Source organism: Amblyomma maculatum, chromosome 4 (assembly GCF_055883805.1).
Source record: "Amblyomma maculatum isolate TAMU_Amacu chromosome 4, ASM5588380v1, whole genome shotgun sequence".
Classification (NCBI taxonomy): Eukaryota; Metazoa; Arthropoda; class Arachnida; order Ixodida; family Ixodidae; genus Amblyomma; species Amblyomma maculatum.
In genome coordinates this window covers 52,505,288-52,576,750 of record NC_139347.1, presented here as the reverse complement: position 1 = coordinate 52,576,750, position 71,463 = coordinate 52,505,288, and the positions used below count along the sequence as shown (strand labels likewise).

The following is a 71,463-nucleotide window of genomic DNA, read 5'->3' as shown; positions in this document are numbered from 1 at the left end:
CGCGAGGTTACGCGCACTGTTATGGAGGATGATGAGAGGAGGGCACACCGGCCACTCCCCACTGCCTCCCACTCTCCTGCAGGAACGCCGCCGCGGCCTTCCCTCTTTCTTTTTTGTGTGTGGCTAAAAACCGCACTAACGCGAAACGAAAGAGAGAGGTAGCACGATGCTGCGTTTTCTCTCCTTAGTGCCGCTTTTGTGGCTGGGACACGACGCTGCGTCGTGTCCCCTCTCTCCTTCGTCTCTTGTTAGCGCAGTTCTAAGCTATAAGATCATGTACCAATCAGCCCTACTTTCGACCTTGTTGAAGTGCCCTCTTTCCTCCTGACATAGCCTGGAGACATCCTCTCGACAGCCCAAGAGGAGCGTGCCTCTCGGGATTCTTTCATGTCCTTCGGCGGGTGAACGCTCACGCGCACAGTTCAGAGTTTCTGCCGGGGAGACGACCGCCGTCACCTGAATCGCACGGTCATCGTACGCACTGACCCCTGCGGGCAGTGTGCGCGTAGCCACGAGGGGTGAGAAGATCATTCTTCTCCCCTTTTCGCGTACGCTTATTCCCTGTTGTGTTTTCTTTCACCCTCTACGCGAGCGGTACGTTCGCTCGTTACGGCGGTTTTATTTGAGCGTTGCTATACTTGAATGTGCAACTCTCATTTGTTTCCTATGGCCCGAACCCGCCTCAGTGGCGACTTCTCGCTCCGCGGGTTGGGGGTCACAGCTCTGACTGTAAAGACTGGAACGCTTGGGCTGCGAGGCGACTTCTACGTATAGCATTTTGCAGCGTTAGTACAAGAGCGACCCCCATAACCTTTGCCAAATTTTTTAACAATGCGGCAGGGCTTTAATAAATGGCGCACCCTCGATAGGAGCGCGTCAGTGCAAGCCTGGCGCTGTACATAAGAGTTACACGTGAAACCTTAGATCAATATGAATCGTTCCCTGAGTATAGCTTTTTGATGAATTGGTGAACCAGGCATAACGTTAGAAAGGGGAGCACTGCACTCGACAAGGTCTGGGAAGCAGATATCAGAATTACTCCCCGTCGTGCAGTGAAGTTTAATCAGGCACCGGATTAAACATGAACAGGTTGACTGTCTACTTGTTTCCATATTGGGCTACCCCTATTGACAGCGCAAACACCATAAAGGGCGGATCACTGGGGGAGCAGAGGCAATAAACTTGCTGTCCGCACTACTGTTTCAGTCCGCAACGTGTTTGTTTTCAACAGCTTCCCACACCAGGCGTCAAAAACACGCATTTACATGTGCATTCAGCGCTGGCGCGCTCCCACTCTCGTTCTGGAGTGATTTCAGGAAACATTGGGCCGAGCGGTTACTCGGTCATTTCCTCTTGGCACATTGGTTTTCCTGGGAGGCCCCCTTAGCAATGGCCTCTCTAAAACCTGAGAGGTTCAGATCAAGCTACCAGAACGTTTGCTTGTAGATAGACCTGGAAAGCTATAGGATCTAGCAACCCCAACCTTTTCACGCATAACGTTGGAAGCTTCAACGGACATTCTTTCGGAAAACTTTCCTCACACTGAGATGTGCTGAAATAATAATTGCACCTTTTTCCTCGTTAAAAGTTCTTTCGTGTTAATGCAGTGATACTGACACCACCTAGTGGCTCAGAGCCCATGGAACCTGCGCGCGGCCAAAGCTTTTAATATGAAAGAGTACTTACATTTTTGTTGTTTTGGAGGACTGCCTTGTACATTGATGCGGCAATAGATGGCACACATTGGGCACTGGCAGATCAAAATCCGCCTTCACTGATTTACTGTCCAATTGCAAATAACAAAATCGGCTTCTTTTGTTGCCTGAAAACTAAGCTTTTATAAGCTACAAAAGTGGGGAAAGAGAAGTGCAGCAGAGGTATATTTGTCACTGGCAGCGACTGCGAGCAAACTGCGATCGTCGAGACCGAATTTTAGATTCAGATAACTGGACTCATTTCAGTCCTGATGCGACGAGCTTGAATAGAGTGAAGGAATACAAAATGCTAACGTGAACAATGACTTATAAGAAGAGTGCCTATGGTATTGTGCTTGTTCCTTCCCCTCCGTCGTTGTATTGTAGCTCAGTTTTTCTTTTCTTCTAATGTGAAAGCATTATATGTCCCGTCAACACAAAAGCCGATGATGGCGCCTACGATACAAATATCACGAGCACGCCTGGTAAGTGGTATTTGGTCGGAGGTATGGATTGCAGGCATGGGGATGGTCATGTCTCCTGATACCACCTACCGCAGGCATGCTCGGTTGGAATAGTGGACAGAAAAAAACTTTGCGTGGTACTTTGGACCACTAAAGTGCGATAAGGCGAAATCATTTCTTTGATTCGCTGATTCCTGGTTTTACTGCATCTGCTTCTGTATGCTGTGTGGTGCGGCGTTCGAGGAAGCGCTATAATGAAAGGCACCGCGCGGACGCCTGGATCGGTATGACGCGATAGCGTAAGATACCAGCCCCGCTTTAAACGAGCAATATGAACGTGTCTGCGAGGCCTAGGGATAATGTGAATGCCAGTCTTGGCAGGCTGATTCTTATATCATCCTCCCATATGAAAGGAGAAGCCCGAGTTGGCAGCGCCTGTCAAACGTAATGTCAGGAAGTCCTACGTCCAGTTAGTGCTCGGCCATATGTCAGCTGCCAGCTACCGCCTCCCATGTAACGTATTAATTCTTACGCCTTAGATGGGCTTTGATTGGTTGCCATCTTGGGTAGCATCACATGACATAGGGTGGGCCTTAGGGTGGCCGCCAACTTAGGTGGCACCACTTGACCTATGGTGGCCGTCATCTTGGGGGCATCACTTGACCTAGGGTAGCCGCAAAGTGTGACACCTTCTGCGAACGACAGTATGAGCCATAAACGGTTTTCAGCTTAAACATTTTGGGGCGTAGTGGAGGCCCTATAGTGCTAGCGCATTACAAATTCCGTAATGAAACTACCTGTCAACAGCAACGTTGCATTATTAGGTAATTTACAATTAACGTACTGTTTGATGCACAGTATGTGTAAACATTACGTATGGTCATGAGTCATATCCATAGTAATCGCCATGACTTAAAGTGAGTTTAATATTTTCGCATTGTCACACGTGAGCTGTCTTAAGTGTCTCTATGTAATATTGACACGCTGCATTCTTTATTTTCCCTCTGTGCTGATCGCGAGCGTGTGCCTCCTCGAGGCGAAGAAACCGACGTTCGTCTCCTCGAGGCGAAGAAACTGAAGTTCTTCTGTCGAAGCGGGCCTGCTTGTTTCCTGCCGCACTGTGACTTCTGTGACTCCTGTGTCCCACGGTGACTTCTGATCAGACTTCACACAGTGACATCTGGTGGAGCTGCTGGGTAACGCAACCCATGCTCCGAACACCTCCAACCAGCCGAGACTCCAGCCCTCAAGGATATCCTACAATCGAGATTACGCCTACCCATCAGAGTAGCCGACGGCTTCGAGGGCTTGATCCTGAATTCACGCCTCTACAATTTTCTCGTACTGCGAGGCCGCCACCATCTTCTCCAGCACCACCTTCGGAGACAACGCAACCACCCGTAATGACGCAGGTAGACACCACCCCCTCCTTCGTGTTGCAGCAGCCGTGGGAGATACCCATCTTCCAAGCCTTTCACGGTGACGACCCGGAATACTAGCTAGATAAATTTGAGCGAGTAGCCCAGTACAATCGCTGGGGCGACGACCAGAAACTGCAGCATGTATTTTTTTCGCTCGACGGTTCAGCTCGTACATGGTTTGAAAATCATGAGACTACTATCACAACGTGGAGTTCCTTCAAGGACCAGTTCCTGCAAGCTTTCACCACCGTTTTCCGGAAAGAACGCGCCGAGCTGCTCCTACAGACGAGAGTTCAGCTCCCTAACGAGAGCGTCCTCGTTTACTTCGAGGACATGACGAGGCTATTCCGTCGCGCTGATCCAAACATGTCCGAAGAAAAAAAACTTCGCTATCTCATGAAGGGAATTAAGGAACAGATCTTCGTTGGACTAGTGCGATGTCCCCCCAAGACCATCGGGGAATTTGTACCCGAGGCCACTACCATTGAGAGGGCTCTAGAGATGCGATCTAAGCACTACGAGCGGCCGTCCATCCCTATTGCTGCCGCCATCGCGGACACTGGTAGCACTGACGTGCTCCGTGAGACCATACGGGCCATCGTACGCGAGGAGCTGCAAAAACTATTTTCGACGGCAGCACCCCCTCAAGTATCCAGCCTTTCTCAGATGGTTCGGGAAGAGGTCAACCAGGCACTCAACCCACCCGAGCCACTCCCGACAATGCCACCACAGCAGGCCATGACCTACGCCGCAGTCACTCGTCGTGCCTGTCCACCTCCCAGTCAGCATCCACCTCCCAGTCAGCACCAAGCAGCCCCTGCATACACTCGTCAAGCACCTCCCGCTCGAATTTCTCAGGTGCGTCCACGCAAAAGCGACGTCTGGCGCACTCGCGATAATCGCCCGCTGTGCTTCCACTGTGGCGAAGCTGGTCACCTGTTCCGCGATTGCTATTACCGACGAATGGGTCTGCCGAGATTTAGCGCCGACGCGCGAAAGCCGCAGCGTGGTGAACGACCCCCTGCCATTGACGCGTACTTGGCTGAATCATCCGGAACGCCCTATGACTACTCGCGGTCGCCTTCACCGCGCCAATACTCCTCGCAGACACGTGGTAATGCCGGCCTGACGCGGGCCCGCTCCCCTAGCCCCCATCGGGAAAACTAGACGCGGCAACCTTTGGAGGGAAGGTTGGTCATCGACGAAATTCTCAAGCTCCTCCACCGCTGCAACCGGATGGCCACTCCGTTTTACGACGACACGACGCGCTCCACAATGATCCGCTGCCTCGGCGCTCCAGGTTCTCCGACGACACGAAATCGGCTAGTACCACACCGCAGCCGTGACCGGACCCCGCGACGTTCCGGCAACACCACAGCCGTAACCGCCGACCTGAACATTTCAGTGGACGGAACCGACGTGACAGCGCTTGTGGATACCGGCGCCAATTATTCTGTGATGAGTGGGCCTTTCGCCGCCACTCTGAAAAAGGTGACTACACCCTGGACAGGCCCACAAATTCGTACCGCCGGAGGCCACTTGATAACGCCGACCGGTACCTGCACTTCTAGGGTAACTGTGCAAGAAGAAACGTACTTAGCAACCTTCGTCGTACTTGTCCAGTGTTCCCGCGACGTCATCCTTGGCATGGATTTCTTAGCAGAGAATGGAGCCGTTATCGACCTGCAGACTAAGTCAGTGACCTTATCTACTGAGAACGCAATACACAGTGCTTCAGAGCGACCGACAGCACTGCACATCCTTGATGATCACGTCACTATTCCGCCCCGTTCCAGCGTGATGACGTCTGTGGCTGCGAATACACTGCGAAACTTTGAAGGTGTCGTGGAGAGTAAACAGATCTTACTTTTCGAACACAGTCTTGCTGTAGCCAGAGGAGTCGTTCGCCTCGAAGACGGCAAAGCAGACATCCTACTCACAAATTTTGGCGGTGAGCACCAGCATTTAAGCACTGGGACTGTAGTGGCCCATATTTGCGGTATCATGCATGTTCGAAAAGCCTCTGGACTTGCGATGCTGTCATTGACCGAAATGGAGAGGCCTACCACCGATGTACACTTCGACATTAACCCTGCGCTTTCTCAACTGCAACATCGCCAAGTGAACCAGCTCCTCCAGCGCTATCGGGCGACCTTCTCCAACTCTTCACGTGTTGGCAGAACCGATCTCGCCAAGCATCGCATTATTACGGATGATACCGTGCCACCTCTCCGACAGTCACCTTACCGAGTGTCTCCGACTGAACGCGCCGCTATCACCCGCCAAGTGAAAGAGATGCTTCGCGACGATGTCATCCAGCCCTCGCGGAGTCCATGGGCTGCACCTGTCGTTCTTGTGAAGAAAAAGGATGGTACGCTGAGGTTTTGTGTGGATTACCGCCGGCTAAACAAAGTTACAAAGAAAGACGTCTATCCCCTGCCACGCATCGACGATGCTTTGAATCGTCTCTGCTCCGCGAAATATTTCTCTTCATTGGACTTGAAATCCGGATACTGGCAAATAGAGGTAGATGAGAGGGACCGCGAGAAAACGGCGCTTATTACTCCGGATGGGCTCTACGAGTTCAAGGCTATGCCCTTTGGTCTCTGCTCTGCTCCGGCTACTTTCCAACGGCTTATGGACACCGTACTTGCAGATCTCAAGTGGTAGACATGTCTCGTTTACCTTGACGACGTTGTGGTCTTCGCTCCAACGTTCGAGGAGCTCCTTCGGCGCCTTGAAACTGTTTTGCAAGCCATAACATCCTCTGGCCTTACGTTAAAGAACGAGAAATGTCATTTTGCTTATACGGAGCTCAAGTTCTTGGGGCACGTCGTAAGCCACGCTGGTGTCCTGCCGGATCCAGAGAAAACGACAGCTATTGCCAACTTCCCTCAGCCCGAAGACCAGAAAGCTGTTCGACGATTTCTTGGCTTATGTGCCTACTACCGGCGCTACGTCAAAGATTTCGCTCGACTCGCCGAGCCCCTAACACGTCTGACAAAGACAGACACGCCTTTCACTTGGGACGCACCACAGGAACAAGCATTCAAAGAGCTTCAACGCCGCCTACAAACACCTCCCATATTGGCTCACTTCGACGAAAACGCCGACACGGAGCTTCACACCGATGCAAGCAACATAGGCTTGGGCGCCGTTCTAGTTCAAATCCAGGGCGGCCAAGAACGTGTAATCGCTTACGCCAGTCGCTGTCTATCTAAAGCGGAATCGAACTATTCCGCAACAGAGAAAGAATCTTGAGGATAACAGCGCGGAACACAGGACGGGAGCACAAGATTAGAGGACGACACAACGAGCGCTGACTTTCAACAACGTTTATTTTGGAAAAACCCTCAACTTCTTCTACCCTAACGCCACAGATCGCGTACAAATGACTTGCACATGCTTTGCTTTAACCATGTTCTTCAGCCGCTCACGATTACCCACGAAGTCCCGGTACAGGGGTCTATGAGATTTCTAGATCTCAGACTTGATTTCGGGCAAGGGAAGGTCTGCTGGGCTTATGAACCCAGAGGTGACAAGGCGCCACTCCCTTTCTACTCGGCTCATTCCAAACTTGTGAAAAGAGCAGTTGCAAACCTTTGTTTGTCAAATGCTCTCAAGAAGTCATGCACTCACACCATGGAGGCCATTTTTCATCGCCAGGTTGACCGCCTTACAGGAGCTGGGTACCCATCACATTTGCTTGTTTCTGTTGCGGAACGTTTGAACAAGAAGTTAAGACTCGAGCGTGTCGGTGCTCAACAAGGTGACGAGAACAGGGAGACAACAGACAAGCGCAGGATTGTGGCCATACCGTATGTGCAGAACACTTCCCATCGCTTAAAAAAGATCGGTCGTAGAGCAGGCGTTAATGTTGTGCTTACTGCTCCTGAAAAATTGAAAAGCCTCTGCCGACGTGTAAACGCTGATGGATCGCAAAGGCAGAGGGGGTGCGTAACAAACCACCAGAGTCGATTTGTGGAGTGCGCGGAAGGCGTTGTTTATTTCATACCCTTGACGTGTGGGAAGGAATACGTAGGACAGACTGGAAGGTGCACAAATGACAGGCTGAAAGAACACAAAAACAACGTCGAACAAAACAGCAGGCATTTGGGGATCCATGTAAGAGACTGCGCGTCAAAAACTTGCTGCGTGCAATTCACAAAATGTAAAGTTCTAGCAAAACATAATGAGGCTCTGGTTCGTGAGATAATCGAAGCCGCTGAGATAGCTAGACTGCAGGAACGATGTGTAAGCAAACCGTCCCTGCTGTTAACACAAAAAGATATCGAACTGCTGAATGTGTAATCGTCTCCATGAGTGTTTAGAGTGTGCACCACGCTGTGTGCAAGAAAAGGTTATGCGGTACGTGTATTTATTTTTCTATTATTATGTTTTGTTTTTTATTTTTGCTAATATGTGCAAGTCATTTGTACGCGATCTGTGGCGTTAGGGTATAAGAAGTTGAGGGTTTTTCCAAAATAAACGTTGTTGAAAGTAAGCGCTCGTTGTGTCGTCCTCTAATCTTGTGCTCCCGTCCTGTGTTCCGCGCTGTTATCCTCAAGATGCATAAGCAACATGCCCAAGCTGCTACTCTAGAGAAAGAATGTCTAGCCATTGTGTGGGCGACGTCGAAGTTCCGACCATACCTTTACGGGAAACCATTCAAGTTAGTAACTGACCACCATGCCCTATGCTGGCTTGCAACCTCAAAGGACCCTTCAACCCGTCTTGTAAGATGGAGTCTACGATTACAGGAATTCGACATAACTGTCACGTACAAATCTGGCTGTCAGCATTCGGACGCAGACTGCCTCTCACGGGCCCCTGTAGATCCCCCCGCAGATGAAATTCCTGATGAGGCCATACTGCTAAATGCCATCAGCACAGAGTGCCTCGCTGAAAGACAATCTGCAGATCCCGAACTTCGTCACATCATGGACTATCTAAACAGTGCATGTACAACCGCTCCGAGAGCTTTCAAGCGTGCTCTGTCATCGTTATGTGTGCGCAATGGTGTCCTCATGAAGAAAAACTTTTCCGCCAGCCAAACGCCGTACCCGATTGTTGTACCTATGTGTCTACGTGATGAAATCTTACAAGCTTGCCACGATGAACCAACCTCTGGACATTTGGGAGTCACCCGCACGCTTGCAAGGCTCAAGGAAAAGTACTACTGGCCTCGACTTTACTCAGACGTTTCACACTATGTGAAAACGAGTCGCAACTGTCAGCGTCGTAAGGTGCCGCCGACTAAGCCCACCGGACTCTTGAAGCCAATAGACCCACCGTCGAGGCCTTTCCAGCAGATTGGCATGGACATGCTGGGACCATTTCCCCTTTCACACTCCGGTAACCGGTGGGTCATTATTGCCACGGATTACCTTACACGATACGCGGAAACCTCCGCTCTACCCAATGGTACTGCCTTAGAGGTTGCAAAGTTTTTCATCAATTGCGTTGTCCTGCGCCATGGCGCACCGGAGATTTTGATTACTGACAGAGGAGCCGCATTTACAGCCGAATTGCTGCAGCAGATTTTAATTCACAGTCATACTGAACACAGGAAGGCAACACCTTACCATCCTCAAACGAACGGCTTGACCGAACGCTTGAACAAAACACTCGCTGACATGCTCTCAATGTACGTCGACGTAGAGCACAAAACGTGGGATGAAGTGCTCCCGTACGTTACCTTTGCATACAATACAGCGGTTCAGGAAACAACGAACATGACACCTTTCCGTCTGGTCCATGGCCGCGAAGTGACCACAATGCTTGATGCCATGTTACCACACCTAGACGACGGCAATCAACAAGCAGATGTTCACACCTTTCTGCACCTCGCCGAAGAGGCCCGTCAGCTGGCCAGGCTGCGAATTCAGAATCAGCAACGCCGCGATGCCCAGCGATACAACCTCCGACACCGTGACGCCCGGTACACAGCTGGAGACCGTGTCTGGGTTTGGTTTCCTGTACGTCGACGAGGCCTCAGCGAGAAACTGCTGTGTCGTTACTTTGGCCCGTACAAAGTGGTAAGCCAAGTTGGGGACCTAAACTATGAGGTTGTTCCTGATGGATTTAAAAAGTCCCGACGCTCCACGCTCCCGGACGTAGTCCACGTGGTCCGCCTGAAACCGTATTACGACCGATAGTGTTGACTCTCTCTGTGCGTGAGCAACTGCCCTTCGTGCAATGTTTTTTTTTTTTTTATCTCTACCCACACTCCCAGCATCGGGACGATGCTTCTTGTACCCGGGGGGGCAATGACACGCTGCATTATTTATTTTCCCTCTGTGCTGATCGCGAGCGTGTGCCTCCTCGAGGCGAAGAAACCGACGTTCGTCTCCTCGAGGCGAAGAAACTGAAGTTCTTCTGTCGAGGCGGGCCTGCTAGTTTCCTGCCGCACTGTGACTTCTGTGACTCCTGTGTCCCACGGTGACTTCTGATCAGACTTCACACCGTAACAATATTTCATTTTAAAATCGGATCTACGCTTCGATAAATGCGCACCTTCATTTATCACGACATCAACAAAGTCCCAAAGCGCCAAGCGATCAACTTAGTAAGGGCGACAACTGGAAGAAATTGCCTCTGGGCACCTGATATAAGCCACACTATCCATATTTCTCTTTGATTTGGTTTAGTGGGTTTAACGTCTCAAAGCAGCTCTAGCTATGAGAGGCACCTTAGAGAAGGACACCAGAAATTTAGACCACCTGGGGCTCTTTAACGTTTACTGTGCTTTCGGGGACCCATTTCGTTCTCTTCTGCTTTGCAACATCATGAAGGAGAATTTGGTCTTAATACAGGCTCTGAACACGAGAGTCAGGCATGTATGATCTGGTTAAATTCTTTGTGCCTCGCAATAGGTAAATAAAAGTTGTGCGGCTGTATAGCGTGGCTTAGCATGGATATATATGAAGGAGCATAATTTAGTACTTGCTTTTCTAAGCTTTGTTTTGTTCAGCTTTGCTTTGTCACGCCCTGTCATGTTTAGCTAAGTTTTGTTTCGTTTAACTTCTTTCACAGCACGGTCATCCCTGCAACCACCAGTACTAGCAGAAGCAGACAGATGACGAAGCGACTACTCATTTAGCTTTGCTTTCCAACGTCTTGCCCTGTCTAGCGAAATACATGAAGGGCGATTTAAGGTTTAATTAAGATGAAGGAGACTAAATTACAGCCTTTCGTGCAACGTTATGAAGTCTACGAAATCCGAAACGTAAAATGAAATATAATTTGTTTCTATGATTTGATAAGTTCCGCCGTTTGCAACACATACTATGCAGGACACTGCCTATCACTTCAGTGCAAGGTGTCTCTGACAAGATTTAGGTGCTTGATCTTTTCGCTCCTCCTCTCTTAACTTCCAGCTACATAGATCTCGCTGTACTTCGTTAGCAAAGTTTGCTTTGTGCAGTGAACCCTAGACGTTGAACCATTTCTTCCTGTACTGCAGTGTCTCCGCTTCGCTTTCCTCCAAAACTATCCATGAAATTTGGTTTTAAAAAATATGTGTATCAATGGCTGTTCCAAATTTACAGTCTTTTGGCGCTGCTCAGTTGGGATTTACCACGGGAACACTTCGCACCACTGCTCACTCATTTATTAATGCCTCTGGAAGGATTCGCTGCTTAGAGACGCACCGATTCGATCCGCTTCCTCCCCTTCAGTTGGTTATCTCCCTTCAAAATGAATGCTTTTTTTTTTTTTTACAATCAGTAGGCCTTTCTTGGCTATTCTAATGTAAATGGAGGACAAAATGAGGTTCTTGTTATGATACACGAATGGAAAAAGCCAACAGTCGTTGATGGCTAGGGGGCTTCACAGCCACCTCGATGAAAGGCAGGAGAACGAGTAGTTATGCATGCGCATTAAATCCAGGGTACTGCAGAGGTTTAGAAGACAGATAATTAAGTGGGATGGTTGACAACTTGAGGTGCTTAGAATAAGGTGCTTATTGAGTATTACCCCGGCTTGTAGTGTCTTGCATCATTCAATAAAGAATGAAACCATTTTTCTGTCAGCCGACTCATGTATCATTATGTGTATACTGTAGTTCTGGTGATACGTCAACACCCTTCAGGAACAACACTAAAGACGTCGACAAAAGGATCAGGACAGAATAGGTGGCTGACTCCCGTCAGAAGTTTATTCACATGATTCATGTTTAACGTGCTTTTACTTTCGTTCACATCTTTCACATTCACAGGAAACGTGTGTTGAGCTCCTTTTCACTATAACAATGTCAAACAACATTATGGTTTCTTTTCTAAAAATTATCTTCGAGGCTATGTACGTTGATAAACATTTTCAAAATGACTACTAGTTAAATAGAGTGCTTATATATTAGTTATATATCAAATGCTTTATAAAAGGAAAGCAGGCCATATTCGAGACTTTTTCGAAGCCCTTACTACTTGAGCGGATAATTCAAGTCAGGGTAACTTCCGCACATTCAGACACGTACATTCGAAAGATCAAAAAGTTCAACAAAATGAACGGCTGATTCCGATGTTCTTGTGGCCGCGTCATCCTTGTAGGATCGGACATGCTTCTCGGCCATGATGATGGAAAGTGGGATTGCAGACGGAGTGTCTGTTCACCATCGACCTAAAGGTGATTCACTTGGCCTGCGAAGAGCACGTCTCCCGTGTGCCGGTTACGGATGAAGAATAGGAACGGGTGGTCCACCACGAACGCCAGCGGTGGGTTCGGGATACCACCCCTCGTGAAGAAGATCACGGCGGTGGCCCCGGCTGCTTCGCTGCCTTCCTCGTTTACCTCAACCACTGCCTTGTGCACAACCTCTGAGATGACCAAGTCACGGCCTCCGGTGATTCCCGAAAAGTCAGCGTGAATCTCGTCGAAAGCTTTTGAGGCTCCGAGCTCTGAAAGCGGTCTTTTCAGCTTGTATTCTCCTTCCAGCTTGAACCTGGATGGAGAAAAGAGTGCCGAAATGCCAGAATGATCCGGTTCAAAATTGAAAAAAGATCATTTCGTCCGTCGTCTTATGAGCAGTGATCACAATGCGCTTTTCACTAGCTGCAAATGCCATGACTTTAAGCCATGCAGCTACTCCTGAGTAGTTACAGCTCCTTCCGGTTATAAAAAGATTTCTTCTACTGATAGAGTTGCATTGCCAGGATACGCAAGTCATCACCGGTAATCTGTGGCACAACAACCACAGTTTACTTTCCCGCTTCCAAGCGTTAGCTGCGTAGTTACGTTCTCCGTGTTGCGAAATGTTTTCTGGAATATCATAAAACGCTGAAGTTACGCCAGAGTTCGAAAGCAGTAGTATTGAAACAAACAAACAAACAAACAAACAAACAAACACACGCACGCACGCACGCACGCACGCACGCACGCACGCACGCACACACACACACACACACACACACACACACACACACACACACACACACACACACACACACACACACACACACACACACACACACACACACACACACACACACACACACACACACACACACACACACACACACACACACACACACACACACACACACACACACACACACACACACACACACACACACACACACACACACACACACACACACACACACACACACACACACACACACACACACACACACACACACACACACACACACACACACACACACACACACACACACACACACACACACACACACACACGCACACACACACACTTCCGTGCGCACCCAGATTAGGATAAGAATACGAACATTCAAACAAATTCATCCGTCGCGCATCGAACATTGAAACATATTGAAGACGCGAATGCTAATTTGTTAACTACGATCAAGCTGAATGCCTATGCATAGGCTCCTAGCTTAAAAATTCGGCTTGTACATATTAGATATACGCAGCGAGAGCAGGCGAGTGTGAAGTAGATTTTGAGACTTTGGAGTTTATCATCGCGTTAGCCATAGCCGGATAAGGTTGGATATCGATATTTTGTAGACATGTCGATGCGGCCGGGGAGGCACTCCTGCCACGGCGATGGCCTACGTGACTTGCTACTGCATTCCTTCGTTAGCGGTCAAATGTCGGCTTCATTTGACCTTCATTTGACCTTCAGCTCTAAAAAAAAAAAAAAAAAAGAAAACAGGCAGACTCGCGTATGACTCGAATTAAAGCACCTTTATGTGCTCACAAATATGAGAAGGTGCCCTATCGTATCACTAAGGAGTAAGAAAACAGGCAAGCGCCGCGGTGCCTCAAACAACCAAAGCGCGGGAGGCAGCGAGCGCACTGCTTTGAGTGGCAACTGCAAATGGATGAGCGCTGCATCACGTAAACTAGCAAAAGCGGCGAGCGTGTACTGATCTCACTGTTCAGCTGGGGTAAAAGAGGCTGATGGCGGCCGATCATCAAGCCGCTACAGCAGTTTGAAAGATCTGGATACTGTCCCGTGTGAAAAAATATAGTCAGGTGTAGACAAATACGGAGGCACGTCCAGCAGCCTAAGGACCTGGCCAATCGCCGAGTGTGCTACACTTTTACTGCGTACATTTCATGCTTGTTTATATTATTTCGACGATAGGGCAGACTGCTATTGCTACGTGCATTCTTCTGACCCCTTATTCCTATGTTTGCACTGTGTGCGGCAGTTGCCAGGTTTGGGACAAGCTGCATCAATCTCTGCTAGCACGGGTATCCACTACGGAGCAGCAAATATTTTATCCGGCTGTCAATGCCTTGAGTGGCACGGGCAGAGGCATATTTTCTTTTACTTTTGGGTAGCCTCACTATAATATATGTCAATGTCTTGAATGTATTAAATGTAATAAAGCTTTAGTATCCGTCTAAATTATGCCGCCAAATAAAGCGTAAAATTTCCTTTATGGGCAACAATAAAGCTTCCTCTCACTTCGCAATTCACAGGCCATTCATTCACTGTTGACATTTAAGCATAGAGAGAATACGTGGCACAACTTGTACAAACGAAAATGATGGTGCTCACTTGGGTAGCGCCAGGTCAACGTTCCTAGCATGCAGCTTCGACAGGAGGCCCTGGAAGACGGGCCACGTAAGAGTCTGCCTGAGGGCGTCGGCCCCGGTTCTCTCCCGGGGCAGGAAAATGGTCATGCCGTAATCATTCCCGGCATAGGGTATGTCGAGGACGTCAACGTTGACATCGTCGTCTCGAGCGTATTTCACTCGCAGGCGTGCATGCATCATGTCGACATCCACACTCTGTGTTCCGGCATTGAAGAACGGTGCCTTCTTGGTTTCTGTAGCCTGGAAGGGTGCGTCCCACAGGCCCTTAAAGTAGATAGCGTTTAGGAGGACTAGTTTTACATCAGGGGAAAGAGGTTGATTGAGCAACTTCTGAATTTTCCCCTCGGTCTTGTTCTTCACCCAGTTGTTCACACTATTCAAAGACTCTTCATCACTCAAAACAGCAGAGCTGATTTCAGCCTCGAAAGATCCGCTCAATATGTCCAGGTACTCTCTTGAAAGAGAGTAATTGTTTTTAATGACTGCCGCGTTGGCGACCCGTATGGTAGAGTTTGATGGTGCGCGCAGAGCTTGCGTATGCTGGGCATAGGCGCCAGCCACGTGGTCGGGCGTCAGGCCCGAGGATGTGTAACCCAGAGTCTCGTGCAGATCTTGCTGCGTCTCGCCCCTGGCACCAACGTATGCCATGGCCATTGCTGTCGACACACTGTATGGCGAGAAGAACAGATTCGTCTCGGGCGAGGTCGGAATCTTTTGAAGGAGCCTAAATGCAAACTGGTTGTTCGCATCGGTCACCTTGTGCTGCTGCTCTTCGGCGAGGCAGAGCGCCAAGAGCCATGCGAGGCAGATGGCGTACTTCATAATTGATCACTGCAGGAAAGGTGAAAAGCAAAGTGACCACAGAAAGTGTAAGTCGATATGTTTCATGTTCAAAAATAACCATGCAGTAACTCTATTTTCACGTCGCATATGTGCTTGAAGAGAATATGGATGCTGTTTTCTTTACTGTTCAACCGGCACCCGGTTAAGAAGACCGGCAGAGTGTACGCGTATACCTTAAAATGCTCCAGTTTCTATTCGTCGTGGGCACGAAAAGCAAAGACCGAGAGCGACGAAGTGCGCAATTTCGTGTTTACAATAAAATCAAACTTGTATTCAACTGAATAGTTTGTCTAATGGCATATGAGGCAGAATACTAAATCGTGACAAATTACTTGAAAACAAACACGGGAGAGAAGTAGTCAAGTAATTCGTATCCGCTAAGCGGTAACTCGTGCTCATGTACTCAAATAACTGTTGGTCATTTCACTGCCTTCTAGAATTTAAGTGGTGATGTTACTAGCCTGCACTTGGTGGTGTAATTATCTTGGTAATTGAGCTGTATGAGCGGCTTTTAACGGATGATGAGAATCGGTGTCGCAGTAGTTTTGTATACTGCAAAGTAGGCTCCAGCAAGATAGTCGATTACTAGCATTCTCACAATTCGCTGGCCTAAAAGAGGACGCTACAGCTGGTGCTGCCAAATTAGGGCTGGAGTTGGAATTTTTAGGTTATATTGCACTTTATTGGCCGTCATCTACGCAACTGGTCGAGACCCTATTACGGTTCGCAAGCTGATGGATGCTCGCCGATCACCGGATGCATCCGGAGGATATCCAAATGCTTTGGTACTTCGGCCCCTTATTTGCTGGCGGGAACTATAGCTATATTTTAGCGCAAGTAAAGTCGGGAAAAGAAGATCCGTCCTCTGCAAATGCTATTTTTTTTTTCAGCAACCCACAAATGTGGCTAAAAATAAATACTACTTTGAACTGAGCCCTAGGCAGGGCGATAAAAAACAGGTTTGGGCGACCATATTTACGCTTGGGCGAGATGCAAAAGCCGCTCGTGTGGTATATTATTGTAAATATTTAGCGGTCGTAGTGAAATGCGTTGATCCATTAATTATAATAACTATAGCACCATTAAAAAAATGAAGAACAAAATGTAATCTCTATAGTTATTTAAGCGCGAATGTGGTTAGGTCCAACGCCCGCTCAGAGCGAGATACACGCAGGACAACCGGCTTCAACATGAACAACAGATTATGCGGACAGCAATCTCATGTGTTTGTCTATTCACATTTTAGTACTACAAAATGGATTATCCCTGAATGTTACACCTGACACATTGACACGTAGAAATCAACTTTTAGACTATGTGTCTAAGCGCATTATCTGAGCTGTCACCGGTACACCAACTTGCTGATTTAACGAGGAATCATCATGTTTTTGTTTTCCTTAGCGTACCCGACGTAAAGTGCAGATACCCACCTGGAGACGCCCAGCAGCCGATGCTTTCAGAAGACGATGACCGATGCTTGCTTTGAGCAGTGCTCTCCTAGCGGGTTCAACAGAGTAGTGCTTGCAAAAAGTGGTTGAGGCGTGTTTTATAATCCTTCTAAGACACTATATAGTTCTAGGTCACAGGGAAAGACATGTCAGTAAAAATGATCTGGCGGGCTCCGACGCTTTTTATCTCAAGTCACATGCAGTGTAACCGAAGAAGGCTGCTGAAAAGAAAGGCCCCTCATTATCTGCGTGGCCTGTTTTTAACTTGGCCTTGCGGAGCACAGTAAGCTTGTTTTCAAGAGGCTAGACACGACGTCAGCAGCCATAGTGTGTCCGCTTGATTATCGCGGGTCTTGGGCGTGGTTACTGAGGAAGAAAAGGCATGGTGTCGACAGCGAATGAAGCGATGACTTTATTTAGAGGAGAAAGAGGCGCAGGTAAAGGAGCCCTCATGCAACAGGAACACAAAAGTTGATGAGGGTTGGTTTTACGTTATACTTGGTTCCTATAACATCGCCGTAGACGTTAGCGCAATTAGGAGGTGTTAAGCGTGGCCGACCATGGCTACCTCGCGTATCTCTTCCCGTTTTTATGCTATATGTTGTTCTCGGAAAATAAAGATATTAGACAGATCAGGTTACTTAGCGACTGATAGCACGCATAATACACTTCGCCTGTGCCGGCATGGGTGACCCTGACCCTATTTTATTCGAGACCACAGCGTTAAGTTACCACACGGGCGTTGCACGTGCGCTCACACTTGACTCGGGCATAGGAAACTCTAAGTCATCGTTGCCAAAACTCGTGTGTCGTGTGTCTGAATAGAAATCTTCAAAAAGATTTGGAGAGCTTCGTATGTCGTGGGCAGAAAGTGAAATTAATTTTATTTGTCTATTTTAACGCCGTAGATAGTACGCTACCTGCAGTGTTTATATGTCCGCACATTAGCATTTTTTTAACAGAGGCGTAATGCGCAACAAAAATCCTATTTGGTTCGGCGTTGAACGCATCACGGAGGAGTCCCTTGGCAGGCTCAGTTTTACTGGTGAAAAAAGTTTTCACAGGATCTGCACAAAATATAGAACCTCCACCAAATGTTACGAAGCAGCGATGAGCAAATTATTTACAGGGTAGGGGTACGTTGCGGAACGGTCAGCGAACGATCAGATACTAAGCACTCGTGCCTCCGTTCTTCAATCAAGGCAGAAAGCTAGGCTAGTTGGAGTGTCATCATTAATTAAAAACCATGAACGTGAACCGCGAAAGCAAGTTCGTACCTTGCGCTGCTGTCATCGTTTACCGCATACACCTCTCCTGAGGTAGAAGCTACGTGGGGAAGTAAGAACGCTACCTAAACGAACGGCTACGAGAGCACCATACGCTGGTGGATTCATTGGCAAGGGGCGGCTATTTGGCCTCACATTGTAAGCGTTTCGGGTGTGGGCCAGCGTTTGATGCCACGTGTGTGCTTGGTAGGGGAGGCACAAGGTATGCGAGGCATATCGAATTAGCAGGGAAGGGAACAACTGTCAGCAAGCCTTCACTTGTCTTGTCCAGAAAAGAAGGGATATATACATCAAGAACAGTTTGCCACATTTTGATTAGTTGTTTTGTTTTTGTTATTACCCAGAGTGCGCATGCGCCACCGAAGTGTATTTACGTACCTTTCTGTCGTAGTAAGCACTTCAGTTGATATTTAGAGCTCGTCCTGTCTTTTTCTATGTCTGTGTCCTTGTTACATGCACAAATCTTTATAATTAATGACTCCGCTCTTCAATTTCTTCATCTTCATCCTACTGCTTCTGAGCGCAACGTATCAGTTCCCCCGTTTCAGTCACAGCTCGTCCTCGAGCAACTACATTAATCAGCAGGCCGACGCCAAGGTATTATGCGGGGAACATGGGCGACCTGGGTCTTGCGGCTCCGGCGATCACTCGAAGTAACTTTCGAAATAACGTAATTGACACCACTCAGGTACTCGAGGATGACGAAGGGACCGGAGTGCGTGCAGAGAAATTTCTGGTAGTGGCTTCGACGTGGCTGAAGCGTCCAGAGCCAAACATAGTCACCTGGAGCATACATAACTGCGATGCGGCTGCCATCGTAGCTTGCCTTAGTGCGACCTTGTCTGCTGAGTGTTCTCAGTCGAGCAAGTCGGTGTGCTGCCTCTGCACGGCATGGAGTCTTCGAAACGTATGCACCAGGATGGATGTAAAATGACAGAATAGTGTCGAGAAAACTGTGTGGCGAGCGGGCGTAGAGAAGAAAAAACGGTGAATACCGGATGGTCTCGTGCTGGGCAGTATTATACGCGTGACAAAAGGCAGCAAAATGTCCCAGTTCTTATGGTCAGTATCAACGTACATCGCCAAGGTGTTCGTCATGGTGTGGCTTATGCGCTCTCTGGGACCATTCGTCTCTGGATGATAGGGTGTAAAGTGCCGATAACCAGTGACATAGTCGGAGCAACTCTTCAACCACATCTGCAGTGAATTGACGACCACGGTAATTGATCATGACTCGAGGGGCGCCGTGGCGAACAATTATGGAGTGCCGCAAAAAGGCGGAAACGTCTCCTGCTCTGGCAGAAATGAGAGCAGCGTCCTCCATTTATCGTGTGCAGTAGTCGACGGATACAATCACCCAGCTGTGGCCATTTGCTGACTTGGGGTGCGGACCAAGCAATTCGATGCCAATTTTCTCAAATGGGGTATGCGGCGAGCTGATTGTTTGCAGCAGTTCAACAGGGGGAGTATTGCGATGCTTGAATTGTTGGCACTGGACACAGCTTGCAACGTACAGCCGCACTGCCTTGTATAATCCGGGCCAGGAGAATCTTTGCCGTGTCCAGTAATATGTACGGGCAAAGCCCAAATGGTTGGATGCAATGTCATCGTACATGGCGTGAAGGACAGCACCACGAAGGATTGCAGGGACAACGAGAAGCACGCGGGCACCCTCGACCTAATAGTTTTTAAAAAGCAAGCCTTCATGAATGACGAAAGAAGTCCTAGGCGCAGACGTGCGGGCTTGGTCGAAGAATTGTTTAAGATCAGGGTCTCTCCGCTGCTCTACTTCAACTGTCTCAGAACTAGGAACTTCCTTCATAAAATAGGCATAGCGAGCAGGCCTCTGTGCTCTACATGTGATGTGTGTGAAAATTTTGAACATTTGGTAACCTCCTGTCAACGATTTACTGCACATCGCAGGACACTGCGCAATAATTTAAGCTTACCTAAAGAAACAACCTTGCGCCTTGAGCATGTCCTGGGTCCTTGGTGCGACGGATCGTCTGCTGCGCGAGCTACCAAGGCCTTACTAACTTTTCTGAAGGACACAGGGTTGATTAATACCCTTTAAAACTCATCTGTGTGTGATTATGTGCGTGTGAAAGTTAACTTTTCTTAAGGACACGGGTTGATCAATACCCTTTAAAACTCATCTGTGTGTGCTTGTGTGCGTGTGAAAGTGTGCGACAACGATTCTCTTTTTTTTCTCATTTATTTCCCCTTCCTTTCCCACACTCTGTCACCCTCATCCCTCAACCCTCATCAGGAGTACTTACCACCAGGCAGACATCTCCTGTTGCCATTAAAATATCTCTCTCTCTCTCTCTCTCTCTCTCTCTCTCAGAACTAGGAAATTCCACGGAAAGGGCAGATAGACATTCATCGAGGTCGTCGTCGCTCCTTGCTGTATCCGGTAGAAGGAAGCGTGACAAACAGTCTACGTCAGAGCGGCGGCGTGAGACAGTAAAGTCTTTACTTTTTATTGCGCAAACATGCCCTTCGGCATAAGGGTCTAAATGTATCGATGCAGGCCTGAGGCCCAAATAAATGCCAACAGCTCACGGTGGTGTGGCCTATGTGTCCATACTCTTGGACACATAGGGTAGTAAGCGTGGCTTCTAAGAAGTACCTTGCGGGCCATGCGAAGGCTAGGGCAAGTTGTAAGGAAATGGTCTAGTGCGGCTCCGTAGCGGGATCTGGGCGGAAAGGGCAGTTCATGGGAGCAGTCTGGGTGGTCCAGGATGATTTGACAGCAGGTGGTAACGGAGCACCCATGCGGATTCTTCTCAGCGCCACCTCCTCACGGCGAGTTAAATCGCCGTGAAGGTTTAATCCACACGGTGGAATAATTAGGCGGTGAAGGATAGCTGTTCCTGCCCCTGCGGAGCTGGGACTGGTAGGTCAACGCCGCTTGCGGCGGGAGATGGCATGCCACCAAATTTTTATCTGTTGTAGGCCGTCATTGCACCCGCCACCGCTTAGGTGGTGGACGAAGGCTGTTGCGGCACGCGTCTTTCTCTCCCTCTTCTTTTTCGTTCTTCTCTAGATATATACACCCTGGTTACTACGACTCCCATCTCGCACAGGTTTACACTGCGACGGCAGCGGCGCTGACAGCGGTGCCATCTGTTGGAGTGCGTTCCTTTGAACTAGCGTCCCTTTGGACGCATCAAAGTTCACCAGCATTTTAGTCGGTTGTGGTAAAGGCGTTTATTGTATCTAAATATGGGGGACACTTAAGCTTCGCCTTTAAAGGTATGACGCGATAGCGTAGGCTAACAGCCCACATATAAAGCCCCGCATCAACCAAGCCGTATGAACGTACCTTAGTGGCCTTTAGGGGTAACATGAATACCGGATCCTGGCCGGCTGATTCCAACATAACCGTCCCTTGTAAGACGAGAGACCCAAGTTGGCAGCTCCTGTCATGTTTCGTTACGGCTGCCATTTGTGTCTACAGCATAAGAGCATGCGCGACTGTCCGAGCTGGCTGGCGTAGTGTTGCTTTCGGAACAAAACTTCTTCCACGCTACATAGGCCCTTACCGTATCTTGCGGCGAGTCACCGACGTCCCATACGAAATCGCAAATCTGAACGCGATGTCTTCTGTAGCACCAGCCTCCGACATTGTGCATACGATACGCTTCAAGCCGTATAATTCACGGTCTGCTTCACCCACCTAGAAAGCACTGGGGCTGTGTTTTGCGGACGGGGTAATGTTATCTGGCGTACCGAGCAAGTGAAACACGAAGCTTTTGGTCGGCCTGGCGAAGAAGGCGCTGAGTGTTTAGCTAAGCGGTGCCCATTGAATATGGAATAGTGTTTCACACTACTGTGTGATTTCCACCCGTTCCAACACACACACACACACAAACACACACACACACGCACGCAAACACTGACACCTAGATATTGTTGCGTAAGCAACACTATCCAGGTTTCAGCCCGTCGCGTAAACCCGGCCAGTAGCCACGTTTGACCTTTAGAGTGACCGCAGATGGAGCCTCTCTTCAAGCCGTCGGGTACACCCGGTCGGTAGCCACGCCGCGCCCCAGAAGAAGAAGAATGAACAGAAAGAGAAGCTACGTCGGCTTTGCTTACGCAACCTACAAGGTTTAACTAAAGCTAAACCCCAGCTAATATTTTTTAAAGCGGTTGCTCGAAGGGGGCTTCACATCCACCTCGGTGAAAGGCAGGAGAACGGGTATTTATGCATGCTATAAAACCAATGTACTTCAAATGTGTAGAAGATAAATAATTAAGTGGGATCGTTGACAGATTGAGACTGGCTGCCTGCTATCTAAAATACGGAGCTCAGAATAAGCTGCTTATTGAGTATTACCCCGACATACAATATCCTATATGGTTCAACAAAGAACCACAAAACTATTGTTTGTTAGCTGACTCAAGTCGTATTATGTCTAGACTGGCGTGCTGTTGATACGTCAACATTGTTCAGGAACAACGCGAATGACGTCGACAAAAGGGGAATAAGGACAGAACAGGTGGCTGACTCACAACTGATGCTGATTCACGTGAATCATGTTTAATACCCTTCACCTCTTTCACATTCACAGGAAACATGTGTTTTGCTCCCGTCTACTTTAACAATTCAAAACAGCAGGTTGGTTTAATTTCTAAAATTATCTTCTGGGCTGTGTATGTTGATAAACTTTTTATCAAAATGAATACTAAGTATATTAGGTGCGATCACCATACGCTTTATAAACGAAAGCAGGTAATATTGGATACTTTTTCTAAGGATTTACAACTTGAGGTGTTAATTAAATTCATGACAACTTAGAAATGTTGAGACACTTTCGAAGGATCGAAAAAGCGCAACGAAATGAACTGCTGATTTCAGTGTTCTTCTTGTGGCCATGTCATCCGTGTGAAACCAAGCATGCTTCTCGGTCAGGTCGATGGAAAGTGGGACTGCAGACGAAGTGTCTGTTCACCATCGACCTAAAGGTGAATCACTTGGCCTGCGAAGAGTACGTCTCCTGTGTGCCGGTTACGGATGAAAAGTAGGAACGGGTGGTCCACCACGAACAACAGCGGTGGGGTCGGGACACCACCCCTCGTGAAGAAGATCACGGCGGTGGCTCCGGATGCTTCGCTGCCTTCCTCGTTTACCTCGACCACTGCTTTGTGCACAACTTCAGAAACGGCCAAGTCACGGCCAGGACTGATTCCTGAATAGTCAGCCTGAGCCTCGTCGAAAGCTTTCGAGGCTCCGAAAGGGGTCTTTTCATCTTGTATTCTCCTTCCAGCCTGAACCTGGACAGAGAAAAGCACCCGAATACCAGACTGACACGGTTGAGAACAACAACGATTTATTTCCTCCATCGTCTGGTGAGCAACGACGTATAGTGTGATTTTCATCAGCTGTAAACACCGCGACTTCACGCTATGGTAATTTTGAGTAATTTCAGCTGATTCCGGAAGTTAAACATTTCTTTCAGTTATAGAATTCGTGTTTCAAGGGTACGACTGTCATCACCATGCGCCTGCGTGTCACGAGATAGGCGGAAAGTTTCGTTTAGTCAGCGCCGCGCGAAGGAAGCGCGCACGTGGCGTCGAGTAGAGGGCTCCAGAAGATTGGAGAAATGTCTCCTTTTCCGCGCGAGGAGAGCGCGTAGCCTTGCCTGCATCGGCGTCACCCACTCCTCATTACTTGCCGGTGACAATTACTTACCCGGCCTGAGAAGTAACTGGATTTCTCCAGAAGGTTTGTCTGAAGCTGACCAATGACGACGCGCGTCACGGCGGGAGGAAGAGAAGACGCTTACAGGGTGAACGTTACGTGTATGTGCGCGCCTGCCTTGGCGCGTTGTAACAGACAGACGCGGCACGCCCAGTTTATTGAGGTCGCGTCGCTTCGGCAGGTTAGCCAGCCAGTGTAGATCTAGTGGTGCAGCGAGTGTTCGGCTTCCGTGGTGCTCGGCAGTCCTGCTCGGCTCCCGTGGCGCACCCGCTGCACGGCGTGGTGGTGGTGGTGAAAAACGTTTATTCATTTAAAAAGGGGTGGATGTACGCATGGGCCGGATCTTTGACTATCAGCCCTTACAGATACTGGGTGGGGTCCCTAGTACGGGACCCCAGTGGCGTCGGCCGCTGCCCGGGCGCGCTCGACCAAAGCCCTTTGGGCCTGCAGGTCATAGCAGCCGAGCAGGGTCGCCTCCCAGTCCTCCCGAGTGGGGTGGGGGTGAGCAGGAATAGCTGGGTTGGATGGGCAGGCCCACATCATGTGGTAGATGTCCGAAGACTTCTCCGCACAGTGCGGACAACTGCCCGTGAAGGAGGGATTAAAATGTTTTAGTGCTGCCGGGCACAGCAGAGTGTTGGTATAAAGACGGAGTAGAAGCCGCTCCTCCGTCTTAGATAGACCTTTACTCGGGCGAGGGTAAAGGCTGCGGCAAGATTGATAATAAAGAACAATGTCTTTAAAAGAATACGCTGGTTCGAATTCGATATCCTGATCTAGGGCGTCGAGATGGGAAGCCCGGAAAGAGAGCGCGCGGGCGGCGGCGTCGGCTGCCTCATTCCCTTCGAGACCCATATGAGCAGGAGCCCATACTATTTTCCGGTAAGCGGGGTCCCCGGTATAGGTACAATTTTGAAGTAGTCGGTAGGCTAAGTATGGGGCCCAGCCTTGCTCGACGTTCCGACGGGCCCCTCGCGAGTCGGAGATAATTGTTTTAGAATCAGTATGAGTAGCTGCCAGTGCAATGGCGACCTCCTCCGCGTGGGTTATGTCACGGGCGCGAAATGTAAGCCCGTTAACAGTTTTGGACTGGTGGACCACTGCGGCCGTGTACCATCCCCCATGGTGGGGGCCGGAGGCGTCCACGTAGTAAATGCCGGGTTTCGACCCATAATGGCGGCCCAGGGCTTCCGCCCGCGCCAGGCGCCGACCATTGTGGTCTTCACGTGTCATGTTTTTAGGAAGAGGGCGTACGTGGAGGGCGCATCTCCACTCGAAAGGGAGGCGTACACGATCTTCCATAAGAGTGGTATGTTGGATGTGTAGCCGGGAGAGGAGGCGGCGACCCGACAGTGTTTTAGAAAGACGTGTGTATTGGTTGGTTAAGTGAGCCTCTCGGATCTCCCGGAACGTATTCACCACGCCCAGGCCAAGTAGACGCTGGTTGGAGGTGTTCACGGGGAGATCGAGGGCTCTCTTAAAAATTTTGCGCAGGACGACTTCGAGTGCATCCTCGTCTTGTTTCCGAAGGTGGAGGTAAGGAGTCGAATACAAGATTCGACTGGTCACAAATGCATGCGCCAGCCGCAAGGCGTCTTTGCACCGCAACCCCCCACGTTTGTTAGAACCCCGGCGGACCATGCGGCCCACCTGGTCCCCCACCTTACGGAGTTTCGCCAAGGTAGTGTCCGACCGTCTATGTTGATGAAGAGCCCCAGTACCCGGACTTCTGTTCGTTCAGGAATTGATCCTGTCTCTAAAGAAAGCTCAATTTTGGCCGTACACTTTGGTGAGGGGCATATGTGTACAAATTCAGATTTTTGAGGGGAGCATTGAAGGCCGCAGCGGCGAGCATAACGGTCCACTATGGTTGCCGCTTCCTGCAGGTTGGCCTCAATATCTCCAAGAGAACCTTGCGTGGCCCACAGGGTGATGTCATCGGCATACAGCGCATGCTGCACACCAGCGACAGCACCCAACTGGGCTGGCAGGTGCATCATAGCCAGATTGAATAAGAGAGGAGACAGCACTGCACCCTGTGGTGTTCCTCTGGTTCCAAGTTGGAACGGGCCATGTTCGGTGTCCTGGATTTTAATGTAGGATTGGCGATCTGTCAAAAATTGCCGAATGTATCTGAACGCATTGCGTCCGCAACCGGTTTGTGAAAGATGAGTGAGTATTACCTCATGAGTAACGTTGTCAAATGCTCCTTTCAAGTCTAAGGCGAGTATGACCTTGTCGTTGTGAGGGCATTCGACAGGATCAAGAACGTCCCGATTAAGTTGTAGCAAAACATCCTGTGCGGACCTGTACGGGCGAAATCCGAACATGGAGTCTGCGAAGATGTGTTGATTTTCCATGAACTCGGACAACCTGTCACGCACCATCGTCTCACGGCAAGCCAACTGATCTGCGATGGAGCGGAGCTCGATCGTCTACGGGAAGGTTACTCGTTGCTCTCCAGACGTCGGTCTCCGACAGTGCCCGTTGAACAATTTTGTGTTTATTGGCTCTGACTTTCGCGTATCGTTTAGTGTTGTATAGCATCTGTGTTTATTGAAAGCCCCTTTGGTTCCATGTTTTGCATGGCCTTTCTGTGAACCAATTGTCTGCGTATACTTATTAGTGTGATTTCCTCTGTATCGTTTCTTGCTGTATAAAGTTTTACTTGTTATCTCTGACTCCGGCCCTTTCTCTGGCTTCAACAGAGGAAAACTGGGCACCAAAAGCCCGCTCTCTTCTGTCACTTCAAGTAGCTGACTTCCGGTCGACCTTGCCACGCAAGTCGAGGGCATCTTCTTTCAGACCGGAACAGCAACACCTACACACTTTGTCTGGAAGTGCGAGCACCAAAAATGGCGCTTCGTTAATAAATTATAATTATTAACGGATGACACTGAGAGACAACGACTATCTTAAACTTTCCCACTTGAGAGTTTCAGCCAGGTATTTACATTTTCTTTGTTGCGAAACGATTTCTGGAAATGTCATAAAACGTGTGTGTGAAAACTGTGTGTGAAACGTGAAAACTATACCAGCGTTCGCAAGCAACGTCAAAGCAACTACATTACACACACACACACGCACACACGCACGCACGCACGCACACACGCACACACACACACACATGCACACTCTTAGGATAAAGACACGAACATATAATGTCATATATGCAGGTACCACGTATCAAACATTGATAGAATTGAAGAGGGGAGTGCTAATTTTTTAATAACAATAAAGCGGAATGCCTATAAATTATTTGTGCTCGGTAAGCAGTCAAGCCAACTTATAACGAACTTGAAGTTGATGTTGTTTTCCTTCGTCATATCAGAGGTTAGAAGTATGTGTACTTTTCATATTGGGGGGTCAGTCAAGCAAATCTGCCACTTATTTCTTTCATTGAAGTCTACAGGTAAGCAGACTATCGGGACTCTTTTTACGTACTCCAGTTTGAGTGATGTGCTCCTCTCAGGGACTATTCTGGTTAGTAAAAGGCTTCGTCGGCATGTATTTCATTCCCTTCTACGTTTAACGTGGCTGCCAGAACGAATGATAGGACTCAAATAAAACTTTGTGCGCTCATACCCAAGTATTTGATTTTTTTTTTCGAGGACACATAGGCTCCGAGCATAAAAATTCTGTTTATACATGCTAGATATAAGCAGTGATCGCAGGAGTGTATCAAACAAGCTTTGAGACGAGCGTGATGCCTACGAACGTGAAATTCAAAACACTGAGGGAATTCATTGACCCAAGATGCCATCGTGTGTACCCTCTACTTATAAAGCGTATAATAAAACGTTTGTTTCTCATATTGATATGTACAGGATCGTTCACATTTAGAATTTTTCTCCGTGCTGCCGGCGCTCTCTAGCGGGTACTTGCACAGAAGCAATGAGATTCGTAGGCGGGGCTTCGAGCTGTCACTGCTCCTGCACAAAGCCTAGATGTTGCTCCACGGTGCTCGACTTAGGAGCTTAGGGTGTTGTCATGCAGCCTATAAACATGTTCTTGCCGTCGCCTGCTAATGACAAGTTTTGAGAGATGAGCGCGGTTATGGCAAGGGCTCCATCTTGTGGCCCAGCTGAACCAGCGCGCCCGCGCTATAGGCCGGGCGCTCTGTATGCAGGAGTATTTGCGTTCGGGCATAGGGAACCCCGGCTGAAGTTTGCTCCACGACGCCAGCGCTTGGTTTTAACTGAGCGGAAAGAAACGGAATTACCTACGCGCAGCCGCAGCTGTGCAGTGCCCGACGGCTTTTAAATAATAAACCAATTACGATTGCAATACACCGATTGCCAATAAGTTATCCCGTGATATATGCCTTGACGTTGCGGCCTAAAGCTCAGTTGTTAAGAACAATTTATTATTTGCTATAACATCAAGTCATATATCATTGCACTTCATGCTTGTCCCCAAACTTTCGACAACGGGGGAGACTCCTACGCTTACGTGCGTCCTGTTTTCTGACCCCTGTTCCTGTGTTCGCACTGTGTGTGAAAGTTGCCAGCTTTGGAATAAATAATCTGCATCAATCTGCTAGGACGGGTATCCACTATGGAGCAGAAATTATTTTATCCTGGGTGTACGGATGTCATGAATGCATTTAACGTTTTAAATCTTGAATATTCCTGTTAGCTATGAGGCCAAATATAGCGTAAAACTTTCATTTATGTGCAACTAAGCTTCCTTTCACTTTAGTATAGAGAGTAAAATACGCGGCATAACCTGTACGAACGAAAACGATGGTGCTCACTTGGGTAACATCAGGTCAACGTTTCTGGCATGCAGCGTCAACAGGAGGCCCGGGAAGACGGGCCACGTAAGAGTCTGCCTGAGGGCGTCGGCCCCGGTTCTCTCCCGGGGCAGCAAAATGGTCATGCTGTAATCGTTCCCGGCATAGGGTAAGTCGAGGACATCTACGTTGATCTCGTCATCTGGAGCGCATTTCAATCGCAGGCCTGCATGCATCATGTCGACATCCGCACTCTGTGTTCCGGCATTGAAGAACGACGCCTTCTTCGTTTCTGTAGCCTGGAAGGGAAAGTCCCACAAGTTTTTAGAGTAGATAGCGTTTAGGAGGACCAGCTTTACATCAGGGGAGAGAGGCTCATTGAGCAACTTCTCAATTTTGCCCTCGGTCTTGTTCTTCACCCAGTTGTTGACATTATTCAAGGACTCTTCATCACTCAAAACAGCTGAGCTGATTTCGGCCTCGAAGGATCCTCTCAATATCCGGATACTCTTTTGAAAGGGAGTAATTGTTTTTAATGACTGCCGCGTTGGCGACCCGTATGGTACAGTTTGACGATGCGCGCAGAGCTTGCGTATGATGGGCATAGGCGCCAGCCACGCGGTCGAACGTCAAGACCGAGGACGTGTAACCCAGAGTCTCGTGCATATCCTGCTGCGTCTCGCCCCTAGCACCAACGTTTGCCATGGCCATTGCTGTCGACACACTGTATGGCGAGAAGAACAGGTTCGTCTCGGGCGAGGTCGGAATCTTTTGGAGGAGTCTAAAGGCAAATTGGTTGTTCGCATCGGTCACCTTGTGCTGCTGCTCTTCGGCAAGGCAGAGCTTCAAGAGCCATGCGAGGCAGATGGCGTACTTCATAATTGATCACTGCAGGAAGGATGAGAAGCAAAGTGACCACAGAAAGCGTAAATCGATATGTTTCAGGTCCAAGAAGGGCCATGCAGTAACTCAGTTCTCACGTCGTATATGGGCTTGAAGGGAATATGGATGCTCATTTCTTTGTTGCTATCCAGTTAACCCTTAACAAGACCGGCATAATATACACGCAGCATAAAATTCTCCATTTTCTATTTTTCGTGGGCCCGAAAAGCAAAGACCGGGAGCGACGAAGTGCTCAATTTCATGTTTATATTGTAATCAAACTTGTACTCAACTGAAGAGTTTGTGTAAAGGCATATGAGGCAGAATATTAAAGCGGGACAAATTACTCGAAAACAAACACGGGAGAGAAGTAATTAAGTAATTCGTATCAACTATGCGGTAACTCCTAATCATGTACTGAAATAATAGTTGCTTATTCAGTCTTCTTGATTTTAAGTGGAGGTGTTACTAGTATGCACGTGTTGGTGTAACTATCCTAGTAGTTCACCTGTGTGAGCGACTTTTAACTGAATATGATAATCGGTGCCGCAGTATGAAATACTGCAAGGTGGGCTTCAGTAAGAACGTTGGTAACTAACACTCTCATACTTCGCTGGCCTAAAAGCGGAAGCTGTAGCTGGTGCTGCCAAATTAGGACTGGAGTCGGCATGGGATTTTTAGCTTATATTGTACTTTATTGGCCGGCACGTTTACAACTAGTCGAGACACTGTTACGGTTCTCAAGCTGACGGATGCTCGCCGATCACCGGATGCCGATAACTGGATGCATCCGGATAATATCCAAATGCTTTTATTCTTCGGCCACTTCTTTGCTGTCGGCAACTGTAGCTCTATTTAAGTGGAAGTCTGGTATAAAACAACCGAACTCTAGCACATCTGCAGGTGCTTTCTTTTTTTGTTGCAACCCATGAATGTGGCTAAGTGTATACTACGTTCAACTGTCAAGGAGATAAAATTCAGGCTTTGACGGCTATATTTCGATAAAGGCAAAATGCAGGAGCCGCTCGTGTGCTATATGACGGCAAATTATTTAGCGGTCGTAGATGATTGCGATGCTGCATTAATTCTATCTTACACACCATATAAAAAACCACAAAGAACAAAATTAAGTGTCTATAGTTATTTAGGCGCAAATGTGTGGAGGCCCAACGCCCGCTCAGAAAGAGATACACAGAGAACAATCGGCTGCAGTACGAACAATAGATTCTGCGGACCGGAATCCCATGTGCTGGTTCAGTCACATTATAGTGCTACAAAATGGGTCTTCCGTGAACGTTATACCTCACATATAGAGACACGTAGACAACAACTTTCTTAGACAAGGTGTCAATGCGTATTATCCCAGCTGTCGCCGGTACACAAACTCGCTGGTGTGGCGAGGAATCTTCGTTTTTTTTTTTTTTTTTTTTTTTTTTGTCCCTTGCGTATTTGATGTTAAGTGCAGTGTTTGGAAGGGTACCAATCTGGAGACGCCTAGTAGCCGATATAGTCGAAGATGATGACCGATGCCTGCTTTGAGCAGTGCGTTCTTTACGGGTTCCATAGAGTAGCGCTTACAAAGCGCGGTCGAGGCGAACTTTATAGTCCCTGTAAGACGCTATAGTTATAGGTCGCAGGGAAGGCATGCCAGTAAAAATGACCTGACGTCCTAGGACACCTTTTATCTCAAGTCACATGCAGTGTAACCGAAGAAGACGGCTGAGAGGAAAGGCCCCTCATTATCTGCGTGTCCTGTTTGTAACTCGTCCTTGTGGGGCAAAGTAAGCTGGTTTTCAAGAGGCTAGACACGACGTCAGCAGCCATATTGTGTCCGTTTGATTATCGTGTTTCTTGGGCGAAGTTAATGAGGAAGGAAAAGCATGATGTCTACCGCGAATGGATCCATAACGTTTGTTAAAAGACAAAGACGCGCGGGTAAAGGAGCCCTCAAACAACAGGAACACAAAAGATGCTGAGGGTTTTCTTTCTGCTTGGTTCCTATAGCATCGCCGTAGACGTTAGCGCACTTTTGAGATGTTAATCGTGACCGACCATTGCTACCCCGCGTATCTCTTTCCGCTTTTGTGCTTTAAGCCTGTGCACGGAAAAACAATGATATTGGACACATTTTTCTTCTCAGGTTACTTCAACGATGGATAGCATGCATAACACGCGTGGTCTATGCCAGCGTTGTTGACCGTGACCTCATTGTACTCGAGGCCACAGCATTACAAACTATACAGCATGGGCTCTGCACTTTCGCTGCACAATTAATTCGCGCTAAGGAAGCACTGAAGTCATTGTAGCAAGACTCGGCGCCGGTGTAGTGTTTCTGAATAGAACGCTTTCGGCAGATTTTTATTAAAAAGTTTCGTATATGGTGGACAGAAAGTCACATTTACTTCATTCGTCTATTTTGACACTGTATATAGTTGCGCGCGACTCGTTATGTCAGCGCTTATCGCAATTTGTTACGCAGGCGTAAGGCGCAAAAAAAGAATCTTTTGTTGTTTTTTTTGTTCCGCATCGAACGAATTACGGAGTTCCTTGACAGGCTTTCTACCGGTGACATAAATTAGCATAGGATTTGTTTAAATATAGGACCAATCAATGCGAGGAATGAGAGCCATCAATAGGCGATAACAAGGCGCATTCGTTCCAGCGTTTCACATTTTAAAATAATTCTACATGGAAAGAGCTACTGATGTTGCCGGGGGCTCATAAATAAAAATTGATGGGACACTGAAGCTCAGCCTCAAAGAGTGTGACGCGACTGCGCTAGTGTTTGGTTTGGTTGGTTTGGTTTATGGGGTTTAACGTCCCAAAGCTACCCAGGCTATGAGAGAGTAGCGTGTCTGATTTGGCACCAAAGATCTCCTATCAGCTATCAAAGACATTCTCAGGATTTTTCGCGCTGACGCCAACAAATCCAACCCCACACGTTTTACTGAACGGCGGCTTTAAGGCCGTCGCGTTAAATACTTATTAACAAAAAAAAAAAAACGGTAACTGGCTACGAGTTTATTATCGATATGATGCAGCGTTTTCGAGCTTATGATCACAAATAAATTATCGTAATTTGGGTTGATATACAGCATGTTCCGCACTTCGATTTATTCCATAAAATGCTTCCCTCAGCTAAACCAGTTAATTGTTCGAGCTTATATTACACACAGCACTGCCTTTTGGGCAGCAGTAGTGTTTGATACCACAATTTTCGGAGGTACTTGCCTGATTTAATCTAAACCACTCAAATATTTACATCGTCTGGGGGGCTGCACGATGACATTTGGCGCGGTCCCTGCGATTTCAGCGGCTAGACCGCGGGTACCATCGCACATCGTTGAAAGTTCGAAAGTACGTATCGATACACCAACAGAGTTCCTGAGATTTTTTTACAGTATTTAGGAAAACTATGTCTCGCTGGTTGTGATTCATAAAGCAGCTGGGACCACTGGATTCTAATCTGGCTGGATTCTAATCTCACCTGATCGCAAAGAGGAAACCTGAGTTGTCGGCGCCTGCCCTTTCGACGACGCAAAGTCCAGGCTTGTGAACTGATTAGACCTCATGAACTTGCGCATTGGCAATAAAGGTTCTCTGTGCTTTCTTTGCTGCCAGTGGCTGCTAGCTCTCTTTTAATGTATCAGATAAGGAGCCCCTCATTTTCCTACATTGTGTTCGCTGGTTAGTCTAACGAGGGCTTCGGAACTGGTGGCCTTGACGCCACATATAGGATGCCTCTTTGCCTGCTTCTGATCGCGGAGGTCTCGGCTCCCGTCCCTTAGGCCTGCGTGCCGGGGGCGGGGATGGGGGCCTCCTTATCTGGTGGAAAATTAAAGTTGTTATCACATCGCAAGAGGGTTATCAAACAGTTCTATTCCTCGCTGTTAGATCACATTTCACACAACAGTCGCGGTAACGGAGGATTTTTCCCAGCTACCGCTATGTACGAGGGTGGCGCTGGTAGACACTCCCAAGGATATGTTGCACGCAACATAAAACACCCAAGAAAGTAGAAGGTCGACCAGCCGTCGCCTAAGCTTAGACTGTAGAGCACCGGAAACGAAATTCTGAGGTCGTGGATTAGGATCCCACCGGCGGCATGCGGTTGATTTTCTTGTACTATCTAATAAAGTATCTCGTAGACAACTCTTCTTTTCTTGGTGTCAGCTGTTTGCTCCGTTTGCGTATTTTTCATTTAAAAAAAACCTCATTTCCCTACATTTCATTGCTGAATTTCTTGCAAAGCAGCATTTTCTGAGCTGAACTTTTTGAAGACCGAAATGAGAACCTGTTGAAAAAGACTTCGGTCATCGGTTCTACCTTCTGATTTTACTGCCGTCAACAGTTATAATAAAATTATTCTGCATTCCTCTACCACAGCAAAAACTTAGGAAAATGGGGGTCTAGGTCTCTCCGCCCGACTCTCTTTTGGTTCCTTCTCCCCCTCCTCCCCTTTTATATGATGTGAGAGTACCTTGCCGTTCCTTCTGTATTCCCAATCGCTTCCTTCACACCTCCCGACGCCTTTCCAGGAGAGCTGTCGATCACGCCTTAATTCTTATTCCAGCAAATCTACAGCCCCGAACTAGCGGCTGTTTTCAGAAAGGTTTTCCTTTTTATTTGAGGGAACTTTTCATCATTAACTGAGAAAAGAAAATTGGAGGACGCTTGATGTCCACCTTTAAGGGTATTAGGGACAGCGTTAATGGTTCCCACCTTTGCGGATATTCGCTTGCATACTTACACTTCGATACTCACTTAATCTCTAATCCTTTCCTTTGCGTCTCTCTTATCTCGCAAATTCTCATTAGCAAGCGGTCGTAAGCTACCACATGGTGCTAAAGGCAACCCAACACAAACATAAAACACAGCTTTAAGCAAGTCGTACGAACGTGCTTGCGTTGCCTTGCGTGCATGACCAGGCATCCAAAGGTCCGGGAGGGTTTGATCTTTAACTCACCGTCCCATTTATAAAAAGGAGCCATCCAAGTTGGCTGCTTCTGTCAGCTAAGGCATGTCATGTGGTCTCGTGATGTCACACAAGCCGTCGACCAATCAGGGTGAGGTCATGTCACCTGCAAACAAGCTTGTGCCACCGGCATGCTCGTGATGTTTCGCTCAGAACGAATAGGCTGAAAGCGGACTTTGTAGAGAATGGGGCTTTTACCCTTGTCCGCTAAATACTTTCTTTATAGCTTATATAGCACTGATAACTTACACCAACCGTTATTGGGTCATTTTACGCCAATTGATACAGGCTTTGCACTCGACCAGCTTCGATTTGTATAATTTGTATAAAAGCGTAAAGCTTTTTTCTCGGCAATTATAACATATTGCGCTCTTTTTAGGAAATGCACTGAATGAAGGTTGTTTGACTTTTCTGGAAATAAAAATATGAAAATAGGCACGAAAATATGCATGTTTCCTGAACCTTGTTTAAATGCACATTAGACCACTAGATAATTCAACTGTTTTCCCAAGTTGTCTACAAAGCAAGGAGTGTAATAAAATTATTTCAGAGACCAATACAAGTGAGGCGTTTAAGCGAGAAAAAAAAAATGATTTTCAGACGATTTTCCTTTTCAGCTGTATTCAGCCGTCAGTTGTTTAGCGAAGTGTTCCTAGAAAAACTATCAAATAGAAGTTGCACAGTATCAATCAACGGCTTTTATTTTTTAAAATAGAATCACAGTACGTTTTGTTTGAAGCGAAGTATAATTTTGTTTTCTAATTCTGTTCTTGGTTTGAATGCTGGCGTTGCTCCCTGCTTGCTCTTCACTGCAGTGCACGCTGCAGCCGACATCGAAGAAACAAACAAGTACCACTGCATTGTGTTCTAAGCGGGTTCTCCTTATGTTTGGTTGTATAGAAGTCTCACGTGTCGCCACTTTATACTCCTGCAGATGTATACGTATACAGCCCGAAGATGTATACGTCTTTGGGCTAGCGATTGCCCGTGACATCTTGACATATAGAACAATGAGGAGGACAGTGATAACCTGGATACAGTTTTCTTTAGGCAGCGTGCACTGTTTTCGAGTCGCTCACCTTTGAGGCTGCCTCCATTTTTTGATCTACCATGTCATCTGGCAACATCCTTGTCATACTCTTCCCAGTCGATATATCAGCTGCATATCGAAAACCTCGCTGCTTAAAAAGCGAAGGAAACGGTATCCAAACTGCCTGGTGGGAATTTGAAGCCTTCGGGTAAGCCTGCAGTGTCAGATCTTCTATTCATTGCCGGCTGCACAGACACTGCCAACGCTAAGTCATTGCGCAGTATTATTCACTACTACAAAGTGAACACGTTCGCTAGGCAAAATTCTACGCAATATTCCTCTTCATTTAGGCGAACTCGAGGGTTGATGGCAATCAATCGTGATTATTTGCAGGGGTCACGCATGAAATTATCGACGTTATGTACAATCGTAAACAGCCTTGTCCAAGCCAACATCAGAATTATCTTCTATTTCCTTGACTAGATCGCTACAGGACACGTTGATTTCACCAGGATGGTTTAAGTGTACTTCAGCAGCGGCAGGCAGCACCACAATGCTGACACATGAATAAAATAAATTTCCTCAAAACAAGTTGCTATTTAGTACCTACAAAAACAAGTACCAACACACATGGATTCGTGCAGTGGGATGTTATTGGCGTAGAACGGATTACGCTGGTACTCTTTTTAAGTACACCTTATGCAGTTATAACTAAACGTCTGAGGGTGGTCCGTCGCTGCATTTATGCAGGCTCCCGAGATTTTGACAGATACCTTTGTTTCATTATTCCAGTTTTAATAACAAACAGTGGGAGTTCGAGCGTGTTGTTTATTGACACTTTCAACAATCGTTTTGCATGCTTAAACAGAGAGCAAGACGGTGACTCTTCGTGAAGTAAGGTATACACAAAACATGTTCTGATGAAAAACTTCTCTACCAGCTTTTTCCGCACCTTCATTAGTGTCTCTGTAGTCAACTTTATAATTGCGAAGTGACCTCTAGACTTTCAATATAATTGTGAGTGATTCTAGGCTCTCCTTTAAAAATTAGCAATCCATCGGCAAATGGTTTTCGGAATGCTCCATTTCTTGTAGCTAGTACACGAGCGAGTAAATTTTTAAAGGTGACGTAATGCGAACAAATGTGTTTTCTTCTATAGCCGTTATTTTTTGTCCATTTAACTTATCGGCAGGGTGTATCGCCGTTCGCGCCTGTGGAGAGCGACAGAGCCCAATATTAAGCGTTATATGCTCCGTCTCCCTAAAGATGGTTCACTTGACCCGCGAAGAGCACGTCTCCCGTCTGTCTGTTGCGGATAAAGAACAAGAACGGGTGGTCTACGACAAACGGCACTCCAACAACCATGCTCTTCGTGTAGAAGATGGCACCGGTGGCGCCTGCTGCCTCGCTGCCTTCCTCGTTCACCTCCACCACGGCCTTGTGCACGACATCATAGATTACCAGGTCGCTCGTCCCAGTGATTCCCGAGAAGTCGGCGTGGCGGTCGTCGAATGCCTTCGAGGCTCCGAGAGCAGACAGAGGTCGCTTCAGCTTGTATTCGGCTTCCAGTTTGAACCTGAGCGGAAAGGAAAAGTCACAAACAATGGTATGTTCAGTGTTCTGGAGCAGCAATACCCGTTCTGCAGTGGGTATCGCGTACAAATCTGATTTTTTATTGCGTTAGCGTTATGCTCTATGGCGGGAAAATCAGCGCAATGTTCTTTGGAGCCTCTATGAGCCACCAGTAACATGCCATGATTGGAAGGTGCAAACCTGAGAGAGCGCATAGTGGAGAGAGAGAAATAACCCTATTTGTGAAGAGAGGAGGGAGGGCAGGAAGGGGGTTGCCATGAGAAGAATTCAGAGGTTGGCTACACTAAACGGAGGTTGAGGAATGAAACCTTAGGGTGGTCGTCATGGAAACAACTCAGCTTGTAGGTACCGTTGGAGAAGGGTAAGGAGGAAGACCAGCTGTTCAGGGGAACAGAGGTATCATACAGACACGCGAGCGCCGGTTGCCACTCTTACGTAAAAGGGTTGTGCAAATTTTCCTCGACGATTCAACGACACTGCATTTCAAATGAGTCCCATGGAATCGGGAACTTCAAACAATCGGCGCGCAGATTGCCGAAGATGTGCGGCAAGCCCGGCGAGTCGAACAGCACTTTGGAAGAGCGCATCAACGGAAGACGGCATACTCGTTCGGAAGCATATAAGCTTGCAAGTGTAAAAGAGTACGAAGCATACTGGCAGCGCAGTAAAGGCGAAAGTCAAGAAAATGTGATACCTGTGGCGTTATGCAAGGGGAAATTAAAATCTAATACTTCGCATTTCCGTTGGATTGACCCATCGACTGGTTGTCTTTTTAGAGCACGCAGTTCTTCGACACTCATTCCTGTATTTCACCTCGCCGACGTTGTAGTCGCAGTATAGTCACCGCAGCTGGCTCAACCTACCACCTCTCACGGCAGGTAGCAGCAGAGCGAAGCATCACCTGCCGTCTGCCACGGCTATCGGGCTGCAGGGTGAACAGGTAGAAACCCTTGTCCCCATTTAGGGAAAAGTTCGAAAGGGTGGTAGGCAACGTTAGGCTTAATGTCTTGAAGCAGTATGGCGAGAGCGGAGGAAAGCGCGATTGAAAGTTGGCTACAGCGGGGGAAGGAGGAGAGGGGGAGGGGTATCTAACATGGAAGGAGCAGGTTATTACGAGTGCCGAAAAGCGCTCTACTTGAGGGTGGGGCTTCGAGAGCCGAGGAGTGACTGCCGGAAGAGGAGTAGGCTGTGACGAGGACCGAGCAATAGAAAAGAGCGGGGAATAAGGATTGCAGGGACACTTGAACTCCGTCTTTGAGTTTAAGACGCGACAGAGGTAAAGCCTCCCGTTTGCCGTCTCTCGTTACCGATCCTCGTTCGCGTCCGTTCACCACGCTGCCCGCATAATCTTAATACTCCGCACTAAGTGGAAAATCGCCTGTCATAACTCTAAGCCCTCGCTTTAACCTCGCACCTCATCATAAAGCCCAAATTGGCAGTGCCTGACGAGTCGGCCGTATCATGTGGGATCGATGTCGCGACATCACACAACCCGCGATGACCATTTATTGCCTGAGAATATGTCACCTGCCAACTAGCGCCTACCGCAATCATGGCCGTGATTTCTCGCTGCTAGACGCCGGATTTCATAGAGGACGGGGTATTTAAAGCTATTGCATTATAAGGTGGAGGAGGTCGATCCTAGGTAGATCCGGAGAAAGAAGAGGACATTGGTAGAAGGGGAAATGAATTGTCCTCCCCTTCTTTAACCTTAGACTTATAGTTACGCTTTTCATTTGACAGCGCTTCTTAACGTAACTGACGCGTGTGCTCATGGACTCTGGAATGCACCATAGAAAGCAGAGACATGGACGGCCGTAGCTACCACCGAACCATAAAGGGATATAGTTACTCCCATCGTTTAGCCGATCAGCTTGCACATGCTGATGCATAACATGCCGGCGCGAAATATGATAGCGAAGAGAAACTCGCCCATGTCACTTGCGTACCGCTCGAGATGAGGTGGACGTGACACAGTCGTGGTATAAGTAGGTGCCATGCGAGCGCCTCGTTTATAACAGCCAAGAACATAAAAAAGATTATCAGTTGAAGGTGTGCGGTAAAATAGAGAGCAGGCTTTAACCGCACGTATATACGCGTGTCTCTCGTATTCTTTTCTTTAGCATACCGGAAAGCCAAAATATGTCAAGATCTGCGCCCAAGTTTTGCACTAACGAGTATCGTAATTATATCGACCAATTTTGTTGCTGCCTTTATTGTGTTGAAAGTACGTAGGAATTTCACCCCGCTGGCAAGCATGCTGTGTTTCATTTGATTTTGAAAACGGCAAGGTAATTTACGAGGGCTTCAAGGTAGCACCGTAGAGTGCAGGTCATGCACTTTATGCAGCCTAAGAAAAAATTATGGGGAGACTCTTCACATGCGCCTCAACGTGCGACGCGAGTGGCCCTTTCTAATTGCGCTCATACTCATTAGCATACACAGTCGTAAATCATCAGTTTGCGTGAAAGACCAATGTAGATGCATATAAGTCCCTGCTTGTTTCCAAGCCGTTCAAGCGAGAGGTCAATTGGCTGTGTTTATATGTATTTGTCGACCAGTCAGAATTATCGCATTGCGTCGTGGACGCCTTATTTTCTGCGATGCAGCGTAAAAGCACCAGAGCCTCCTCTCTTTCAAAGCCGGCCAGATGCGCTCATGCTAACCATCCGACGCCTTCTTCTATCATGCTTTCATACTCCGGCCCCTCGGCTAGCCTCCATGCCTGTCATACTCCTGTGGGTAGAACAACATCTGAAAGACGCCCGTGGCTGAAAGCGGTCGAACACAAACAGCAACTGCATACTCAAGCTTGGCCGAAAGCATCACCAGGGACTGGTAACGGAAGCCGCACCATCTGAGTAGCGCCACGCAGCGTTAACAAGCTGAACTAAACGTGCAAATCATTCATGTTCCGAAGCGTGTGATGAGAATAGAGGAGGCACTGAACATGCACAGCGCAAACGCCGAACAGGCACTCACTTGGGCATAAGGTAAGATGGAGTCCAAAGTCAGACTCCACCCGCACCACTAATGTATCGCGGGGACTCACTTGGGCAGCGACACTTCGACGAGGGTGTTGCTCAGCTTGGACAGCAGTCGCCGGAATACTGACAAAGTGAGATTCTGCCTGAGGGTTTCTGCGCCGGTCCTCTGCCTGGGTAGCACAATGGTCATGCTGTAGTCTAGCCCGGCATATGGAAGGTCGATAACATCACTGTTCGTCTCGTCGTCTTCAGCATAGCCCGCCTGGAGCTGAGCGTGCATCGTATCCACTTCTACGCTGTGTACTCCCGCGTTGAAGAACACTGCCGTCGATGTTGCTGCCGGTTCAAAGGGCGTGCTCCAGAGACCTTTGAAGTAGATAGCGTTCAGAAGGACCAGCTTTGTGCTTGGGGGCAAAGGTTGGTTGAGTAACTTCTCAATTTTCCCCTCCGTTTTATTTTTTACCCAGTCGTTGATAATTTCCAGATAATGCTCATCGTTTAAACCACCTGTGTGGACTTCAGCCCCGAAAGACTGACTCAGCAAGTCCAGGTACTCTCTGAGCACGGCGTACTCATTTTGAACGACAGCTGCGTTTGCGACCCGGATGGTCGAGTTTGACGGTGCGCGCAGAAGATGCGTGTGTTGGGCGTGGGCACTAGGAACGTGGTCAGGCGTCAGGCCCGCGGGCGAGTAGCCGAGCGCCTGGTGCAGGTCAAGCTGGGTTTCGCCTCTGGCACCGACATATGCCATGGCCATTGCTGTCGACACACTGTATGGCGAGAAGAAGAGATTCACATCGGACGAGGCCGGGATTTCGTGAAGGAGTCGAAAGCCAAACTGATTGTTGGCATCGGTGACCTTGTGCTCCTCTTGCGCGGCGCAAAGGGCCAAGAGCCACGCCAGGTAGACGGCATATTTCATGGCTTCTCGCTGCAGCAGAGGGGGACATAGAAACGCCAAAATGTCAAGGACACTTTCTGGCGTGTGTATTACTTCTTGTGTAATGCTGCATCCACTAAGAAAAAAGGTTGGTGACACAGCTCGTACTTATCTTCATCGCTTACCTACGTAGTCAGACAAGCACAAACGAATGAGAGACAAGGTACGCTTTGTATTCCCTGTTAGTCGTTTTACTTGGTGCTTGCGGGCAATGTCCGCGTGCCGTCTTGACTAACTTAGACTAGTATAATTCGTATTTCGTGAGAAACTACAACACATCTGATAAAAGACAATTTCGAACGCATAAATTCATTGCATATAGCAGTTTCTGGGTATTACAAGCACCATAATTAAAATTCGTTCTAGCGCATGACAGTTTGCATCTGCGCGCCGCTCAGACATGCACCACAAGAACAAACTACAATAAAATCATAAGCAAACAGTTTCATATACAAATACGATGTCGTTTACTTCGAATTGGTGTATGTTCACAAAAAACTGCAAAGAGCCAGCACTGCCTGGACACCATTTCCCTTGTCCTGCCAAGCGCCCAGCAGCAGTTCGAAGTTGCCTGGGCCAACACAGTAGAAGGTTGACTTCAATGGCAGTGCAGATTCTACTCCTCCCAAATGTTTCGCAGATATCATGACAACAGTTCTGGGTAGCATGCCATAATCTGAAGTTTCCAATAAAATTGGAGCTAAGCTCGACAGCTGGGCACATTTCGCTCTTGTGCAGTGACTATCACGATCAAGCACGCAACAGAAGCAACCATAAATTTTCTTTATGTAGTGGACAAGCTTTGCTACTTCCAGCTGAATTTCCCAGACCAAAACAATCATCTTTCATATCACCAGACTTCAGCGCAAAATGTAGGGGCGCAAAGGGGGTATATTCTTTTTATTTAATTACTGTACAAGCTCAAGCAACATGATTCAAGGGCGTACGCACCTGAGGTCGTTAACACCTGATGAGGAGTTGGTGGTGACGGAGACCTAGAAAGTGGGCCTGCAGACTGATCCTACCGGCGACGACCGCACGCCGTATAGCACTAGAAGATAAATCGCGCAAATATCGCACGAGACGAGCTTTATACTGCTAGGAAAAGTCCAGTACTGGGTCACTGAGGATGGAATATCAGTGGAAAGCATTTGGCAACCTCCGACTGTTCTATCTCCTTGCCCCCCTGAAACCAGAGAAGCAGGCTGCCAGCAAGAGCGTCGTCATATCTGCCTGTGCCGTTTTTAACTCGCCCTTTCCATTCAGCATAGTGCATCTTTTTCTTGATCTCAAATAGCCACAAAACGAGATTGTTAGCCACGCCGGCTCAGTTTATCTTCACTATCGTGCTTCTAAAGCCTACAGTCTAAAAGCAGGGCAAATGGCGACATTATCGCACTGAGCTGCGGGCATCGTTGCTGCGTGTATGAAGCAGCTAGCGCAAAACACGAAGTATCATCGCGAAGCTTTTACTGCGGCAGTTCACTTAATTTAACGGCCGCATATGCTCACCTCTTTATCTGCAACATTTTTCTAGTCCGTGCTCGCCGCTAGCAAACTCGCAAAAATAAAGTGCGTGTTGAAATGTGTAGGTTCAATGGCATTCGCACCAGTTACCGTCTGTGCCACTCATCGTGTACAAAGTACGTAACACATTCGTGACACCAGCCGAAGAATTGGAAGAGACAGCGTATGGTCGTGGCTTGCTCCACAGAATACGCTGGCAGCATACTACATCGGTATCCACAACACGTTCAACCCAAGAAATGGGCTCTGAACGCCTTCTATTCACGATCTATGTGGAGCCGTAATCCGTCAGCTTCCATTCGCTGTTCGAGCGCTATAGAAGTGTGTTCGAAACCTTCCAAAGAGGAGGAAAGGGCCTTCACGGTTCCCGACTCCTTTGTTGTCCTATCATAACTGTGCAGTTACACAGCATGAAATCTTTCCTTTTTTAAATTGCTTAATCTCGTCTCAGTCGTCCTCGTCACTGATCCGACCCCGACAACGCTATCCTTATTTCCCAACAATGACCAGCAAAACAAAGACAAAGAAAAAAATATTTTTTTTTTTAATTGGGGCCGAATTGCGGCGATGTTGCCAAACATACTTTGGCGGCCCTCTCTCAGACACAGGAAGGAAGCCAACAGCCATCAAAACATGAAATGCATCGTTGTATGAGTTTCATTATTAAAGTCTTGCAGTGTTGATCGACGCGAAAATGATAAGGCCCACACTTTACGATTGAAAGGCGATTATTTACAAAGGGGAAGAAAGGATATTGTTACGGACGAAGGAGGAAGAAGAGGGCAGTGGCGCGGGCAGGAGCGCTCGCGCTAGGCCCGCACACAGATTCATTAAACGTCATCTCATGACCATCGAGCATCTTCTCTCTGTCCTCTGTTCTCCTGTTGTCATCGCTTGCCGCCACGTAACATTTGATGGAGGTCCGGGGTACGTCATCCCCATCCTCGCCTTGGAGCATCGACGCCATCTGTAAGCCGGGACCATTGACCGAGGGCCCAGGGACATCGCCGGGCAGCTTCGCCCCAGCCCTTCAAGCCCAGACCTGACCAACTACCACCGCCCAGCCCCCAGCCCGGACATGAAGACAAGGAGAACAGATACACCAACCATAACCGAGACGAAGAACCCGAAAGACCCGAATGATCCGAAGGAACCGATGGACACGAACACGCAACCTCCGCCCAAGCCGCTCGACGTGACCTCGAGCCATCGGTCCCATGGACTCTGGTGACGGATGGTTGACAGCTCCAGGGGAGGCGGATCACCCACGCATCAGACCTCGTGCCGGCAAGCCGTTCTATTCTTACTTCTTCCTCTTCTTCAAGCATCCAGACACGGCCATCATCATGCCATGGAATCATCATCGGTAAACTTCCTCGTCTACGATCGGGACGATCGCTCGGTGGCCCCGGGTCATGTTACGGACGAAGGAGGAATGAGAGGACAGTGGCGCGGGCAGAAGCGTTCGCGCTAGGCCCGCACACAGATTCATTAAACGTCATCTCACAACCATCGAGCATCTTCTCTCTGTCCTCTGTTCTCCTGTTGTCATCGCTTGCCGCCACGTAAAAATATTGCCAATCAGTTATTTTTGAGGCCGTAAATTGATTGCATTAATAATTTAACAGACAAATTCATCAACATCTCTATCCTTACAGGAAGTCCGTATTGCACATCAGTAATATCGAGACCATTCAGCGCCATAACGTCCCTCGGAAGTAACATGGCTCTACTGTTTTTACAATGAACGTATAAAACAGCACACGTGCAAGGGCTATCCTTTTTCAAAGCACAACCTAAAACGAATCCGAAATGGGTATCATGAAGCTGCCTTACACGATTAAACTTAGTTGCCACCGTTTATACATGTCGTAGTAAAGCTAACGCAAGAAAGCTTAGATAAAGGAATAATGGTCAATAATGGTCCGAAATGGGTATCACGAAGCTGCCTTACACGATTAAACTTAGTTGCCACCGTTTATACATGTCGTAGTAAAGCTAACGCAAGAAAGCTTAGATAAAGGAATAATGGTCAATAATGGTCCGAAATGGGTATCATGAAGCTGCCTTACACGATTAAACTTAGTTGCCACCGTTTATACATGTCGTAGTAAAGCTAACGCAAGAAAGCTTAGATAAAGAAATAATGGTCAAAAATGGTGTTTGATATTGTTTTGTGCTTGGGATTAAACGATGCCTATGTAGCCCCTTCGCGGGGTTTCCAATTAAGAGCCCGGATTGTACATAACTCACATATTTGGGTGCACAATAAGCTGAGTGGTTCGCGATTTTCGTCCCTTTTCTCTTCCACTGCCTCCTACCCTGGGGCCTGTGAATAATATACGTCGTCTTCGTTGACAGTGCTACTCAACCGAATCTTAAAGCATCTTAAAGCGGTAACTGTTGAGCTGTGAGCGATTTCGGGATATATAGAGTTGGTTGGTACATGTTGGACTGAGTCATTGTGGTCATCGATACTGTCTGGGACCGGTAGGTTTAGTTTGTCAGCATGGACTGCGTCCACTTCCTATTCATTTGGAGGTGCACTGTCTTGGTAGCACTTTAGCTTTTTCGCATGTACAGTGTATCTGACTGCCTTCCTTCACAACCTGAACATGAAATGTCACCGACTCAAGTTCGTCAGTAATGTGGAGCGAGCCATTTCATTTTAGCGCCGGAACCGATTTTCCCATCACGAAATCCGTTTTCGAAGCTTTAATGTTATGTCTCGCCTTCCTGAACGTGGAGGTGGAATCCAAACTCTCCTTCACCGCGTCGTGCGATAGTCGCAACGTCAGTTCCATGGTAGAGTACTTGGGACCCCCATACTCCTCAAATGCCTCTTTCAGCATATCTGGATTCCGACTATATGTGAGGAAAAATGGTTTTGGTGGACGGAGCTTTTGTGCACGAGCAGTGCATACATGATCCACAAAATTCCCGTTTCTCTGGTCGCGTGCCACAACACGTGAGAGCAACCACGTGAGTGTGGTGCAGCCGCTCTTCCGCACCGTTACGCTCGGTTGAAAGGCAGATACGAGCTTTCCTTTCGGCGAAAACTTTTGAGTGCTGGGATTACCGATTTAGTTAAGGTATAATTATATACGCCGGGAGGGCGAATGAATATAACAGGGGCGGAGGGAGCTTGCCCTTCACTACTGCCACGCCGCTCCGCAGGCGCAAAGTTTTACGTTGGAAAACTGTGCGTCAGTATCGCCTTTTGCGACGAAAACGTTTAAAGAAATGTATTGTTTCGCTTGAGACAACCTACCCGCTAACCCATTTACAAAATTGACCCATAAATCCATGACCCTGGGGAAACACCTTCCTCCTCCAGGAGGCGACTCAAGTACGCTGAAAATGCCGTCACTGCAGTTCACACTGTGTCGCAGGTGAAGGAGCGCCAGCAACAAAGGCCTCTGTTGGCAGTCGAATGCCGTATACATCGCAGTGTAATGCGTCCAACAGCGGCCATAACCACGGCACGGGCCGCGAACAGCGACACTGCGTTTGAAGGGCCGCGCCGCTTTGCGCACGCTTCCCAGCGCAAGATGGCACCTCCTTTCTTGCGAGTGGGCAAACGGTCGTCGACGGTGGCGGAGGCTGCGCACACAGCGGCGGCTTTTGCGTCCGGGTGTAGCGCCTTTAAATATTCACTAACCGCGCGGCGCGCATCGTCAGCAGTCGAGTGTGCATCTTTCCGCGCTAACGTGATTCATTTGTAGCCGTGCATACCAGTTTGGGCAAAACCAAAGATAATGGGTTTCATGCGGTCACATATCTAAGTCGTTTGTAGCCTGAATCATCGTTGGATCGTGTCATTTCAGTACAATGCTTTCTCCATGGTCTTCTGCGTGGCCCATCTTTCAATTCTTCGCATTTTGCTTCTGCCGTTAGAACAAAATATCCGGATTGACTGAAATAAAAGCCGTTTGCTTCCATGTACGATTCCGTCCCCACGTTTTGATCACAAGCCGTTCCATTTCCTTTACTCCCATTCTCTTGTTTCAAACTGCTTGCACGCGAGGCCTGTTCTAGCACTGCCTCGGAATTACGAGTGCCATTACACATCGCGTGGACAACCTGTTCAACTATTTGGCCAAACCAGATGCATCATCTCACCGCTTCTCATAATCATGATTTTTTAATGTTTAATGAATAGCAGAGCAGACATTCGTCTTGCCCTAGCGGTGACTAGGCGCTGTCCTAATGTGTGGAACATAAAAGAACAGAAAAAAGATAAGTTGCGTTATCATGAACCTGCGGAGCTTCATCCTTTCGACTTGGCGACACAGCAAGGCGGAAGCATGAATTCAAACTATTGGGCTCTGAATATCGCTCGATATTTTGAGCGGAAGTCAGGGCATTCAGTATCAAGACCTCCATGGGCTGCGTCTTGCTAACAGCTACTTTGAGCAATAGAGACTAAAAGTCTATTTATTTTAGCTCAGACATTATAGACTAAAGTAAATAAGGACTACTCATAAATGTGCCAGATACGGTTGCATTGTGTCAAACTGGAAGCCCTACTAGCCTCAACGTGCGTCCGTTCTTCAACTTTCTGGTCTTTTTCAGACGCACTGGAGGCAAAAACCGCATTGCGATTATCAGATATTAACCTATTTTCCAAATGCAGCATCAAGTCTTTTCCCATGGGGTCGTTATTTTAGTAACTTCAATTAGGCAAGCTAGTCCGACAAAGGTGCCGTCTCAGGCACTTCTTATATTCATCAACCCACTTGCTAATACGAACGTTAATTGGCATCAGATCAGCAAATCACAAATATGAAAAGTAAATCTCTGGATTGGAACTTGGGCATTTACTACCGCTAGCGGGGTATACAACGCCTCAGCTGCAAGTATCAAAGCAGTGAGGTAACGATCTAATACAGAAATGACCACTACATTTCGGGCAGTGATGACACTAGATACAGAAATTCGCTTTACTGTTACAGCAAAAGCAGTCATTCGACCAGTGTACTCTGCTACCACGTTACTAATTGTTGGCGTTCATGGTATATTCAAAACACGGCGTCGGTTCTCTTACAAGTCACAACTCACCTTTACAAGCTGTTTGGCAAATAGCCCTGCGAAGGTAGAAATGCAATTCAAGTCGTACACTTCAGAATATTTATTCACAATAACGCATTTTAATGCCCCATTATACAACCTTTAGTGGCCTTGCCTGACATAATTTCGAACAGGTTCGGTTTATGCACATACAAAAAACAAAACAAAAGCTCGCTGGTGACAAAATTAACCGTCCTATTTAACCAGTTTCCACAAATGTTAAAAAAAAAAAACAAATGCCCCGAAGCTGGCTTTCTCAGAGCTATGGCTTTACCAAAGTCATCTCTTGAAAAACAAAAACAAAAAGGCCGTATTGATGACTAGCGCGCATATTTTCAGTCATAAATATAGCTCCGTATCTCAAAAACTTTTTCTAACAAACGTTTCACGTATTTTAAGTACATGCCCTCCAAGTACCCGTTTTTATGTAGAAAAGACGCATATGTAAGCTGTGGAACAGCGCTACGACGTTCTTCGACGCTTTTTTGGCAAGACCGCGTTCGTTCGTCACGGAATTGTTATTTCTTTGTTGTTCAGGCTTTCTTGAGAAGACTAATTTTGTATTGCACCTATGCTGAAGTATAATATGAGCAACGCAATATTTACGCCCATCTAATATGTCTACAAATAGGCTATATTGAAAGCCGGCGTCCAAAGCAGGGCGTAGCCGGTCATAGGAACTTGAAGAGCCGGTTTCCGTTTTCTGGCAGGCTCAGATAGGAGCACTGAAAAAAACTGATCAAGAAAATAAATAGCACAAGTATCCGCACTGCTTCCTCACTGAACGATAATTCTCTGCGTGTGAAAAAAAGAACAACAGTGTTTTCCTGCAGGAAACTTGCAGGCTTTCCTCTCCCTGTCGCGAATGCTGATACAGGAAAAAGGATGTGTGTCCTCAACAGGAATTCAGCTGACTCGGAATAAAAAAGTAAGAAAGAAGTCACTTAACACTCTAGTTGACAATTTTCAAAGAAAACAATTTCTGGCGTATTGCTTTCGTTTAGCAGGATATATCTATGCAGGTTGCTTAGTCGAGCTTTGACAATACGTAATGCATCTACAATGCACAGGGGAATATGTAGATTGCTTGCTGTCTTAATGGTTTCAGAAATCTAGACAAGGCACGCGTTGCTTCGCCTTCTATGAAGGCGAAGCTCCCAAAGCGCTGCAGAACCCTCGGCAACCATTGTCATAGCAATTGACCACCTCAGCTTTTCACATCGTTCACTTCAATTGTGCCGCGAAAGAGTCAATTGCCGCTTGAAAAGAGCCGCACCTATTGCAGGTGGGTCAGTTCGTGAAGCTGAAACTGTGTTGAAGGCTCAACAAGACCGTCTTATCCCGGCTCGCACTATACGTGATTCACTTGTCCCACGAAGAGGAGGTCCCCGGTTCGAGTGTTTCGGATGAAGAACAGGAATGGGTGGTCGGCGTAGAAGGGCAGGGGGCCCGAGGTGGTGCGCGTGTTCACTACAACGCCGGAGACCGCGGCCGCCTCGCTGCCCTCTTCGTTGACCTCGACCACTGCCTTGTGGACTACTTCGTCCACGAACAGATCATGACCGCCGTTGATGCCGGACAGGTCTGCCTCGGATTTGTCGAACACCTTGCGGATGCCTACCTTGGGCAGCACCTGCTTCAGCTTGTACTCTTCTTCAAGTTTGAACCTGCAGCAGTCACATATGAAGCCAGATGTAGTTAGTGTCTCCGTTATCCCTCTTAAAAAGTCTCACAGAAAAAAAAAAAAATAAGAGAAACTTATTCAACCCTGTGACGCCACCTGGTAGAGCGCCACCTCCCTCACCCTCTTATGGGTCGTCTGTAGAGAAACACCATTCTTTCCTGTAGTGTTGCAAGGAATGCCGGTTGAAAGACGCATGTAGAACTCTGTTAGGTTTGTGGTTTAACAGGTTTAGGTCCCAAAGTCACTGCTATTAAAGAAGTCGTAGTAGAGGGCTTCCGATAATTTCGATCACCTCGGTTCGTTTACCGCGCACTGATATTGACCAAACCAATGCATCGGTGTCTTGCATTTTGCGTCACTCGAAATGCGGCCGCCTCTAGCGGATCGAATTCGCATCCTCGGGATTGGCAGTCTAGCACCTCGGCCACTGAGCCACCACGGCGGGCCCACTCTTAGTTGATGTTAACGCTTAGCGAGCCGGAACCTTAGTTGTACTTTGACATAAGCTATTAACAGAAAATTCTCCATCTACCCTTATCCCTAACTGCTCCCATTCCAAGTCTCTGAATACTTCCTCTAAACAAGCTGTGAATAGTACTGGGGAGATTGTGTCTCCTTGCCTAACACCTTTCTTTATGGGAATTTTGTTACTTTCTTTATGCAGAACTATGGTTGCTGTGCAGCCACTATATATATCTTCCAGCACTTTCACGTACGGCTCGTCTACCCCCTGATTTCGTAATGCCTGCATCACCGCCGAGGTTTCAACTGAGTCAAATGCTTTTTCGTAATCAATGAATGCTATGTATAAGGGCTGGTTATATTCCGAGCATTTTTCTATCACCTGATTGATGGTATGGATATGATCGATAGTAGAGTACCGTTTCCGAAACCCTGCTTGATCCTTTGCTTGACTGCAGTCTAAGGTTGTCCTGATTCTATTAGCGATTACCTTAGTAAATACCTTATACGTAACAGACAGTAAGCTGATTGGTCTGTAATTTTTAAGGTCCTTAGAGTCCCCTTTCTTGTGAATGAGGATAATGTTTGCATTCTTCCATGATTCCGGTACCGTCGATGACACCAGGCACTGTGTATACAGGGTGGCCAGTTTTTCTAGCACGATATCCCCCCGTCCTTCAGCAAATCTGATCCTCTCCAGCTGATTTCCCCTTTTCATAGTTTCCAGTGCTTTCTTGACCTCGTCCTTCGTCACTGGTGGAACGTCTGACTTTTTCCCTACCGCCAATCTCATTACGGTCCTGACTACTTTGGCTACTGTAGAGATCTGTATAGAACTAAGTAATCTGCGATTTGCTGATGACATTGCCTTGCTAAGCAACTCGGGGGATGAACTGCAAATAATGATTGATGACCTAGACAGAAAAAGTAGGAAGGTAGGCTTGAAAATCAATATGCAGAAGACTAAGGTAATGTTCAACAGCCTCGGGAAGGAACAGCAGTTTACATTACGGAGCGAAATACTGGAAGTAGTAGGCGAATATATCTACTTAGGACAGGTAGTAACCGCAGATCCAGACCACGAAAAGGAAATAACAAGAAGAATAAGATTGGGATGGAGCGCATTTGGCAAGCACTCGCAGATTATGACTAGCAGCTTACCGGTATCGCTCAAGAGGAAAGTATACAACAGTTGCATCTTACCTGTACTCACCTATGGGGCTGAAACGTGGAGGCTAACCAAGAGGGTTCTACTTAAGCTAAGGACAATGCAGAGGGCTATGGAACGAAAAATGGTAGGGGTAACATTAAGAGAAAGGAAGCGTGCAGAGGGGGTCAGAGAAATAACTCAAGTTACCGACATTCTAGTGGAAATTAAGAAGAAGAAATGGACATGGGCAGGACATGTAGTGCGAAGAGAGGATAACCGATGGTCGCTTAGGGTAACAAACTGGATTCCAAGGGAAGGAAAGCGTAGCAGGGGGCGGCAGAAAGTTAGATGGGCGGATGAGATTAAGAAGTTCGCAGGGGTCAAGTGGATGCAGCTAGCCCAGAACCAGGTTAAGTGGAGAAATATGGAAGAGTCCTTCGCCCTGCAGTGGGTATAATCAGGCTGATGATGATGATGATGATGATGATGATGATTAAAAGAAAACGTCGACACATGCATGGTCACATGATGACTTTCTCTGTCCAGGTGTTCAAAAGTGTTGTCCTTGGTAATAATTGGAATACGTGCATGAGTTAGAGTACATGCGGTACATAAGAATGCGCGGAGCAGCAAAGCTTCATTCGTGTCACTGTATAGGACTTTGCAGCTGGTGATTACCATTTTCAAGCGCGCAAGTTAGTCGCGCGTACTGTGAGTATCCCTCTGCATATACGTGCACTCTGACAAGGCTAAATGGTCCAGGCGGAGCTTCACTCGTAATAGGATGTGCTCCCACTGGAGTGTGCTAAGGAAAAAACACTTTCCACGGCCGAATGTGTAGCCTCGCCAGCAGCGACTTCGAATGCAGGAAATTTTATGCACCAAAAAATAATCAACTTTATTTTACTCGCTCGAACATTGTTTAGAGAAATAAAATTCCTTCGTTGTACCAACAAGCAATTCTGCAGCAATGGAACGATATCAGACGCTACTGCTTCGCCCTCATTTTGTTTGTTGTCGAAATTTTGTGATTGCTAAGTACTCATTTTTGTACTTTTTTTTCTTTATTTCATGTATTTATGACAGTCTTTAAAGCGATGTTTGAGCGTTGTATTGATTACTGCACGAAATCATCTTTTTTTCAGAAGTATTTTTCATCTGCGGTTCAAAAGTGGAGTTCGTTGCCTATCATTTTTTTTTTCTCCAAGACGCTGCTTTCCTATTTAACGCCGTATTATCTAAAGAGACACTCGATGTTCCGGATCGCAGTCTGCACATGTTAATGTAACTTCCGGCCTTAACAGGGGTCATTTAATGACACCTGTGCGCAAGAGTACTTGAAGAGGGGTCCCATTAAGGCCGCCAAGACGCATCACTGACCCTCACACAGTGTATTCGATCGTGCTGACCTTCATAGAGATAGTTATAGCCTCCTGCTCATTTAAAACGTCCAAGGTCATGAAAGCGCTACGAAGCGCAGACTGCATGAGCAGCGCTGATAGTAAGCAAGGTAGTGTGCGTATCATGCTTTCGGTGCGGAATATTTGCTACCTTCAACTGGGGCGCCTCATCCGAACCGTTTCAAATGGTTCTTCTGTGTGCATGATGTAAAATGCAGTCAATATGGTGGATGCGTCTGCTGAGAGATCGGGTATTGTAGCAGATGCTTACTTTAGTAGTGAGCCCTATATAGTGCTCTGTCACGTGTCATATCTTTGCGTTCCGTCTGGCGAAAAGCAGCACTTTCAACAATGCCCTTTCCGCACTATATCGCGAGTTTGCCCTCTCATCTATCCTGCTCACTGCTCATTACTCTCCGACTTCTTCCTGGGGGGAGCTTTTGAATGGGTGTGTCAGACTGCGGAACGTTGCGAATCTGGCACAAAGTTCTTCAATTATAATCTGATGCAGTGCAACATAACGATAGCTGTGTGATTACTTGCTTGTCTGTTTTCGAGCAAGATGAATTCTTTGTTAATGGCGCACTGCGCTCACCTGCTGAAGCACTCACAGTTTACAGTTTTCTCGTGCTCAGGAATTTCATGGGTCCACGCTAACAACTTTAAAAAAAAATGAGGAGGTTAAAGCCTTCCCTGAAACGTTAGGTATAAACACGACGTTTATATACTCCAGAATGGCTTAAGCTGCACATTCACATCGCGTTTTACTTGAACTTACTCATTTACAAAGTCTCCTCTTTTTTTTTTTTTTTGCACAAAAGTTGCTTACCTCGGAAGGTGTACTTCAACCGGGGCTTCGCGAAGATGCGACAACAACTTCCTGAATTCCTCGAGGGACAGCTTCCTCTTGACGGACTCGACTCCAGCCCTGTCGTGGGGCAGTAGGATACTCATGCTATAGTCGAGACCTTTGTAAGGCATGTCCAGCAGACTAGCGCCTAGTTCCCTCGAGTAGGCGTATCCCGCCCTCACGTTGCCGTGCATGGTGTCAACCGGGGTCGAGTGCGTTCCGTCCGTGTAGAAGGGAGCCTTCGTAGTCTTCGACGGGTCGAACTTAGTGCGCCAGGTTCCCTTGAAGTAGATGGCGTCGAGAAGCACCAGCCTCGTATCCCCCGACAGTTTTTCCTTGAACAAGGTGCTAATTTTCTGCTGAGTCTTTTGGTTCACCCATGAGTTGATGGTGTCCACGGCCGCCTGCCCGGCCCCTGAGAAGTCGACTTGAAGAAGCTCGGCTCCAAAGCCTTTCTGGAGCGCCTGCACGTAGGTCGGGAGGATCTTGAGCTTGCCGTCGACAGCCGCTGCGTTAGCGATCTTCAGCGTCGAATTGGACGGGGCAAGCAACTGAAGATTGTGCTGCGCGTGCCCTTCCAGGACGTTGGCGTTGGCCAGGCCGACCGCAGTGTAACCTAGGGCGTCGTGGAGTTCGCTTAACGACGTAGTCCCTGCACCAGCGTAGGTCATAGCGAGAGCGGTGGTTATGCTGTAGGGTGAATAGAAGATATTTTGCTGCGGGGAACTTGGCAAGTAAGGGAGAAGCCGGAAGGCGAAGTCATTGCTGGCGGCTGTCACCTTGATGTTGTCTTGCGCCGAGACGACACGGAAAATGGCCACGAGGAAGACGGCCGTGAGTCTCATGGTGGGACGGGGCTTCATCTGAGAATAGAGTGGGAGAAAAAAAGTAACGTTTCTATTAGAATTTTGCGCTGCTGCTGCTGCTGCTGCTGCTTTTCTTTCCTTCGCACAACCCAGAATTTGTTGTTTCGCTAAGTGTAGCGGAAGTGTAACGCATTTTTTTTTTTTGCCCATATATTTGTGTTGCACAGGTGACCGAATTATGGAACAACCTTAAGAAATGTACGAGTACTTTACATTCTAATCTCTACGACTGAGGAAACAATGAGATATTTAGGGGATCGAAGCTCAATCAAACTGGGAGCGACGAATCTGGTGAGTGTTCCTTATATAAAGGTAAATTTTATGAAATGTTATCTCTTGGTATTGGAAGACAGCGCAATTCGGATAATTATGACTGATTTATTATTTCCCAATGCAGAACACTTACTCTTATATCTGACGTGTTATGCGACCTAAAAAAAAAAAATACTTTAAGCTCGCAGTCACAAATTTTTCAAGCGTAATTAAACAACTTCTAAGTCTATCTTCAAATGAAAACTTTTCGGCTTTAAATGTATTTATAGTTTCTGTGAAAATGTTTTTCGGAACATACCGGTCCGAGCCATATCCATATGGTAACAGCGACTGAAGGAAGGCACGCTTCACAAGGACATGAAGCATTCTTTTTCTTCTCAGAACAGAGTCGGAGGAGGAACATTACCGAACAGCCTAACGTACGAAGGTGAAGACAGAGCTGACGTCTTAACTGGCGACTCTCATCTTCTCCGAAATACCACAGCGCACAAGGAAGGGAGGCGCGCGAAATGGCAAAAGACAAACCTGTTGGGCTGCGCTTTGCATTGAGGACTGACGACGTGCAAGTTGGGTGTACAATCCAACACTCCTTGCTTAACGGTCCTCGTGCAAACGTTTCTAGTCTTGTTACGATTTAATAACCGTGTTACACACATCAGCGAACCTGAAAATTTGGGCAGTAGGTAACGAGATAATGAACAAAGCAGTCAATAGTAGCAGATGCACACAAAGCTACAAATGGGCGTCAGTATCATGCCTTCTCGTGAGAGTATGGAAGGAATAGGGAGGACTGCGATAAAATACGCATCAAAGAGAGTGTCCAACCAAAGGTTGCCATGACGGTGCCTGCGGGGAAGGAGGTGCATTCACTACAACTTCCAGCTCGAAAAGAACTGCCTTATAAATGTACCACTTACAGAATATGAATGCAATGGTACGGTTAGATTTTATTTATAAAACTTTTTTCCCAGCGAGCAGATGAAATTGAAAAAGAAAAATGGCTGTTATGTTGCAATGCCAAACAGCAAACTAGCAATATCAACTAAATTCTCAGTGGGTCTCCAGTTACTTGAAATAGCAACAGGCTGGTTGCTGCTTCACTACAGCTTGGCAAGTAGCTTTAATGTAGAAAAAGCAAGCAGATGCGATACTTCTTAACAGGTGGGGAAACTTCATTTCCCTTAATGAGCCAGTCCTCTAGTCGAAACGATGGAAAGCGGACAGAGGCTCCTTTTCAATCCTTCTTGTGTGGACAAGTAGATAGTATGGCAAGAATTAAGCTCTACCAAGGAAAGTATTTGAGTATATTGCGGAATGCCAAGTAAAAAAGGACATGGCTGGACACGTCTGTCCAGCCAACAAAATGTCTGCACGCATGTGTGCCCCAGCTTTGGGTACTATCAAGATAAACATGTTTCGAAGTAGTGTTCTCTAGAATAAACAATATTTAGCGTAGCTCTACCACGCAGCACACTCGCGTGACCTTCTTGCGAGCGGACAGAGCATGCATGCGAGCAAAACAAGTTTCGGTCCGTACTCTGTTGCCCCGTTAAATTTTCACCCGGATAGCACGTAACGCGCTAGGTTAACGAAAACACTTCTCGCAAACAGCTACGACTCGCCAGGCGACCTTCCTCGTGAGTGGCTCTGCTGTTTCGCTAAATGTGGATGAAAAAAAGAAACTTAAAACTTTACCTTGTCTTGGCCTCCGTCGTGTGAAGTCGGAACCCTCAGTTTAGATCCAGGAGCGGAAAAATTGACCCCGGTGTCTTCACGGCCGCCGCCCAGAAGTCAAATGCGTGTCGAACGGCCGTCTTCACGTGCTTCTAGCACTGGGCGTGCTTGCGGGCGCTCGCTGAAACGGACCGGTTTCTCTTTCTTGAGGACGTTTCGCTTCCCAGGGGTAAGGGAAGGGCGGTGGGCTGCGTTCCGTCGTGGTGCCGCTCTTCCTTTCCCAGGCGAGCGGAGGCGTTGCTTCAGTCTGTGACAGGCACGTGCGGCTGGAGGCACCTTGAATAGCAACGAGTTGTGCTGCGCTGATGAGTGTTGCCGGTGCCGGACACGCAGCGGCCTCCGAGAAAAGACAGCGGCTAGGCGCGTCATTATTTTCTTATTTTTGTTTGCCTGCCATTTTGCACGTATGCTCTGACAAAGCGTAAGTGCATGCGCAAATGGAAAGGTGAGCGCCGACAGCACACGCCGTGCGCCTGATTTCGATATGCAAGGGGCGGCAAATGCAAGTACGCGAACCCAGGAATCGCGACACTGTGGTGCCCTTTTCTATTTACTCGTGTGTGCGTGTGCCGTTTTGTGTGCATTCTTTCGTTTATGTGCGTTAAACAGTCGTGCTAGCACGTATCGCAGTACAGAAGCCTTTAGATTCGCTCAAGGGCTAATTGAATAATCATGTGCCTCATAAATACTGAGTCATAATTTTCTCTGTATCAAGTCATATATACACAGGTATCGTTTCAAGGTGGGAAAGGCAGCTTTGAGGTGATAAATGGCGGCAGTGTTTAAGGCATAAGCGAAAAATGTTGCTCCTCAAATGTTACCCATCTGCTACCTTGTTTGCACATTACCATCCTTTTGAAAGCAAGCCTTGGATCGAGATAACTCTTTCTGCTCCTACAAAGAACAAGACTGATAGCAAGAAAGCGTGACGACGCTTTCGCGATAAGAACCGTTGGAAAGAGAGCAGTGTCATGACTAGACATGCTGAAGATGTTTCATTTATGAAAGGTAGGCAGTGTCGAATTTTGTTACTTTTTTTTTCTCTTCACCTTTCTTGTGAACTCTTATTACGATGTCGGTCCAAGAAAAGCTGTTTATTCATGCCTGTTGTACTGCCATTCTTGATTACACTTTTTTCGCAACCTCCTCAGCAACTTCAATAATTGTAAGTCTAATTTTTCTGACATAATTGCATTAATTCATTTATTTTTCTAATTCAGAGAGCGGTCTGTGCGGAGGTGCGCACGTGTACGTGTAGCCTGCGACGTAAGACAAGTGCGCTGCAATACTCGGCTTTCTCATAAACGCATGCCATCGGAGTGCACCTGCAGAGCATCAGGAATTCGGTTTGTTCGAAGTTTTTACCTACCCACACGTACAGCCCCCGGCAGGAATGTACAGCCCGAGGGATTTCCTTCTAAGCTGCTTAGCGGGCTTCCCCAGCATACCAGGGAGTCCAAAGCTTTGGAGTATACAGAATAGGAGGCCCCAGTAGAAATAGTAAAAGAGCAAATAGTTAACAGAAATGAAAGACGGGTAAGTAAGCGTGCAAAAAGGGGTGTGAAGGCGGCTGTTTCATGCTCGCGGCCAAAAAAGAGCACTGTGGAATCTGCTCAGTCCGAGATATTTATAGCGCCACAAAGAAACAAGGGACAAGCAAAACGTGTTTCTTGTCGCGCTATAAATATCTCGGATTGTGCAGTCTCAACCAACTCGCCCAACAAAAAGTTTTTTTGAACTGTGGAATCTACACTGCAGAAATCTGGAAGCCTAAGCGTTGCTACTGCACACGGTGCATCACGTTTCCTCTCATTATTATTACCAATTAAACGCACCGTCATTATCATTGCTACTGTCATCATTGTCATTATCACCAATTACAGCGCCATTGTCATTGCTACTCTTATCCTCACGGTAGACAAAGAGAATTATGATGTGCATATTTCACGATCCTGGGCGCGTCGCCTCAGTTATATCGTACTCTCTATTTTAATTGTAGGGGGCATGATGTGTTGAAAAAAGTACATATATAATGCCGATCTCGCCTTGTACTAAAACGTTTTTCATTAAACTTCATGTCGAAGTTCTACTTGTTGAAGTGTAGCTAGCGCAGCTCTTAGGCACCCGTTCCCTCGTTTCGGGGCGTCGCCGCTTCCCCTCGTAACCAGCTCCGCAGTCAAAAAGGAGTGGTACCATAGGATACAGCGTCAAATTAAAGTGTGTATGACTTTGTCGGCGCTGTAAAAGAACGTGTCATAGGACAGAGCGTCAAGGAAAAGTGTGGAGTGACAAAACGGTTGATGTTGCTTAATTATGTAAGTAATGAAAGACTAACAATGAGATGAGAATGAAAGCGGGAAGAGTGAAAGGGGTGCCCTAGTGGAGGGCTTCGGAGTAATTTAGAACCACCTGGGGATCTTTAACGTGCGCTGACATCGCATAGCACACGGGGGCCTCTTCGTTTCTCCTCCATCGAAACTTAATTAGAGCCAGCTAAGTGCATGCACCCGCCGGGGTGGTGCAGTGGTAAGACGCCCGACTATTGTGCCGGAGTACCCGAGTTCGAACCCGACCTCGGCGGTGCGTTTCGATGGAGGCGGAACGAAGAGGCGTCCGTGTGCTGTGCGATGTCAGCGCACGTTAAAGATTCCCAGGTGGTCGCAATTACTCCGTAGCCCTCCACTACGACTCCTCTTTTTTCTCTTTCCACTTTCACTCCCACCTTCCTCCCTTCCCTTACGGCGCGGTTGAGGTGTCCACAGAAAAAAGTGAGAGAGTTACCGCGCCTTTCCCTTCCTATAAATCAATCACTCAATCTGTCAGCATGGTTTACAGTAAAGGAAAGGCACAGTATTTGTCGCTCGCGGGGAACTATTGGTATGGAATGTGCGTGAAAAATAAAAAGTTGTCTGTAATTGTACATACGTGTCTTGCTCGAATCACTTACCTCAGTCTGTTGTTGTGGCTGTAGGAAGAAGGAAAAGAAAATGCACGGGCCTGCTACTGGCTCTGTAGCTGAGCCACCTCCGCTGATTTTATTTTATTTATTTATTTATAGGAAGGGAAAGGCGCAGTAACTGTCTCACTTGTTTTCTGTGGACACCTCAACCGGGCCGTAATGGAAGGAAGGAAGTGGGAGTGAAAGTGGAAAGAGAGAAATAGGAGCCGTAGTGGAGGGCTGCGGAGTAATTTCGACCACCTGGGGATCTTTAACGTGCGCTGATATCGCACAGCACACGGACGCCTCTTCGTTTCGCCTCCATCGAAACACCACCTCCGCTGCCTCGTGCGGACAGAAGAGAAAATAGAGAAGAGAGAGGGAGAGAAAGACGCGCGTCGCAACAAAAGCCGTCGTCTACCATCGAAACGGTGGCGGGTGCAATGACGGCCTACAACAGATAAAAATTTTGGGGCAGGCTAGCCCCCGCCGCAAGCAGCGGTGACCTACCTGTCACTTTGCCTCAGTCTATCGAAAAGCTTAAACAGCTGATCAGCTGCGCTCAAATTTTGCATTAGGAACTAACGTAATCGTCGGCATTTTTTTTTTTCGTTTGTTCTGTTAATTGTCGGCTATGCGATACACCTGAAACCATCGAACACAGTTTATTTGCCTGTAAAGATGTGATATCCTTTTGGGGCGTTCTCTGAAGAAAGACTATTTTGAATTCTCAGTGTGCGTTACCTATAATGGCCACCCAACATGATCATAAAACCTTTGACACGATTTTCCTCCTTGGACTGCACAGCTTGTGGAAAACGCGTATGTTTGACCGGAACTCTGAGCCTCTCGTTTCCTCCGGAACACATTTCGGCCATTTCAGTTTAAGGGGTTCCAGCTCTCTCCCTCCCCCTCCCCCGCCTCCTCACTAATGTTTTCGTATTCTTATGCACCAGCAACTTGTTCCTCTCCCATCGCCTTTATCCCCTACATACGACAATGCTTACTTCGTTTGGTCTTTGCATATTCTTTTTTTCTTCTTCTTCGTGATCGGTAGCCTTGCTGCACAATCTTATTACAGTTCTCCTCACCTGCCTCCCGCGCTCGCGTCTAACGACGCTCTCTAATTCTCGCAATCGGAGGTACCAGGTTCGACCTCCAGTGCCACCGGGTAACCACCGGTGTTTATTGGGTACAAGATTGCCCGGCCAGGTGCTGGGCTCTTCTGGGGTGAATGCTTAAGAAAAAAGGAGACATGGACCAAAAATGTTGGTTCAGAAATGCAAAAAAAAAAAAAAAAAAAAAAAATCCACATGTGGGCTCTTGCTGCGCAAAGCGGACTTAAGATTGTCGGATGGCGGAACAAATCACTTTCAATTTGTTAGCTGACTGAAACATGATCATAAAGTATAGTCACCTGTCGACAAAATCTGGCAAAGGTATCCACAAAATACTTAAGTGATTAAGTACCCTTTCCTCAAGTATGAATTAACCTCTTCCCTTAAAGCAAATCGGATGCTCCCCAGAAAGGTGAATCGCGGCTCTGCGGATGCGGTACACAGAAGCAGCATGTGCTCCATTGTCTCCAATGCACCTCAGTCATAGCATGCGTCGCTCGACGAAAGTCCGCGGCACACCCGTCTTATCTCGGGCCACACGCAGCCGACGCGCACTCAGATGATCATTGCATGCTGAAGGCGCCTGTTGAGGTTCGCGGTTGATTTTGAAAATGAAATAAATTATCTAGAAAGCTGCCATGTATGCGAGCACCCCAGGAGGAATTCATTTGGTCCCTCGCCGCATGAAGTGTGAGTGCGGTTGAAGTCTCCATCAACTAGGAGTTTGGGACTCGCATATCCCTGGGCCCCCGCACGGCTCAAACTCCTTTGCTTAAATAAATTTTATCCATCCATCCATCCATCCATCCATCCATCCATCCATCCATACATACATACATACATACATACATACATACATACATACATACATACATACATACATACATACATACATACATACATACATACATACATACATACATACATACATACATACATACATACATACATACATACATACATACATACATACACACACACATACATACATACATACATACATACATACATACATACATACATACATACATACATACATACATACATACATACATACATACATACATACATACATACATACATACATACATACATACATACATACATACATACATACATACATACATACATACATACATACATACATACATACATACATACATACATACATACATACATACATACATACATACATACATACATACATACATACATACATACATACATACATACATACATACATACATCTAGGATAACAGTACCCGAGTAGTTATGGCGGAGAATCTTTGTAGAGTTGTGCAGTGTAAGATAGCTTCATTGTTAGAATTCTTGAAAATGAGTGAGAGTGCCAGAGTTCTCAACGCTTAATGCATTCCCCTAAATGGCGATGTGCCTTGGCAATGAGATTGTTGAGAGCAGTGTCTTCTTCTCTGCTGTCCATATATGCGATTAACACAGTGCACGCGTCGGTGTTACATTTCATCATCGACGGTGAGCCGTTTGTACGTATCACTACTGCTGCTGAGGAGAGACATTTTGAGCAGTGGAGTCAAGTGAAGACAGACAAAGGAAGTCATTTTCGTCAGACGCGAGAGAGGTGAAACGTTGCTTGTGGGAATATTAATGCTCCCAGAAGGCTTCGTTCAACATTTTTACCATCTTCTGCGGGCAAGCGGAAGGGTGATTGTCGTGACCTGGGCGTGAGCGGAAATCTTGGCAAGGGACCGTCAGTAGATGAGAAGCTGAGAGTGGGCTCCAAAACCAGGGCGACAATGGCCATAAAGGCCCTCAATTCACAGGCGGTCCTACTCGAATGGGAGAATGGAGTAGAATGAGGTACAGGCACAAAATTTAGAGGATCACAGCTTTTGAATTCACTACCCTTAATTGTAGAGGTTTGCGGAACCAATGGTGGCAGCGACGCTATAAATCATCAATTTGAAATATACGGCCTAAATGTATCTACACTTCAAGAAACTAATCTAGCGAATGACAACGAGAAAGAGGCTGTCTTGATCATTTACTAGCTGAATATAATATTGTCAGCAATTCGGAAGGCTTGTCTGATCGGTGTACGCTGTTTCAGAGAAACGCACTGGATATGACTTACCTGTCGTATTGCATTGATAACGAGAAGCTGCTCATATGAAGCGGCTTTATCATTTTGCGTCAAAAGTGGCGAGTTGTTTGTGTATAAAACAATGATTCCCTTCATTGGCTAATCTTCTGCGCACAGTTCGGGAAATTTTACTCATGGGAGATTTCAGTTCATTCGTTTGCAACGAGGGTCTATCAGAGAATCACGGGCGTTATAAAACCAGTTCTGATTTTCTTGTTGATTTAAGTTGTGGGCACAGCCTTGCTTACATTGGCCAGCTTAATAGGAGCAGTATCCACTTAACGCATTTCCAACCATCCTGCAATGCTCGACTTGACAAGATCTACGAATGTTTCTGCCGGCACAAAAGTCTGTGTGCATGGCTGTTGGGTAAGGGTGATATTTTTCTGCTGGCACTGTATTGTATCTGCTCTGACAGGCAAGTATATTCGGCGTCTACTGCAACCACGGTGGAATTCTTCGAAGCAAAATCTCTCCTTTGAGAGGAAAATTTTCAGTGCGCTGTTGATCTCGTAAGAGATAAGTTGGCGCGTGCAGATCTCCCAGATTATAAATAAGCGGGATCTGCTTAATCAGGAGGATAAGAATTAGGTATTGAAGCACCGTCAAGGATTTGCCTTCTCTTTCGTGAATTGGTGGCAATCTGAGTGAATCGCATGCGGTGGAAAGGACTGCCCCGGAATCTTATCTTGACGAGATAAACAATATTTAAACACTGTTTTAAAAGAGCATAGCAGAGAAAATATCAATTTAGCTTGCTACGGTCGCAAACGAGGACGTTTATTAATGAAGAACGACTTCGACGCTTGTTTAGTAGTCAAATGCAAGCTGCTCATTTTATGAAGTTTTTAGAAATTCGATATGGCAGCCACGCATACACTGCCACGCCTGGCGTTCTTAGTGCTTTGAATGACTGTAGAAGTAGTAAAAATTTGGAGTAGTAGTAAACACTAGCTTCAGCGAAGGTTTTCCTCGGGTTGAAGATGAGCAGTGTGTAGTCATTGAGGGACCTATTACTTTAGACGAGGGGAAATGGGCCATTTCTGTCCTACAAGGTCTAAGTAGTGAATTTCATGAAATCGTTTTGCACTGCTCAGCAGCTGTTCTCTTGGAAGTGTTCAGTACTGCTTATGGCGAGAGCTTTTCGCCTTCCGAGCCTTATATCTGTAAGGCAAGCTGATCTCACAAAGTACAGATGCAGATAGGTTGACAACTGTCGAAGGATATCATCCGATATCCTTAAGCAAAGTAGGCTACAATACATTTGTGAATGCTGTTTGTTCTCGACTGCAGCTTGCGGCATTAAATTTATTATGGTGAGGTTCGTGGAATAAAATACGGTTGTATCCACTACCATATTTATATCACAGTTTGATATTGGAGACAGTTGAATATGCGGTTACCTAAGTGGCTCTTACTGAAACTGAGACGCCTTTGATACGCTGCGACATGATCTTTGTGTTTGTAGTCCTGAAGAGTGCAAACATTGATGGTGTATTGTGTAAAGGCATATGCCCGTGTTATAAAGCGTCCACTATAAGCCTTATCGTAAATCAAAAGCTTACGAAAAATATTCCACTCAAACCATCCGTTTGCCAGGGCTGCCAGCTATCATGTTTCTTATCGCTTTATATCTTGAGGCTCTAGGCCTTGGCGTCACTAAAACACAGCAGTTAGTGGTTTCTCGTTGTCGGAGTGTAAATTGAAAATCTTGGCTTATGCCAATGACGTTGTCCATTTCTGTTCTGATAAAAGACTGCACTTCAGCTTTTGCGTGTAACTCAGCAGTATTGTGAGCGTTTGGGCGCGGCTCCTCGACCTTGTTAACAGACATAAAAGGCTAACCTTGATAAATTAAGTGGGTTCGGCTAGGGCACTGGAATACGAAACAAGCCTTTCTATAGGCATCTTATGCAGGATTCGGGAGACTTACAGTATTTGGTAGTTCCCTTACATCAGTATCGAAATATGGGGCAATTCAGCACATATATATATATATATAGTGAAGTGTGGATTTAATAGTTCGTTTGAACGTCTAGCGCTGCCAGTAATTCGGGCACAGCAGGGTCGGATTGCCAGCCGCAGGGCACAGAGAGATGGGCGCCGGAGACAAGCGATGGTTCTTCTTCTTCTTCTTCTTCTTCTTCTTCTTCTTCTTCTCCCTCGTTGTAATGGCACATACCCACAGTGGGGGATTGGCCATTGTGATGGGGATGGCGATGCCGCAGCGTTTTCCGTTCTTTGTCTTCTTTACAATATATATATATATATAATATATATGCGTGTGCTGAATTGCATACGAAAAAAAAAATAGTTAATTCATATAATTTCTGCGATATTTGTGTGACGCTCTGAGTGGGAAGGTACACTCCGAGACAGCTTGTGTCTTCCTCTGGAGCCTGGTGAAGCTGGTATAAAACGCTTTTTTGCCCACCAACTTGTATCAAGGCTTTTATTTCAAGAAAGGGTAGGGGGCGTGGCATAACGGTGGCACGTCTCACTCGCAAACGAAAGGAGGTTGTTTCAAACCTCGGCGGAAATTGTTGAAAGGTTTCTTTAAGGTTAAAGCGAGTTATTTTATTAACTGAGATTATTTCAGACTTGTGGCGACTCTTAATTCACATTACGTGTTACGTTTCAATCATATTACTCAGAAAGTGACGTCACAGGTGACATGCATTTCGCGATATGGCGCTGCCCCATTTTCGCTGAACAAAGGCCTTAACGCTCTAGCGTTAATTTGAGTGAGCCAGCGGCGCAGAACGCACAGTGCAAACGTCTTTACTCGCTGCACACATTAGCATCCTTTCGCTAGTTTTCCTTCGAGCATAATCATATATGTTTTACGTCGCGGTGTGACGTTACGCATCAATAACCGTCATGTATGATGTAGCACTGCGCTTCAAATGCTGATCATATGGGCGCCCGTTGTTGCCGCTATGTACGTGAACCAACGGTGGCCTATGGTGACCTAAATAGTACACTGCTTTTCCATTTCTGTCAAGGACCTTAGCTTTAATTCTATTCATGCATCTCCGTATATGTCACTCAGCGCACCGCTCTGGTGCGCAAAAATATGCTGCGTTCCTCATGTCCGCTCCGCACCAGCCGCAACAAACGTCTCGCTACTGAAAAACACCAGCATAAACAAAAAAGCAAGTCTACTAACCGGTCAGCATGTACACTAACAGCGGGCTATGCCTGTCACGTATTGGGCGCTGTCTCGAACGGGACACTGGGCCCAGCGCAGAAGGCGAAGAGTCAATTAGGGCCAGCTGCCACTGTGGAGTGAGGGCGATAGAATAGAGGGGGAAGGGGTGCGAGATTAATGATTTTTAATGTCTCATCACCGTCAACGAGAGACAGCGATCTGCGCGTATGTGTACGGGTCACCCACGGAGCATGACTCGAAGGTCAATTTGGAAAGGGCTGTTTTAATTACGAGTTCTCAAGCGGTGACATTCCCTGCACGCTAATACCAGAGTGGTCCTATACTGTACCTCTCCTCTCTAACTGTGGTCGACTCCAGCCTTGTAAGGGAGAGACTTGGAGCGAAGTCTTCGGTCTTCTATGTGGCGATCTGCTAGATGCGTTGAGTTAAATGGCAGTGTGAGAAGGGGGCAGGAAAAACAGGAGAGGTTACAAAAAATTACAAGGGTCCAACGCTGCTGAACCAAATATTGAGCGAAAGCATTAGCTGCGGCCGACCGAGCGTTCATCTTCTTCTCTTTTTCTTCTTCCTCAGCCCACATATAAAGCCCCGCTTTAACCAACCCATATGAACGTGCCTTAGTGGACTATAGGGGTAACGTGAATGTCAGGGTCCTAGCAGGCTGATTCTGACATAACCGTCGCATGTGAAACGAGAGACCCAAGTTGGCAGCTCCTGCCAGCCCGTGTGTCACGTGGAGTGTGACGTCACAGCGTCACGTGGGTAAGACGTAACTGCGGCCGGGTCACGCGAAGGCGTGAAAGTGCGAGTAGTATTGCTTTTTCAATAAAAAGCACCATCATTTCTTCTAGTCTGCAACGCGATGCTATAAAATTTATATAAAGAGACTGAGTCCTCGTTAATGCCTACCCTGGCGCAGCCACGGGAGCTGTCTTGAACTTAGATGACTCTTGCGATAAGCAACGCCCCTTTGATTCAAGCGTACGCGATGAAAATGCGTGCGAAACATTTCACTGCCACACAGCCTGCTTATGCAAGGGCTATAGTACGTATCTCGGATGCTGCCTTGCGAAACGTTTAAACTAATCTAATCTTTTATTACGAAATAATTAGGAACGCCGCGAGGGCGAAGACAGGCTTCTGGTTTTTCTGAAGTATTTGCCGTTTGTCACCTGGCAGGTTGAAAGCGCCGCTTGCCGCCTGCCCTTGTTTAGAGGTGACAAAATCTCTTTTCCTTTTGTAGAGCAGAGATATCAGAGAAAAAAAAAATGAGGAGAATGCTTAAGCTTCGTCTTAATTGATAAACGCGAGGGAGCATTTAATGTCGTTTTTTTTTTTTTCATTATGCGAATTTGCAGTGTCGGTATAGGCTGGCATAGAGCTTGGAAAACTGCTAAGCATCTGTAGTTCGTTTGGCTTTTGAGGGAAAGGATGACGCGGCATTTGTCTCTCTTCTCTGGTGGCACATACAGTCAACGGCATATAACTGGAGGAGGGTACAGATGCATTCAGTTGGAATTCTTGTTACCTGCAGGCTATATAGCCTCCGGCTTCATTGAAAATCGATGCTAGGGGGAAGCAAAATACCATGACACTGTCCTGAACGCTGCACGATAAACGGTTGCGTCACAATTTCGATACCAAATAACATGCGTACTTCTTTTTTTTTTTTTTTACACGCTTTTCTCAATTCTGGGTTATTGCCACGCCTCTTCTGTCGAACGCGCAGTGGTTACGGCGCTCGACTACTGTTTCCAAGGACGCGGGATCGAATTCCGGCCTCTGCGGCAGCTTTTTGATGGAGGCGAAAAGCGAGTCATCCCGTGTGCTGTGCGATGTCAGTGCACGTTAAAGAACCCCAGGTGGTCGAAATTTTCGGAGTCCTCCACTACGGCGTCTCTCATAGCCTGAGTTGCTTTGGGACTTAAACACCACAAACCAACCAACCAACTTTAATGCACTCCTCATTACGACAACACAAAAGCAGGGGCGAGAAGGCGTGCACGTCTCACTTTCTTCGCTATAATAAAATCTATCGCCCTAACCTTTTTCATTGCACGCAGACGTACTACAAGCGTCGAAGGCATATTTTTCTTGAGTGTATACGTGCGCGCGTGAAGGTATGCGGGGCTTGCCTGCTAAGCATCGGAGTGGCGATGTGTATTAAATCCTGCAAGAAGAAAAGTGACGTCAGTGTCACCATTTTACCAAAATTAAAACCGCACACTGTTAGAGATACGTGCGCTGTTCATAACGCATTCCAGAATTCTTCCCAGCTAGGGGAACCATCAGCCACTCTGGAGGTTGTTGGGCGTAGCATATGTTGTAGATACGTGCCGAAGAATCAGTTATACTAATGCTGCAGAAAGGCCTTATTCATTTGAAGGTATACCTCTGCACGGTAGCAGTGGCGTGTATATAACTTGCCCTGCGTGTCAATCTACCTTCCGTCGTCTTCTGCCAAAACCGGGGCGAGTTTTTGTACGGCGTCCCACACACATGCGAGCCGGTACAAGCGACAGTGGACCTAAAGTTTCTCATTTCCTTTTCTCTGCTGGAGGGAACCTGTCGCGTACTTCCCCCTCCTCTTTCAAGTGGCTTTGAAGCGATAACGCGTCCATCGCGAATACAATCGCCTCATTACCTCTCGGTCATTCGTGCGAGCGCGGCGGCTCACCGAAAAAGCTTGCGGGGATATCGCACCGTCGGACCCCCCAGACGCAGTCCTTGCATTTGCTGTTCACGCCGGTCCTCGCAAATGTCTTTCGATATCAAGATTTATGGCATTCCTCCAAGCTTCTGGTAAAACCCTCCTCTTTCGCAGCACTATTATTTATTTCACTTTTTACGCGGCCCGGGGTTACTGGGTCCATCTGCTGGATATTTAGGACTTCTCGCAGAGGCGTCACATTCGCACACAGAAATTTCAGATGTAGAACTGTCCATACACTCCGGTAGCGTGGTGCCATTTTCAATGAGGCCTTTAAAAAGCATCGCGATCGCACTTGGTATATAACGTACGTACAGTAGCAACCCTAGTGCTGACGAGAACACTGGCAGCAATGGCATTCGCTGCCGCTGGAAGGTTCGCTGTTTTGCTCCATGTTCTGTTGTTCTCATAACATGCGGGCAATCCGGAACTCGTTCCCATTCGATCCCATGAGCATGTGAAAGCTCGAGATCAATGTGATAGCACAACGGTTCAAGGCGCTACAGTGTCACGTGGCCGGTCGCTGTTGCTGTCCAGATAGCAAGCGCTGAAAATGCACCCGCGCAGAGGAAGGAATATTTGAAGAAATAATCTTTCCCTGTTTGCCTGTCGCACGAGCTGAACGTGTCTTGAGAGCATTGAAAACGCGCGAATCTCGCTGCACCTTCTCACAACTTGATGGATAAACGCCCTATCAACAACTCCCTACTCTGCAGCCAATCGTTCCTTTAATCATGATATTCTCAATTGTCTGATACGTTTTTCTTTTTGCTCGTAAAAATGCAGCGCTGTGACATTCTATTTCGCTATTTCGCCTTCACGGAGATATCTAGAGGGCGGTGTTATGCCGTCGGAAATTAATTTAATCTGCCATCTTTCGGCACAACTAGAATCATTATTTGCCTATAACTTTCGACTGCGGTAAACAAAAGAAGAACCTTCTGAATTTCAACTGCATATTTGATGCGACATCTGATACAAATGAGGGCCCGAAGATAGCGAAAAATACGAGCGAAACATTTGTAAGGGTGCGTTGAAGCTCAGGTCGGTGTTCAGGTCGACCGTTTACCTAGCGCGTCAGTCTCTTGCGTCTTCGTCTTTTGTCTGCCGTCTTCTTTCTTTTGCACGCGCCTTTCGACGTACGCTCGTCGTCTTTGTCATCGTCGACAATCACCGAGCGTTGGTGTGACACTACATTATCCCCGGGAGAAAAAAGAGGCATCCTGCCGACTCATGGTGTGGACACAACAGGCGGGTCGTAACAGGGCTTGAGGCGGTCAACGTGCACTGTTTCACGCCCGCGGCGACGCATATCCGGTGTCGGTACAAGCGGTTCTATAACGTAGTTCACCGGAGAGGTCTGGCAAATAATCCGATATGGGCCATGATATTTGGAAGCAAGTTTGGTAGAGAGGCCGGAAGGGGTGGCAGGAACCCAAAGCCACACGAGGGAGTCTGCGGTGTATGAAGGAGCTGGACAAGACGGTGCGCGAAGGAACTGCTGGTGACCTTGGTTCTGGGTTGTAAATGAGCGGGCCAACTGGCGACATTCTTCTGCATATGCTGCTGCTTGAGAGACGGTGGTCGCTTCGGAGGTGTCAGGGCGATAAGGAAGTATCGTGTCCATAGTTGAGGTGGGTTCACGGCCGTATAGAAGAAAAAAGGGGGAGAAGCCGGTCGTGCTTTGTATGGCAGTATTATAAGCGTACGTGACGAATGGGAGAAGCCGGTCCCAGTTTGAGTGGTCGGACGCGACATACATGGCCAGCATGTCACTTAAGGTGCGGTTAAAACGTTCTGTCATGCCATTTGTCTGCGGATGGTAGGCCGAGGTAGAACGGTGGACAATGCGGCACTGCTGAAGAAGGGCTTCAATGGTCTCAGAAAGAAAAACACGGCCACGGTCACTGAGCAATTCTTTAGGTGAACCATGGCGCAGAACGAGATGATGCAGGACGAAAGACGCAACGTCTGGCGCCGACGCAGAAGGTAAGGAAGATGTTTCTGCGTAGCGGGTAAGGTGGTCAACAGCCACGATGACCCAACGGTTACCAGCTGGAGTGACTGGTAGTGGCCCGTAAAGATCAATACCAACACGATCGAATGGTCGGCTGGGGCAGGGCAAGGGCTGCATCGGAACGGTGGAGTGGTGTGGAGGGTTTTTGCGGCGTTGGCATTCCTGGCATGCGCGAACGTAATGACGCACGAAGCGGTACATACCCTGCCAGTAATAGCGGAGGCGAAGACGAGTGTAAGTTTTCAACACTCCGGCGTGGGCACACTGAGGATCGGCGTGAAAAGCGGCGCATATTTCCGAACGGAGATGCCGAGGAATGACAAGGAGCCACTTGCGTCCGTCGGAAAGGTAGTTTCGGCGGTAAAGCATGCCGTCGCGGATGGAAAAGTGACGAGCTTGGCGGTGAAGCGTTCGTGAAGCTGGGCGCAGAGAAGGTGTAGATAAAAGCGTGAGAAGAGAAGCGATCCAAGGGTCTTGCCTTTGTTCATTGGGCATGTCGGCAATTTCTAGCGAAAATGAGTCACTTATGGTGATAGCTGTCGAGTCAGAGCTACATTGAAGAGGTGACCTAGACAGGGCGTCGGCATCAGAATGCTTACGGCCTGACCGGTAGGTAACCTGAATGTCGTACTCTTGTAAGCGGAGGGCCCAACGAGCAAGACGGCCGGATGGGTCTTTAAGGGTGGACAACCAGCAGAGTGCGTGATGGTCCGTAACAACAGAAAAGGGACGACCGTAGAGATATGGGCGGAACTTCCCAATGGCCCAAATGATGGCCAAGCACTCCTTTTCGGTTACAGAATAATTCTTTTCGGCCTTTGTTAAGGTACGGCTGGCATAAGCAACAACGTACTCTGGGTTGCCGGGCTTTCGTTGTGCAAGGACAGCGCCGAGACCTACACCGCTGGCATCAGTGTGAATTTCGGTAGGCGCCGTAGGGTCAAAATGGCGGAGAATCGGAGGCGACACTAGAAGGCGCCGAAGTGTCGAAAAGGCCTCATCACAGTCGGATGTCCAAGACGAAAGAATGGCGTCACCGGCAAGGAGATCAGTCAGCGGCGAGATGATCGAAGCGAAATTGTGTACGAAGCGACGAAAATACGAGCACAGCCCGATAAAACTACGCAGCTCCTTTAGGGAAGTTGGGCGTGGAAACTCAGCTACTGCACGGAGTTTCGCAGGATCTGGACGAACACCGTCTTTCGAAACAACGTGTCCCAATATAGGAAGCTGGCGAGCCCCGAAGCAGCACTTTTTCAAATTTAGTTGCAGGCCGGCATCAGTCAAACACTTTAGCACACGCTCGAGACGGTCCAAATGTGACGTAAAATCTTTTGAAA

General features: G+C 47.4%; 3 protein-coding genes and 1 pseudogene across 4 annotated transcripts; all 4 read right to left on the bottom strand.

Moving 5' to 3' along the window:
• Window positions 1–11,711: 11,711 nt before the first annotated feature.
• LOC146191020 (iripin-1-like) lies at window positions 11,712–17,032 on the bottom strand. Its single transcript, XM_084601442.1, has 3 exons — window positions 16,878–17,032; window positions 14,567–15,435; window positions 11,712–12,520 (listed from the first exon to the last, which is right to left on the bottom strand). Exons 2-3 carry the CDS (start codon window positions 15,424–15,426, stop codon window positions 12,199–12,201), a joined length of 1,182 nt encoding a protein of 393 aa, XP_084457568.1. The 5' UTR covers window positions 15,427–15,435; window positions 16,878–17,032; the 3' UTR covers window positions 11,712–12,198.
• A 6,117-nt stretch (window positions 17,033–23,149) lies between these two features.
• Window positions 23,150–29,514, bottom strand: LOC146191019 (iripin-2-like; annotated as a pseudogene).
• A 6,773-nt stretch (window positions 29,515–36,287) lies between these two features.
• On the bottom strand, window positions 36,288–42,207 carry LOC146191018 (iripin-2-like). Its single transcript, XM_084601441.1, has 3 exons — window positions 41,985–42,207; window positions 40,159–41,024; window positions 36,288–37,089 (listed from the first exon to the last, which is right to left on the bottom strand). Exons 2-3 carry the CDS (start codon window positions 41,013–41,015, stop codon window positions 36,774–36,776), a joined length of 1,173 nt encoding a protein of 390 aa, XP_084457567.1. The 5' UTR covers window positions 41,016–41,024; window positions 41,985–42,207; the 3' UTR covers window positions 36,288–36,773.
• Window positions 42,208–47,673: 5,466 nt separating this feature from the next.
• Window positions 47,674–56,272, bottom strand: LOC146191017 (iripin-3-like). Of its 2 annotated transcripts, none has more exons than XM_084601440.1 (3): window positions 56,011–56,272; window positions 53,156–54,033; window positions 47,674–49,297 (listed from the first exon to the last, which is right to left on the bottom strand). In XM_084601440.1, the coding sequence occupies exons 2-3, from the start codon at window positions 54,019–54,021 to the stop codon at window positions 48,982–48,984; spliced, it is 1,182 nt and encodes a 393-aa protein (XP_084457566.1). In that variant the 5' UTR covers window positions 54,022–54,033; window positions 56,011–56,272; the 3' UTR covers window positions 47,674–48,981. The 2 variants fall into 2 exon arrangements, with proteins under 2 accessions (XP_084457566.1, XP_084457565.1); XM_084601439.1 differs by having other exon boundaries at window positions 53,156–54,039; window positions 56,011–56,268.
• Window positions 56,273–71,463: the final 15,191 nt, after the last annotated feature.

Excerpts from the sequence above, each read along its gene's own strand:
- LOC146191020 (XM_084601442.1), bottom strand. The coding sequence starts at position 15,426 with ATGAAGTACGCCATCTGCCTCGCATGGCTCTTGGCGCTCTGCCTCGCC. Across the intron at positions 12,521-14,566 it reads GTTGACCTGGCGCTACCCAA|GTTCAAGCTGGAAGGAGAAT; the intron begins GTGAGCACCATC and ends TTCTCCATCCAG.
- LOC146191018 (XM_084601441.1), bottom strand. The coding sequence starts at position 41,015 with ATGAAATATGCCGTCTACCTGGCGTGGCTCTTGGCCCTTTGCGCCGCG. Across the intron at positions 37,090-40,158 it reads GTCGAAGTGTCGCTGCCCAA|GTTCAAACTGGAAGCCGAAT; the intron begins GTGAGTCCCCGC and ends CTTTCCGCTCAG.
- LOC146191017 (XM_084601439.1), bottom strand. The coding sequence starts at position 54,039 with ATGAAGCCCCGTCCCACCATGAGACTCACGGCCGTCTTCCTCGTGGCC. Across the intron at positions 49,298-53,155 it reads GTTGAAGTACACCTTCCGAG|GTTCAAACTTGAAGAAGAGT; the intron begins GTAAGCAACTTT and ends TGACTGCTGCAG.